This window comes from Telopea speciosissima, chromosome 2, assembly GCF_018873765.1.
Source record: "Telopea speciosissima isolate NSW1024214 ecotype Mountain lineage chromosome 2, Tspe_v1, whole genome shotgun sequence".
NCBI lineage: Eukaryota > Viridiplantae > Streptophyta > Magnoliopsida > Proteales > Proteaceae > Telopea > Telopea speciosissima.
The window spans coordinates 81157298-81213191 of NC_057917.1; the positions used below are offsets into that span (position 1 = coordinate 81157298).

The 55894-nt window shown below is 39.9% G+C and overlaps 2 protein-coding genes across 3 annotated transcripts; one reads left to right on the top strand and one right to left on the bottom strand.

Annotated features, from left to right (window-relative positions):
• Positions 1-2133: 2133 nt before the first annotated feature.
• LOC122651217 (chaperone protein DnaJ-like) lies at positions 2134-8707 on the top strand (the record flags this gene model as incomplete). The annotated part of the gene is made up of 3 exons (XM_043844523.1): positions 2134-2251; positions 8325-8398; positions 8490-8707. Coding segments are annotated over 3 exons (264 nt in total), but the record flags the coding sequence as incomplete, so codon positions are not given.
• A 2134-nt stretch (positions 8708-10841) lies between these two features.
• Positions 10842-51429, bottom strand: LOC122649771 (protein CURVATURE THYLAKOID 1D, chloroplastic-like). 2 transcript variants are annotated; one of them, XM_043843011.1, is made up of 5 exons: positions 51254-51429; positions 48946-49151; positions 35040-35144; positions 34868-34939; positions 10842-10981 (listed from the first exon to the last, which is right to left on the bottom strand). In XM_043843011.1, exons 1-5 carry the CDS (start codon positions 51381-51383, stop codon positions 10910-10912), a joined length of 585 nt encoding a protein of 194 aa, XP_043698946.1. In that variant the 5' UTR covers positions 51384-51429; the 3' UTR covers positions 10842-10909. The 2 variants fall into 2 exon arrangements, with proteins under 2 accessions (XP_043698946.1, XP_043698945.1); XM_043843010.1 differs by having other exon boundaries at positions 48940-49151; positions 51254-51427.
• Between the last annotated feature and the right edge of the window lie 4465 nt (positions 51430-55894).

Below are 55894 nucleotides of genomic sequence, written 5' to 3' on the forward strand. Positions count from 1 at the left end.
ATACCTATTTTGACATTTGTTCATTTTCGGTTTAAACCAGACCGGCTGGGTGGTTTGGGGTCATGTGGGGGCATTTCAGTAGTTTTTTGGGCTTGGGAGTTTCTAAAAAGTGTCCTTATCTTTTATTAGAAGTGTGGATGAGATGTTGAGCGTCGTTACCTTCGAATCGATACCTATTTCCACAAGTGTTTATTTTCGGTTTAAACCAGACCGTGTCGGTCATTTGGGGTTATTTGGGGGCATTTCTGTACTTTTTTCGGTTTTGTATTTTGTGAAAAGTGTCCTTATCTCTTATTAGACATGTGGATGCGATGTTCAGGGTCTTGACCTTAAAATCGATAACTATTTTTACATATGTTCATTTTCGGTTTAAACTAGATCGGGTGGATTGTTTGGGATTATTTGGGGACATTTCTATACTCTTTTGGTCATGGGATTTTCTAAAAATTGTCCTTATCTCTTGTTAGACGTGTGGATGCGATGTTGAGGGTCATGACCATCGAATCAATACCTATTTCGACATATGTTCATTTTTGGTACAAACCAAACCGGGTGGGTCGTTTGGTGTTATTTGGGGGTATTTCTGTACCTTTTGGGGTTTGGTATTTTCTAAAAAGTGTCATTATCTCTTATTAGACGTATTGATGTGATGTTGAGGGTCGTGACCTTCGAATCGATATCTATTTTGGTAGTTGTTCATTTTCGGTATAAACGAGACCAGGTGGGTCGTTTAGGGTTATTTGGGGGCATTTCTATACTTTTTTGGGTTTGGGATTCTCTAAAAAGTGTCCTTATCTCTTATTAGACGTGTTGATGTAATATTCAGGGTCGTGACCTTCAAATCAATACCTATTTCGACATATGTTCATTTTCGGTTTAAACTAGAGCAGGTGGATCGTTTGGGATTATTTACGGACGTTTCTGTACTCTTTTGGGCTTGGGATTTTCTAAAAGTTGTCCTTATCTCTGATTGGACGTGTGGATGCGATGTTGAATGTCATGACCTTCGAATCGATACCTATTTCGACATATGCTCATTTTCGGTATAAACCAGATTGGGTGGGTCGCTTGGGGTTATTTGGGGACATTTCTGTACTTTTTGGGGTTTGGAATTTTCCAAAAGGTGTCATCATCTCTTATTAGACGTGTAGACGCGATGTTGAGGGTCGTGACCTTCGAATCGATATCTATTTCAACACATGTTCATTTTAGGTATAATAAACCAGACTAGGTGGGTCTTTTGGGGTTACTTGGGGGCATTTTTGTATTTTTTTGGGTTTGGGATTCTCTAAACAGTGTCCTTATCTCTTATTAGACGTGTTGATGCGATGTTCAGGGTCGTGACCTTCGAATCGATACCTATTTTGACATATGGTCATTTTCGGTTTAAACTAGATCGGGTGGGTCGTTTGGGGTTATTTGGGGACATTTATGTACTTTTTAGGGTTTGGTATTTTCTAAAAAGTTCCTTATCTCTTATTAGATGTGTGGATGCGATGTTGAGGGTCGTGAGCTTCGGATCGATACCTATTTCGGCATATGTTCATTTTCGGTTTAAACCAGATCGGTTGGGTCATTTGTGGTTATTTGGGGGCATTTTTGTACTTTTTTGGTTTTATATTTTCTAAAAAGTGTCCTTATCTCTTATTAGACGTGGGGATGTGATGTTGAGGGTCGTGACCTTCGAATAGATACCTATTTTGACATTTGTTCATTTTTAGTTTAAACCAGACCGGGTGGGTCGTTTGGGGTCATGTGGGGGCATTTCAATACTTTTATTGGCTTGGGAGTTTCTAAAAAGTGTCCTTGTCTTTTATTACACGTGTGGATGCGATGTTGAGCGTCATTACCTTTTTATCGATACCTATTTCCACAAATGTTTATTTTTTGTTCAAACTTGACCGGGTGGATCATTTTGGGTTATTTGGGGGTGTTTCTGTATTTTTTTGGGTTTGTATTTTGTAAAGTATTGGGTGCGTACATTATTTTCGACATTAGGTAGCTTCCATAAAAACAGGGTTAATCCCTACCATATTATTGTGTGCTTTCTATCTATAAGTATGTATATGAACTTATCCTTATGATGAAGCTTATGGCTTTTCAGTGTTTTTTACATGGTTTTCTTTTAGGTGAACTGCATATTCACCTTCTGACAGTTTGGTTTTCTTTGTTAAGCAATGGCATCCAGATAAGCGGAAAGATGAGAACGGTGCAACATCAAGATTTCAAGAGATAAATGAAGCTTACAAGGGTAAGTAAGTGCTTCTCTCCCTCCTCCCCCCCCCCCCCCTCTTCTAAATTTTAATTTCGTATTTCATAGTTCTTTTTTATGCCCCGGAACTCGAAGACATTGGCAGCTCTCTGTTACACTAAACATGATTGACACAAGACATTTCAATTTGAACAAGATTTTTGCCTTTTTTTTTTAATTAGGATGTTAGAGGTTATTGAAATATGTTGTCTTTGCATAAATTTTTGAAATACATATCTGTTATATATCATAAGTTATTCATAATTGACGTTCATTAAAAAATGATGCAAATTATTGAAAATAAACCAACCTATTGTTTCTGATTATCAGGGTCAGATACCAAAATTAGCTGCTATTCAAGGTCATTCTAAAGATTATTAAAATTATGGTTTGATATGGTCTAGTTGCTTATCAGCTCCACCTATTGTTTGTGTACTCTTATTTCTTATCACCATGCTTCTGCCTAAGCATGAGGAAACAATCTGTTTCCTATTCCTCACCAGCCAAAGTTGATGCAGATTAGAAGCACAATAGGAGAACGAGCCACAAACCAGCAGACCAACTGATCAGCAGGCCTTAGGCTATTGGCTGGTTAACTGGCCCAAGATTGGACCAGAACTGGACCAAGAAACTGGTCTAATCGATGGGACCACTTCAATGTCCATATCTGGTGAAGCATTCCAGTTTCCTTCCAGATTCTGTTTCTTATCTCAGATTCCAGATCACAGATGAAATCTTATCAAACGTTCCAGTTTCCTTATAGATTCTGTTTCTGATCTCAGGTTTGAGGTCACAGCTGGATTGTTATCTTATCAGTAGTCTAGTCAGCAGTCCAAATCATGGAATCTTCTAGCAGCATATTTTTATTTGATTTTTATTGTAATTGTAATCTTTAACTAAGCTTGGTTAGTTAATTTCAGTCCTGATTTGATTTGTATTTCTTTATTATTCAAATTTTGCAAGTCAGTTTAGACCTGTTCCCTAGCTGGTCGATTGGAAGAGGATTGAGTCAGATTTTTTATTTTATTTTCTTTGTCTGATCAGATTTGATTTTTACATTATTTTAATCAGTTATTGTTGGATGAAAAGACTAGGACCTAGGCTATAAGTACATTTAAGGCCTTCAGGCCATCCTATCGATTTGAAGACAAAAGTTTCAGTTTTCCTGAATTTGCTATGGATATAGTGGATTCCGACTTCCGAGCCTGAGGTTTAGGTGGATTCCTCTGTGTGTGTTGTGTGCTTAGATCTACTCATTTTCATAGCCTACGGCTACTCTCTTTTCCATTATTACTCTGACATGTTTACTGGTTGCAATCCCCGTGATATACTGTTCAGTTTACTCTCTAATACGCATATAGCTTCTGTTGATTGGTTCTTTGAGACTCTAATTTCGTTTCCTGTTTTCTCTGATCAATTAGCTTAGTTCCTGCAGCTATCACAAATCCTAGTGATAGCAGGATTCTTCAGAAATTAGCTATTTTGATTTCAGATTCAAACCAGATTTTACGGACTTGTTCTACCTGCAGACCAGATCCGTCGATTACAGTTTCTGACCTATTTGATCTGAATTTCTTAAGTTATTAACTTTTCTTTGATTTTGGTTCTTATTCTTACAACCTGTTTTCCTGTTCAAGCTAATTTTTTGCTGGATTTTCCTGATACGAAATTAGTTTTCATTAGATGTACTCTTCCATGACCCAATATGCAACTCTGAAATTTTGTATTGATAAATCATTGGTAGTGATGGACTTCTTCAAAATCCTTCTTGTTCTTATATTCCATTTTAATTGATTTACTTTTCTGAATCTTTATGAGTTATATTTTGTTTTCACCCTAGACCACAGGATAAGGTGATTGGGAACTGGGGCTTTGGTTCAATGTTTAGCTGTTGGTTTGCAAGGGTGGGATTTGAGTCCCATAGTAATTCGATAATTGGATTTTAATCAAAAAGTGAGTTATTAGTAGCACCGAGGTAGAGGGAGGAAAAGAGGGGGGGGGGGGAGATTAGGAATTGGAGATGATGATTCTATATTAATATGAGTATATTCCAATGCAACTTATTGATATATAAGTATATGCAAGAGTCGCCTTTGAAGGCGGAACTTATCTTGAAATTTTTTCAGTTAAGTCCCCAGGTGTTTAAGCAGAAATGTCCTATGCCTATTTATTGGTGTCCTCCTTTTAATATGGTTAAATTAAATATGGATGGGGCCAGTAGAGGAAACCCTGGTGTTAGTGGCGGTGGAGGTATCATTCGTGATAGCAAGGGGAACTTGATTGCAGCGTTCTCTAATTTTTATGGTGTTTGCACCAACTCGGTGGTGGAAATGAGAGCCCTTCGGAACGGCTTACGTATATGTGCTAGTTTGGGATTGTATGGTTGCTTTATCAATTCGTACTCCTCTTCTATTGTTCGTTTTGTTACACAAAAAACGTGTAATCTTTGGAGCTGCTGGTTCTTGTTTCATGAAGTGCTTTCCCTGGTTGATTTTCTAGGTGCCTACATTCATTTCTCTTACAGGGAAAGCAACCGTGCGGCGGATTTTCTAGCGAACTGAGCTTTTGATGCCTTAGTTAACACTTCCTTCCACGATGTTCAGTCCCATCCGCAAGGTTTATGCAGGATTCTTAGGGAGGACAAATCTGGCTTACCGGTTTTCAGAATGTAATTTTTTGTTCCTTCTTTTTTTTTGGGGGGGGGGGGGAGTGTTTCTGTGTTGGTGTGTGAGAGTGTGCTGCTCTTTGGGTTGGGGTAAGGCGGGTTATGTCCCCCTCTTGTACTTTCTTCCACATATTTTTATTTAAATAAAATCATAGGGACCAGCCCGGGTCCCAGAGAATATTCGGGTTATATATATATATATATATATATATATATATATATATATATATATATATGAGTATATGCCAATGCAACTTATTGATATGCTACTTAAATATCTAATGATAATATTATTATTAAACTAATTATAATAATATTAACCTGATGCAGGCATGGGCTATCAATCTGATCGATTGGGATTAATCAAGTCTAAATTTGAAGTCCCAATGGGCTAATCATTCTTGGGTTTTCTGTTGTAATGGGCCAGTTCTATAAGCCCACATGATGGGGTAGTCAGATTTTTTAGTTGCGGTTTTTATTCTTTCGGTTTCTTAAACTCCTAGGTTAGTTTCGATTTTCAGTCCGTGTAGTTTCTAGGGGTTTCTATTTCTGGTATAAGGTTCTAGAAGTTTGGTTGCAGGGATTTTAGACTAGTTTCTAGTTATTTCTAGGCTAGTTTCTTATTCTGATCCATGAGTATTTTAAGGAAGTTTGTACTTATAGAGTCACAGTAACAAGGCTGAACCCTTCACTATAAATAGGGAGCGGCCCCTTCATTGTAAAAGCTTAGTTTTTTATCAATGAAAGATTTTTGCTGTTAGCTATTCAGTGTGGATTCACTGCGGTGTGAGAACTGAAGTTATCCTGTGGGTTTTGGGTTGATTCCTTATCCACGCAGGGGAGGATTCCATCTCCTTGTTTGCTGCTGGTATTCCTAATCTCTCTGCAACTCTTCTTCTAAGGTTTTTTCCTTGTCTATTGATTCTTGGATTCCTAATTCTGCAGTTCAATTACAGGCCCATTCCAACCCCTGTGGATACCGATAACCTGTTTTAAAACTGCATTTCCAGCAACTAGCAATCCTTCATCTCTCAATTCTGCCCTGTTTACCCTCAAATTTGAACCCTAATTTTTCAAAACCATTCCCTGCCAGACACTACCTGCAAACCCCAACTTCTGAGCCCTAAACATACCCAGCTTACCCCTATTCTCTGTTCTGGCTGCAATCCATTCTATACCCCATCACTCTGATGTGGAGTTTTCCCCAGCTTTTGTCTACAGTTATGCCCTTCCAAGACCACCACTCAACTGGAGTTTCAGCCGTTTGATCTCTGGATGATTAGATATCAGAAATGTGCTAGCTCTTATTATATTTCCCTAATTTTTTCCCTTGGTCTTTCATTGAGGGTTACGGTTTTGGGCTGCCACCATGACCTTTTGTAGTATGTTAAATGTTTCCTATACAGGCTCTATAAAAAGTTCATCTAAACAGCCCTAAATATCTGCACCCTAAACATCTGCCACCTTGCCAATTAGTTGGATTCCAAACTTTTCTGACACATTATCCATGTCACCCTTGACTTGTGCTAAGTTTCAGCCTAGAGCTTTACATCATGCGGAAAAATCAACAGGCTAAGATTTGGATGGCCAGCAGGGTTTAAAAGAACGAAATCGGGATCCGGATCGGTTCTGGTTCTATACAGCAACAACAACTCAGCCATATCCCAACTAAATGGAGTAGGCTATATGGATCCTTGCCCTCCAATTAGCTCTATTCGAGGTCATTCTTGATACAAGGCCTAAGCTACACATGTTTTTCCTCACCACTTCTCCTAAGGTCATTTTTGGTCTGCCCCTGGCTCTTTTAGTTCCTTCAGTTTGAATCAAATCACTCCTCCAGCTTATCATGTATCGGAACTACTCCCAAATCAGCTCTAGTATGATCATTCCTTACTTTATCCCTCCTAGTTTTGCCACCCATCCGTCTCAACATCCTTATCTCCGCTACACTGAGTTTATCTATATGATGCTTCTTAATTCCCCAACATTCCGCACCATACATCAAAGCCGGTCGTATGACTGTCCTATAATATTTTCCATCAAGTTTTAAAGGAATATGTCGTTCACACAACACTCCGGACACACCTTTCCACTTCATCCATCCTATTTTAATTCTCTGTGAAACACCATCCTCTATATCACCTTCTTTATTTATGATTGAGCCCGCATACCTAAAATAATCACTTTGCGTCATCTTCTTCTCATCAATTTTTACCACCTCATTGTCCGTCCTAGTGTAACAAAAGTTACACACCATATACTCTATCTTTGTTCTACTTATCTTAAATCCTTTTGATTCCAAGGTTGATTTCCATAACACCAACTTGGGGTTAATCCTTGCTTTTGTCTCATCCACCAAACGATATCATCGGCAAAAAGCATATACAAGGAATCCTCATCTTGAATGTTTCTTGTTAAATCGTCCATGATAAGTGCAAACAAATAAGGGTTTAAAGTTGATCCTTGATGTAACCCAATTGTAATTGAGAAATCACTACCTTGACTCCCCCTCCACAGTTCTTACACTTGTCATTGTTCCATCATACATATCTCTAATTATATCCACATTTATTTGAAACACTTCTCTTCTCTAATGCTTGCTAGATTAACTCTCTAGGGACTCTGTCATAAGCTTTTTCTAGATCAATAAAGACCATTTGGAGATCCTTCTAGCAATCTCTAAATCTTTACATGAGCCTCCTTAGTAAGTAAATGGCTTATGGCGTGGATCTTCCTGGCATAAAACCATTGGTTCTTCATAATAGTAGTTTCTTGTTTCAAGTGGGTTTCAATAACAAAACCACAGATTCTTAAGCTCTTCCACACTTCTATTGGGATATCATTTGGGTCTTGTGCCTTGCCTACTTTCATCCTCCTTAAAACTTCTTTTACTTCAGACATCCTAAGTTTTTGGAACACTATTACTCGAAGTATCTTAGTAGGCTGCAGAAATAACCTTCCCATCTCTTCTTAATGTTCTTCTTATTAGTACATTAAACAGAGTCGAGATCTCTACTCTTCCTTTCCCTCACTATGACTATCTTAGATAATTTTTCCCCTTCCTTTGTGCTCAGATTGTTATAAAGATCATCATATTTCTTCACCCTTGATTTTCCCATGGTTAATTGGGGAGGCTCCCAAAAAATTGCTCTATGTTTTGAATCGGTCATTGCTTGTTTCTAAGCACTGTCGAATCGGTCATTGCCTGTTTAAAAGCAGATTTATATTTTTTTCTTGGTTGTTTGTCTCTATGGTTTCATCCACCCCTTCCTCTCTCCCAACCAACCAACCCCCCACCCCAAAAAAAAAAATCTATTTTAGATGAATATATATCAGGTCATAGTGGATAGATTGATTGCAGCAAACATATCTGAACCTGACATGGTTGTCTCCTTCCTTTTTAAACAGTTTTAAGTGATCCCATCAGAAGGAGAGAATATGACAGGAAAGGAATGCCAATTGCCGATGATTACGATATCATTGTAAGAAAAATTACCAATCTCTTCACTGGGCCTTTAAATGCTTGTTCTTCATTTCGTCTTCCTCTACATTAAGCTGTTCTTTGATGTGCAGGAGTACCTTAACCGATACAAGGGCCTAATCTTAACATGCAATGGCCTTGGGATCCGGCATTCAATATGGTGAAGTAAGATGGCATGTATGGAGATCCATTGTGTTGAATCTTTGACTGCTGTGTGACAAGGTAGATATATTTTGATAGGCTGAAACAGGTTATAGGGTAACTGTAGGGACTAAGATGTATGGACTATTAAACTGACTTTTCTGATGTATATAGAGGCCAAAGACTAATCTGTACCTTCGGTCATGTAATTACTTGAGTTGGCCCCGGGCCGGTCACACCCCCACCCCAACATCCTTTTTGGGAACTTCTGTATCTTTAAAATCCTTCTTACGTTCTTGATCTGTTTAGCTACAATGGATTTTTCATGTTTGACCATATTGAAGAAACAAACGTGAGCTTCATCAAGGTATCAGCTTAGTTGGATTGAGATCTGAGGGTCTATACATTGAAGGACAGGTAATATGGTTTCGAGGTGATGTAACAGTTCAACTTGAGAGCTTCATCAACTCTTCCAGCCCTACAAAAGCAGTTAATTACAGTAATATAATCAACAGCATCAGCTTCCAAACCGGAGCTTCTCAAGATCTCATCTCATTGAAAATCTGTGACCTGTTGTACTCTCCCGTCCATACAGAACCCATTCATCAGAGCTGAGTAATTGAAGAGATTTGATTGACATCCATTCTTCCTCATATAATCTATTATGTTTCTAGCACGATTGACTTATTTTTTTGGCAGAAACCATTAATTAGTGATATGTGAAGGGATGTGCAATTTCATTTTTTGGTTGACATTGTGCATAACTATTTTTCCATTACGGATTAGAGAGTTGGGTACGATCTCATCTTTTTACCATCTCAAACAATTTGATTGCTTCTCTGAGTCTCCCACCGTCAGAGAGATCACTCATCAGAGTAGAATATGTGATCAAATTACGGTGGGATATCTTAGACTTCCTCATCGTCTTCGAAATCAAAATCCAGTATACCCCTCTTGCAGTGATTATTAACCAAGATATTGAAAATGCATATGTTGGGCTTCACTTAACCAACGGGGAGACATTAGTCCTTTATTGTTATTTGCAAGCCAAACTGTTCAATAAAATGGGTTACCAAAATCTTTGAAGCAGCTATTGATTGACCTGAAAGAATGGTCCATGAAAGAATTATGAAGATTAGAATGGAGGGAAACTCGACCAGGTAACATTATATTTACAGATGCAGAAACAGCCATATCTATCTTCTCACCTTTAGACAAACCAAAGCAGTTACGATGGGTTCACCGTGGTAGCATATGTCCATCTCCATGCTGTTTGTATCTCTAATTCTACTGTGCTTGCGCACTGACGGGTTACCAAGTCAACTCCTCCCAAGGGGGGCTCCAAACACATGGTCCTCCCGTGGTCAAATTTACTACGAAGTTCTCGGCTACAAAGTGAATCTTAACAACGGAAGAAGCTATAGATCTAGGAAAAAAGAGATGCTGCAGATAGTGGATACCATTCTCGTTGACGAAGGATAATGGAAAATCTTTTGAAGTTGAGAAGGAAGTTAATGAGCAGAGTATCAATTACAGGGCAGAGAGTTCCATCAGTTTTTTTTGGGTAGAAAGTTCCATCAGTTGGATGCAACAGATTATGACTCGTCAACTAATTGTTAATTGTAATCCTCATTTGTATATTACCCAGAATCAACCATAACTTGCAACAAAATTATGACCTAACACTAAATCCATCTAGTGAGGGACCATAGGCCCGAGAGAACTGAAATTATTTAAGGACCAGAAAACCAGTGGCACCAAAAATTTCTTCATTAACCTCCTATCTTCATTTGAACACCCATGCAGTTACCCTATTGTTATACTCTTGGCGTCTGAGCCTTATCCGTAAATGCATTCACTGCCTACAAAAAAGAATATTCTGAGAAATGCAACATCGGTGTTTCTGACTGCATCAAAGGTAACAACACCAGGCCTTCGTACTCTTACAAGTGTCTCCTGCAATTCTACCCCAGCACTGCATCTGTATCTGGTTCAAAGGGTAACCCTTCTTTTGCACTCATACTACATTTCAAATCCGGGTGACAACTTAGTTCTGCTACATACTACAGAGGCAAACATGAAACTGCATTTAAAATAAATCAAACAAAGAATAAACTTTCTTTTCATGTTACTTTATCCTCTCTTTTTTTTTGTTGGGGAGAGGGGAAGGGGGGGGGGGTGGCGAGGGGGGCTGGGGATTAGTTAGGCCAACTCATACAGTCAAGAATTTTAGAAGGATGCATCAACAAATAGAAAATCAGAAATTTGCAAGTTGCCAATGTGTCAACTATGTATAATTCTTCTATATAATTCCCTTCCACATCACAAATAGAACCTTATGAACAGGTGACCAACACGAATTCCACATGGATCAATCATCGGTTGACCCAAGAACCTCTTCCTTAAGCTCTTCAATTTTAGCAAACATCTCCTCCCTATTTTTCTGCAGAAAAGAAAAACAAATAAAAACTATTTAGTATGGCTTTTTATAACTTCCAACAAAATCAATTGTGAAACAATATCAAATACAGGAAACCAGTGTTAGCAATACAAGAGAGAGAGAGAGAGATGCAAGCCTTGGGGAGATAACAGGTTCACAATTTTGTCAAACTACCAAACTGTGACCACTATAATGTATTATAAAATGTATTAACTTCAGAAAATTACAAGTATACTCCAGACTACTACATATAACATAAAAGACTCTGGAGTAGCAACAGAATGATCTCTGAGGTCCCTCTCCCTGGACATTATAAAGCCAAATAAGAAGTAATAACTTGAGGGGACTGCTGGATGGCCTTCCCCTCCCGCAACCCTGTTCATTCTCCTGGCCCCTCCTCCCCTGCCTCCCATCCCCCCTCCACTGCCCCTTGGTCTTCCCTCTTTAATCCTGTCTCTGCTTCATGCCCTGATGGCCTTCCCCTACACTTTGTTTCCCCTGCCTTGGATGGTTCGACCAAGGTGGCCGTTTGCCCTGCTGCTGTTCTGGATTTTGAAGTTAAACTCTGGGAGAATAGCCTGGTGGGAAATTTCCTTGGCTCTCGTCCACCTATCCATATTGTCAAGGCATCCCTCTCCAAGCAGTGGAGACCCCAAGGATCCCTGGATGTTTCTATGCTTGACAATGGCTTCTTCCTCTTTAAGTTCTCCTCTGACACAGGCAAGCTTCGAGCCTTAGAAGGTGGCCCCTGGCTGATAGGTAAGAAGCCAATTTTTCTCCGGCAATGGCATCCTCACCTCCAGCTCCGGCATCTGGACCTTTCTACGATTCCACTTTGGATCTCTTTGCCTGGACTGCCGCTTCATTACTGGTGCACTGATGGACTCAGTTCCCTGGGCTCTGTCTTGGGCAAACCTTTATTTTTCGATGTGAGGACAAGGCGCAAGGACCGGCTGGCTTATGCCAGACTCTGTGTGGAAGTGTCTGCGCATGATGATCTTCCCTCTTTATCACGGTCAAAGAAGGAGAAGGCTACTCCTTTGAGCAAGAAATTCACTACGACTGGAAACCACCCCATTGTTCGGTCTGCAAAATCTTCGGCCACGACTCCAAGTTTTGCTCCCCTCCTCCGGTCGAGCCCTCTGCTGCTTCGAATGCTACCGTTGCTTTGCCTGGGGCTGTCGAAGGTCCTTTGCCGGAGGGTGTCTCTCATCCGGCTGCTGTCGAGTTGATCCCTCTGCACCAAAGCTCTCTCCGTCATCGTCGCAGGTCCAGGGGTAGAAGAAGGCACAGATCTGGTCACCGGAACCCTCTTCAGAGCTCTCACCAAACTCCGGCGATGCAGAAGGAAGGTACCGTTGACCAGGTTGCTCTGACTCAGAACAGATTCAGCCTTTTGGCTGATGGCGACGACACAAATGCTCTTGATTGCCCCGAAAAGCTCCACTTTGATGTCTTGCCTCGCAGCAGGTCCAGGATGTCGGAAGCCCTTGACTCTGTAATGCCCATTTCCAGCTCTCCCACAGACCTGCCATCGCTGCCAACCCTGGAAAGCCTTCCTTTGCTGTCTTCTGCTACCTCGTCTTTATCTCGAGCCTCGTCCCCCCTTGGGCTTTTAGAGACAAACGCCTCGTCAGGCTTCCTTCCTGCGTCATCCTTGGGGCCCACTCCAGTTGATGTCACTGCTTTGGGCCAGTTGTGCGATATCCTTGTTGGCTTGGCCCATTCAAACTTAAACCCTTCGGTTCTTGGTCCAGCCACTGCTTCAACCCATCACTTATCCCCCCCTGCCCTCGGGTCGGGTTTGCCCTTCTACCCATCCCTGGCCCAAAACCCAGTTTCTTCATCCCCTTCACCTGGCACACCAGCTGTTTTACCCCATTACACCTCATGCAATTCCTCTCGCCTCTGCTCCTACAAACGGAGGCATCGAAGTGCTACCAGATCTCGATCGGTTATGGCTAGACTCCTGGAGTCCCCCCTGCCCCTTCTCCCCTTTCCTCAATGATCCAAGGCCTGATTTGGAATTCTCGAGGCCTCGAAACAAGCCACTGTTCGCTCCAAAATTCGCTCCTCTCACTTTGTCTTCTACTGTCTCCTTGAAACTCATATCAAGGAGCAAAATTCTGCAAATATCCTCTTGTCCATCGCCCCTGTTTGGTCCCTCCTTTCTAACTATTCCTCCCATCCGAATGGCCGTATCTGAGTCATTTGGGATCCTAGAAAAATTTCCATCTCCCTTCTTTCCTCTTCCTCCCAATTTCTCCACCTTAAATTCTCTGATCCTTCAGGCCTTGACTCCTTTCTCTTCACTGCCATTTATGCTCTCAATCGCCCCATCCAAAGATCTCTTCTCTGGGATGACTGCGTGCACTGCCAGCAGTATTGGTGTCCTTCCTTGGGGCCGGGGGTGACTTCAATGTCATCCGCTTCAGTCATGAAAAACAAGGTGGCAATCATCTCGACTTGGAGGCTATGAACAGTTTCAACTCTTGTATTGATGACATTGGGGTCAATGATCTTCGGTGGACAGGCTTTCCCCTAACTTGGAGCAACAAAAGATCTGGTTGCCACCGTATCAGTTGCAAGCTAGACCGAGTCTTAGTCAACGAAGCCTGGCTCACCTCCTTCCCTTCCTCTCAGGCTTCTTTTGATAGTCCAGGCATTTCTGACCATTCCCCTATATCCCTTCCCATCCAGCCTTACATCTCCTTTGGCCCCAAACCCTTCAAGTATTTTGACATGTGGTCTTCTCACTCAACCTTCCTTCCCACGGTTCTGAATGCTTGGTCTAAACCTGTGCTGGCTTTCTCCTCGCCCCTTATAGCCTTCTCCAGAAAACTCCGTAATGTCAAGGAAGCTCTCAAGCTTTGGAATAGAAGCACCTTTGGGGATATCTCTCTCCAAGTTCGAGTGCAAAGAGAGATTAGCCATTGTTCGATTCAGCTGCAGGGATTTGCACAATGTTCATTTGGCTGAAGCCGAGAAGACTATTTCGTTGAGCTTACTTCTTTCTCTCACAGGAAGAGAGCTTCCTCAAGCAAAAGTCCAGGATCAAATGGCTTGATTTGGGGGATTCAAATACTGCTTTCTTCCATCGTTCTTTCAAGGCCAATGTCAATGCAAGCTCCATCACTCAACTCACTTCCAATGATGGTTCTCTTGCTACAACTGTCAAGGATATAAAGGACCTGGCTGTTCAGCACTTCAAGGGCATCTTCAATGCCCCCTCGATGGGAGATACTCCTCTACCCAGCCATTTACTCAACAAGTTCCTTCCTCCTAGTCACATAGATATCCTTAGCTCCATCCCCAAAGAAGATGAGATCTTGGCAGCTATTCATTCCCTTAAAGTGTCTGGTGCTCCTGGGCCAGATGGCTTTAGCATGGGGTCCTTCCTCTCGACCTGGGACATCATCAAATTGGATCTCATTGCAGCCATTGAAAGCTTCTTCTACAATCCCAGCCAGATCAATGGGGTCAACCATACTTTCCTGTGCCTCATCCCCAAGAAGGATGGTGCTTCGGCTATGAATGACTTCAGGCCTATAGCCTTATGCAATATCCTCTACAAATTTATTGCTAAGATCCTAGCCCGAAGACTCAAGACGGTTGTGGATCTGTTGGTCAGTGACAACCAATCTGCTTTCATCCCAGGAAGAAGCATCTCTGACAACATTTTGCTCTGTAATGACATAGTTAGAGGATTTGACAGGAAAAACCATGGGCCAGCTATCCTTCTCAAGATCGACATTCACAAGGCCTTTGATTCCTTAAAGTGGGATTATATCTCTCAAGTCATGCTCAAGATGGGGTTCCCTATCCCCTTTGTTCACTGGATCAGTTGTTGCATCTCCTCCCCAAAGTTCTCGGTCCTTATCAACGGCAGTCCTGCGGGCTATTTTGGAGCTTCTGTAGGGATTCGGCAAGGGTGTCCCCTTTCTCCTTACTTGTTCACTTTGGCCTTGGAAGTTCTCTCTAGGCAAATTCAGACATGTACTGATTAGCAGCTTATCCCCCCTATTCCGAAGTGCAAAGCTCTAAAGCTCACCCATCTTGCTTTTGCTGATGACTTGATGATTTTCTCAAAGGCTTCCATTGCTTCTCTCGAGTGTATTATGCTTTGCCTGCATCAATTCCATGACCTTTCAGGTCTGCGCATCAACCCCTCCAAGTCCCTTATCTTCTTTGCGGGTCTTCCAGAGCTTCACAAAGGGGACTTCCTTGTCAATTCAGGCTTCCAAGAGGGGCACTTTCCTATCAAGTACCTGGGCCTTCCTTTGATTCCGGCTAGATTGACTGCTCACCATTGCACCCCCATGCTAGACCTCATGAGAAAAAGACTGCAGTTGTGGAAAGACAAGCTCCTATCTTATGCGGGTAGGCTGGTCCTTATCAAATCTGTCTTGGAAGCCTCCTATATCTATTGGTCTGGAATCTTTGGTCTCCCGTAAGCTACCATCAAGTCCATAGAATCTTTGCTTGCTTCTTTTCTTTGGAAGGGAGCTGAGACATCCAGGTTTCTCCACCCCACCTCTTGGGCTTCTGTGTGTCTCTCAAAAATGGAGGGAGGGCTGGGCATAAGAAGAATTAAAGAAGTCAACGAGGCTGGTATTATCAAGCTGATCGGAGGATTGCTTCTAAACGAGAAGAGCATTTGGGTTGATTGGATTTATTCGAGGATTCTTGCAAGACTCCATCCGGACTGCTTCGTCTCTCTGCGATGCTTCTTGGGTTTGGCGCAAGATCTTGGAGTCCCGCCACCTTGCTCTCCCCTATATCCACTCCCGCATTGGAGATGGCCTCTCTACCTCCCTTTGGCTAGATCACTGGCACCCTAAAGGGATCCTTTTGCACCTTGTCACACCAAGGACGATCTATGCTTCAGGCCTTCACAGAATGGCTCTTGTTGCGGACATCCTTCATCTCAATGAGTGGGCTCCTCCCCTTCCTCCTCCCAGTCTCTCTCTCCTCTTTGGAATGACCTTTCACAATCCAAAGAAGATCGCTTTCTAGAGGCGATCGTGTCTCTGGACAAGTGATGGTTCGCTAAATTTCTCCTCCAAGGCAGCTTGGAATCTTATCCGATCCAAAGGCCCTTTGGTTGGTTGGAGGAAGCTCCTCTGGTTCAAGCATCATATTCCGCGCCATTCCTTCACTGCTTGGAGAGTCTTCAACAACTGTCTTCCTATCCTTGCTTTCCTCCGCAGACGTCACATACAAGTTCTCAATGCTTGCTGCCTTTGTTGGAACAACTTGGAAGACTCGGATCATCTTTTCTTTGAATGCCCGACCTCCAAAGCCATTTGGAAAGGTATTCTAGCTAAGTGCTGGCCCACCCGAGAGAAGAATTCTCCTTTCTCTAGAGAATGGATTTGGATAGATATGACTTTCGGAGGGGCTTCTATTTGTGACCTGTGGGAAGATGGCTTATGTCTGCGCTAAATCACATTTGGATGGAGCAAAATATTAGGAAATGGACCTCCATTCTCGTTCTTATCAACAGATTTGGGACTCCATTTCCTTTGAAATCTCCTCCAAACTATTGTCAGCTCCTCCCTCCTTTTGTTCTGACACCCCAAGGAACAGGCTAATTGTTGTCTCCTGGGTGGTCCCAAATGTTTCTTTCTCTTCTTCAGCTGGCCCTAGCTGATTTTCTTTAGCCGTTGGCTGTTGTTTTCCCCCTAAGGGGGCCCTTGTTTCTCTTTTCCTTGGTAATTTATTCTTTTATTCACCCAAAAAAAAAAAAAAACATAAAAGACTCTTAAACCCCGAATTATATGCCCAAAATCCCCCCTGTGGTAGAACTAACACAATAGCAACACTCTTGAACTCCCCTCAAGTTGGAAGCATAAACATCACCCATGCTCAGCTTCGAACGGCCTTTCCGGAAAGTGAGACAGAGGCATGGTAAACATATCACCCAACTAATCTGCAAAAGAAACGGACGGAGTATCAAGCAACTTCCTCATTACAGTACCTCACAAAGTGACAATCAACTTCAATGTGTATGGTCCTTTTATGAAACACCAGGTTGTTGGAAATATATATAGCAGCTTGATTATCGCAGAACATCTTCATACATTTAACCACATTAACTCGGCTGTTGTATGAGCCATAACTCTATACAGCTATACTCAGCCTCAGCACTAGACCCGGCCATAGTCATTAATTCTTGCTCCTCCATGTGACAAGATTGCCACCAATGAACGTACAACAACATATAGTAGACCTATTACCATCAACACCAACCCAATCTGCATTAGAGTATCCAACCACATCAATGATCAATATGCTGATTAGGTTGGTAAATGAGTCCCTTTCCTGGAGCACCCTTTAGATACTTTAATATTCGACATGTTGTCTCTCAATGACCCTTCTCAAGTGACTCCATAAACTGACTAATAACCCCCACAACAAATGATATGTCTGGTCTAGTAACAGTAAGATATATGAATTTACCTACTAATCTCCTGTACCAGAGCTTGTCATCAAACTCCTTGCCATCATTTGTCCCAAACTTTTGGTATAGAAGTATAAAACCATAGGTGTATCCACTAGTTTGGAAGCAAGCATACCAGTCTCAGACAAAAGATCTAAAACACATTTTTGCCGTGAGAGACTAATCCTTTTTTTTACTCTGAAGCACTTGGCACTTAAGTCTTTCATCTGAAAACGCTATTGTAGATAAGATTTCACCTCTGTAATCCCAGATGCATCATCCCCAAATATGATAATATCATAGAAATTTTCACAAACCTCCCCTAAGGTATCCCACAATTACAAAAACACCCCTCAGTTTTGGAAAATTCTGCTTACCCCCCTGAGGTTCTTAAAAATTGACGCATGCCCCCATTCCGTTAATGTATGACTAACAACATTAAAAACAAGGGGTGAACTGACAAACTACCTTTACAAGAAAAAAAAACCTGCAACTCATCTTCCCCAATCGATCCTTGTAGGGAACACCATGGAAGCCGAGATCTCTGAGAGGCTGGTCTAACTCAAGCCTTTAAAGAAGACACGATCGGTGAGGATGGACGCCATAAGATGCCCTAGAGGTACCACTGCTATCTATGCATATATGGAGGTGGTCGCCCATTCCGACTGTTTAAAACCCATTTCCTAAGTCCAAAGATTCCCACCATGATTCCCACTACTTTTACCGTCCTTCGTCGTCTTCTTCCCTCTTTCAAATCCATCCTTATTTCCAATTCACAAACTTCTGTAACCTACACCAAGAAATCGTGTATTGTCCTCTGCAACTTGTCCTCTCACAGCATGCGAACTTACCTTCCATTCTTGAGCAATCTTTATGGCTAGAAAGGCAAGGCTCACCATGAGCAACAATGCCAGGTAGAATTATTCTTTTTTTATTCTCTCGTCTTCTTTTACAAATTTTTGACAGTTCCAACAACCGGTGTCGAGAATGTTAGGTTCGACTTCTCTTCTTTCGGTATTCGGAATCTCACTCTCCTCGGTGACTCTTTGCTCAGAGACCGTGTTGTGGGCCTTACCCGAGAGCTTAGTGTCCCTTCTTCCAGCTCCGAAAGCGTAATCTGCAATTTACTGATTTCCTTCTTTGATCCTGAGACCAACATCTCAGCTTCTTTTTCCACCTGATTCTCTTTCGCGATTACCAACGTCAATCCAAGCTCATATGGTGATGGGTTGGCATTCTTCCTATCCCCTGATAATTAGATTCTCGGAAGCCTAGGTGGGTTTCTAGGTCTTGTTAATTTCTTCCAAACTGATCAAGAATAGCTTCCATGGTGTTCCCTACAAAGATACCTGCAACTCATCTTCCCCAATCGATTTGGGGAAGATGAGTTGCAGGTGTTTTTTCTTCTCTTGCAAGGGCATTTTTGTTACTTGTTAGTTCACCCCTTGTTTTTAAGGTTGTTAGTCCTACACTAACGGAATGGGGGCATATATTAACTTTTAAGAACCTCAAGGGGACACGTAGAATTTTCCAAAATTGAGGGGTATTTTTGTAATTATATGATACCTCAAGGGAAGTACGTGAAAATTTCCCTAATATCATTGACATACAATTAGGGGTGTCAATAATGCCCGGCTGGCCCGAACCCGCCCTGAGCCCGGCCTGGACCCGACCCTGATCTGTCGACCCAAAGGGCGGGTTAGGGTTGAATTTTAGTCTGACCCTGGCAGGGTCGGGTCGGGTTCGGGATAAGACCTCGGGCTTAGCACGGCCCGGCTCTGTATTAGTTATAGGTATATAATACTATATATTAATGTATATAGTATAAAGAAAAAGACAAAAAGCCCATAAGAGATGGCTAAACAGTAAATCCTAAAATCTAAATCCCTTTTCATTTTTTCACTTATCCAGATCCGAAAAGCCGCCGCTTGATGCTCGTGCCTTCATCTTCCTCCTTCCCTACTTTGTCTTCCTCCTTCCCTGCTTCGATTCTCTTGACCACAATCAAGCTTCAATGAAGATCAAGGAAACTGCTTCACTTCCTTGTAGCTGCTTACCTGCGTCGAGTTCTTACGTTCGTCTTCTCTGCAGATCAAAGCAATCGAGTCTCTTGGATTCTTCTCAATGGAAACACAGGTATCTCTTTATGTTCGTCTTGGCTTGCTTCCAACAATGTTTGTTCATGGATTTCGGCAGAGAGAGAGAGAGAGAGAGAGAGGAGAGTCGCGAGTACTCTGGTAGAATACTAGGGTGTACAACATGAAGGTACAATGATGCAGATAGGCGTTGGATAAGAAGCAGAGTTTGAGTCGAAGTTTGTTTAGTTGTGTCCATAATAGAGTCTAATTCTATTTATGTTTTAATTAGGATTTCTTGTTTCAGTTTTAGAGTAGGAGTACTCAATTATTTTCTTTAAATACCATTGTAATCCAATGATACTCAGATTTGAGAGTTTTGGAATGAAATTTTTTTTGGGTTAGCCGATGGTTGCCATGAGCCTTGCGTGCACTCCTCCCTCCACTGATTTCCTTCTTCTTTCTTCTTTTACCCAGCTGCTGTTTGCGTTTAATCCTATTGGTTGCTTATGCTATTGAGTATTGAGAGGCCTTGGGGTGTGGTTGCTACTCTCAAAATTTCAGAACAAAAGACCTCCAGATGAGAGAGTGATGTAGCCTAGGTGAAATAAATCTCACTTAGGACCAGGTTCTGTTTTAGGGTTGGCCGACTGGGCAGTTTAGGGTAACTAGGGCAAAATTAGGGTTAGGAATGGGAGATTGAGTTAGGGTTTTATTGGGTAATGGTCTACAGATTTTTAGGAGTCTATTAGAATAGGTTTTAATGAGGTTTGACTAAGAAATAGAAATTCAGAAATATTAGGGTTAGGGTTTTGGGTTTTCAGATTTAGGATCTAAGCTGAAACTAGGGTTTAGGAGCAGATTTAGGGGCTGGGCTTTAGGTCGAGTTTTCCTAGCAGGGAGGGGGTGGTTCGGCTGGACTTTCGTGGGGTTTTGATGGCTGGTTAGGTCTAGGCAGATTTTAGGGTTTCTGGGTTTTTATGTTGAGGGAGGGATTTAGGGTTTGTAGTGGATAGGTGAGGCTAGGGTTTGGGGAAGTCGATTAGGTTAGATGGAAGTAAGAAGAAGAGATGATAAAGTTGCAGGAAATTGTAACTCTTACTGGAATTGCAGAATTTCAGCAGCAGCAACCTTGAAGAACTTGAAGGAAGAAGAAGATGAACCTCCCGATCTGCAAGATGCAAGGAGCCGCCGGATTACTCCAGCCCTAGCCCTTGATATTACTCACAAGGGGTCTTGATATGACACACAAGACAGAGAAGCAGCAGCAGTCATGGCGGCAGCAACAAGAAGAAACAAAATTTCAAAACATAATAGCCGGGGTGGAGCCTCTCCCACGATTCTATTAAATAAAGAGGCCAAAGGCCTAATTCCTACGCCTATTACAATTTGAATTCTCCCACTTAAATCGTGGAGAGAGGACCAATTTAAAAACAACTTAAAGTCTTAAAAGAAAAGACTCTCCTACCCCTAATGACTTAAACACAACTTAAACTACTCAAAATAAAGAAGATTCCCTAGTAGCCAATAGGATATACGAACCCCTTAGCCAATAGGATCACTTCACTTAAAATAAAGGAAGATTCCCTAGTAGCCAATAGGATATAAGGACCTCTTAGCCAATAGGATTACTTCACTTAAATTAGACCAATTGAACCAATTGGATGCAACCAATTTAACCCAATTCAATTAAAACACAAAATAAAAACTAAGTATGGAAATAAACTACTAAACTAAGGCTCCCACTAAAACCCCAGGTTTAGGGTGGCTTCCTTAATTCGTGGAGGCTAGGATCTGCATCAGAGAGATCTATCTCTCAAGAAGATTAAAGCCCTGTTTCGCCTGGTTCTGTTAGCCGAAGGTTGAAGAAGACTTCAATCGTGAGTCTAATTCAAACCCCTATTTGTTTTATTTCCCTTAATACCTCTACCCTTTATTCCTTATTCTCTTCTTAGTCTATTATTTGCTTTGTTCCAAGTGTGACCCTTCACATTAGTTACAATCCCTTCTTTATCCTTTCACTCTTGCCTACCCAAATACACTATTAGTTTCTGTTCATTTACAATCTTGCTACTGTTCTTATAAATCTTCAAACTACTTACTATTTTGCCTCTAGTGATTGTGATTTGGGTTATCTAACATTAGGGGGGCCCATAGCGAACCCAATATAGACTTCCAAACATGGATTATTTATATGGATGTATTCTCAATCCTATTAATCAGGGTCAGGGTCAAGACAGGGTCAATCAGGGCCAACCCGACCCAGCTCGACCATATCAGGGTCGGGTCGGGTTAGGGAAACCCTGGCAGGGTCGGACTGGGTTCATGGTTTCTTAGGCCCTGCCAGGGTTGGGTTGGGTTAGGGTTTAAGTTAAGCCCCCTAGGGTTGGGTTAGGGTTTAGGGCAGGCCCGGCCCAACCCGAACCATTGACAGCCCTACATACAATCAATACAATCACCCTAGAATCCCAGTGACAAACAAACACAATATGATCTGAATAACACTGTAAGAACCCCCACCAACCAAGCTCTAGGTGATTGTTTAGGCTATAAACCTTGTGTAACTTACAAACTCTTTGAGCCTTCTCCCCCTTAGTAACATACCTAAAGGATGCCAAAATACACTTCATGTAAATCTCCATATAAGAAAGCATCTTTTATATCCAATTGATATAATGGTCAATCATAATTCACAGCTAAAGAAATGAAAACACAAACAAAATTGAGCCAAGCAACAAGAGAGGTATCAAGGTAATCCACACCATAAGTTTAGGTATAACCCTTCGCAACCAAACGTGCTTTTAGCCGTTCAACAGAGTCACATGGATTGTACTTAATAGTGTACACCCAGCAACACAGTACAAGATCCTTGGAGGTAAATCCACCGAAGTTCATATTTGTTGAGAAATCAAGACATCCATTTTTGTATCTATAGCCACTTTCCACTAAGGATGAGACAATGTCTCACGATGAGTTTAAGGAATAGAGTGAGTAGATAAGGACAAGACAAAGCTATGTAAGGGAGATGGAAGATGATAGAGAAAAAAAATTAATAGGATAAGCAGACATGGATTTTTGAGTGTAGGAGCGGGTACCTTTGCAAAGAGCAACTGGTAACTCGTCAGAACACAAGGAAGCAGAAACTTCAGCTGCAGGATCAGATTATCATCAAACTAAGGTCGAAAGTCATAGTTGTCAAGGTGGTGGAGGGGTGCCTAAGCGCTTAGGCGACCAAAGCACCCAAGTGTTATTTTTTATTTCCTCTCTTTTCTAACATTTTATAGTATGTTACAAGATATACCTTATATCATTAAAAAAAAATCAACACTAAGCCACATCAAGTCATAAAAAATCAAAATTAAGCCACATCAAGTCATCAAAAATCAACATAAAACCATAGTTCAAAATCTCGCGAAATCTCGATCGAGATTTCGAGAATTTCGAGAATTTCGACCCCCTCGAAACGAAATGACCCCTCGAATCAAAAAAATACTAAATTTCGATCGAAATTCTCGAGATTTCGAGATATTTCGAGACATTTTCAAAATCTCGCGAGATTTCGAAAATCTCGAGAAAATGCTTTATATAAAATACCATGTTTCGATAGTCTCGGTCGAAATTTCGACCGAGACTGAGAAACAGAGCATTTTTTCTCTTTTGCTTGGTTTTTGAAGGTTTTTGCTTATTTCTTCTTCAATCTTCCACTTCCCACTTGAATCCTTGCCACATCTACGCCGGAATCACTTGGAGAACAAACTTCTTAGCACATCTGTGAAGCCTTTCCACTATTTCAGGTAAAACCATATTCTCAAAATTGATTTTTTTTTAGGGAAATGCTTGATCAACATGTTTGTTTGTGATGAAATAAATATATGTTAGACACCGGAAGCCGATCTACGACTTCACGGTGTCGAAATTTTTTTTTGGTATATATATTATTTATTTATTTTTCTACTTCAAAAATTGGATTTATTTACAACAAAAATAAAAAAATAATAGCGGTTATGTATATTGTATGGTGATGAATTAAATATATGTTAGACACCATTGGCCGATCTATGGCCTCATGGTGTCAAAAATATTTTTCTGCCAATAATTAATTATTTTAATTTTTTTGAACATTTAAATGTGTTTATATAGCCTAAAATAGGGTTTCCATGAAGTTTCAGGCCTTAACTTGGCCTAAAACCCACCGAAATGACCTATCGAAACATACCAGAAAAAATACAATATTTCGACCGAAATATCCGAAATTTCGAATATTTCGGATATTTCGGTCAGCTCGAAATACCGAAACGAAACGAGTTCTCGAACTATGCATAAAACTAGAAGACAACAGAACTGAAGAAGCAAGCTATTGGAAGTTTGAAACAATCAAAACATACAGTTGGTTTATACTGTTCTTGGAATTGGTTATTGTCATGGTATACCCATAATTGTCACGGCGTCACGGCGATCCAAGTCGGTGGAGGGGTGTCACATCGATATATCGACATGTCGCCCGCCATGGCGAGCATGTCGACTATGTTTTATTTTTTATTTTCTCTATTTTTAATGTCATTTAATATGCTATAATATATGTCCTATAACATCAAAAATCAACATGAAAGTGTACTACTAATATACTATGGTTTAATTCATGAAAGTGTAATATCCAAGATCGCAAGCTCGCAAGTGCAATGCAAGGCAACAAGAAGAAAAATGAAAAAAAAACAAATGAGAGGTCCGCAATCGTAAGCAAGCTCAGAATCGCAAGGCAAGAAGAAGAAGAAGAAGAAGAAGAAAAAAAAAAACCGAGAGTACTATGGTCTATGGTCATGAATCGAATAAATCCCTCCCCTCTGTCTCTCGACTATCTCCCTGTGATGTAGTCACGACAAGCGATTGCGAAAGAAGAAAAAAAAAAAAGGAAAAAAAACCGAGAGGCCCCCTCTCTGCTCGTCGACTATCTCCTGTCTCTGTGATCGTACGAGAGATAAGAGAAGAAAAAAAAAAAAAACCGAGAGGACTACTAAGTACTAATCGAAATAAATCCCCCTTTCTGTCTCTCGACTCTCTCCCTGTCTCTATGTGTAACTGCATATGCGTGGTTGTGCAAGGCAAGAAGAAAAAATAAAAACAAAACGATACTAATAGTGCTGGCTATAATCACTAATCATTACCGGAGGCTGGGAGGAGATTAGGAGAAGAATCAAGAAGAAGAAGAGAACTCGCTGGGAGGAGAAGAATCAAGAACTGAATCGAAAGATCGAGTTGCGGGAGGACTGGGAGGAGGAAGAAGAACTACAATTAAAAAAATAATAATAAAAAATTACTTACCTGGAGTCCTGGAGGTTGCCGGAGGTGTTTGCAACTTCGATCTTCAAAGGAGTGAAGACCTATCTCGCCGAGAGTTGCAAGAAGCCTTGCCGAAATCTCGACCTCTTCTCACGAACTGTTCCTCTGTCTCTCGTCTCAACTCTCTCCTCTCTCCTCTCGTCTCGAACTATTTTGGCTTTGCGATTTCTATGTCCCCCCCCCCAATTAGGGTAATTAGGGTAATATGTTTGATGTTTTTAATTTTTTTATGTTAATGTGTATTGTAGGTGTATATTTTCAAGTTACACCTCCAATAGACATTAATGAAAAAGCATCTAAGCTATTAAATGGTTTTCAAAAAAAAAAAAAAATTTAAGTCTAACTTTTATACATTCAAATGTACAAATATTGACCAACATGCCCATATATCGTGGTATGGCGTCCATGGCGACGCCATGGACGTCATATTGGGCGATATTTTTACATTCACCATAGCGTACCTCGATATGTGCCTTTCCCCAGCGCCAGGACGCCATGGCGACGCCATGACAACTATGGGTATACCTAGTCTCACATTTGGTTTATACTGTTCTTAGAAAATATGGTCTTATCTATAAGTAATTAAATTGCTCTCAATTTAGAGAAATGTTCTTGTTCTCTAAAAAGTTTGAGTGATCAATTGGTTTTATTTTTACATGAGACTTTTTGTGTTAGCTAGAGCACAAAACCAGCTTTCCAACAAATCCAAGATAGCTTAAATCTGATTTATATTGAAGGAGTTATTTTCCGGTCAAACCTTATTCGGTGTGTGCGAATGTTGTCAAAATTGCGGGTCAAAATTGCTCTGAACGGAAATATTTTTTAGATAAAACAAATAAATATTTTACCCTTTTTTTGTTTTTAGTAATGTTTTACCATATTAAGATTTATGGAATTATTCGATTTGAGAAAAACCTCAACATTAAAAAATTGAAAATTTCACCTACATCGAAAATCCAGTTTTTGTTTTTGCACTAGGGGGGTTGACTTTTTATCCTTTTGGAATTTTATTTTTTAACCATTTTTATTGGATTCAAATAAGGGGGTATTTGCTTATTTATGAATAATATCTTAAGTAAATGAAATAAATAAATGATATTTGGTATAAATAAGGGCCAACGCGTTCAATACCACTAAGGTGATAACCGCTTAGACCCCTCAAAATCCACCTGGACGCCTTGACAACTATACTCGAAAGACCTTCCACGGAGGGCCAACAATGACCTTAGAAAACCAATTGAATCTGATGGCCAGATTCAGAATAGGGGCAGAAATTGATTCTGCCAAAAGCATCCCAAAAACAAGGTATCACCAAGGACTGTTCCTGCAAAAAACTTCAGTAGAAAAGGGACTCACATCAGCCTCGAGATGGGATCAATAAGCCTTACCAATAGGGCCAATAATGCCCTAAAAACTTCAGATAAAATAAATGGCCTGATAGATCTTGAATCTGTCAGAAAGACCCATAAAACAGGGTACCACCAGTAGATTTAAAATAAAAAACAGTTAATGTTATGTATCAACAACATAGCCTTATCCCAACTCAATGGGGTCAGCCACAATGGATCCTTTCTCTCTAATCAGCTCTATTCGAAGTCATACAGGATACTAGGTTTAAGTTAAGCATGTCTTTTCCTCACCACTTCTCCTATGGTTATTTTAGACCTGCTCTTGGCTCTTTTGGTTCCCTCAATCTGAATCATGTCACTCCTCCGTACTGGGCATCTGAAGGCCTTGAACATGTCCATGCCACCTCAAACGACTCTTTCTAAGCTTATCATGGATTGTTGCTACTCCCAACCCAGCTCTAATATCATTCCTTACTTTATCCTTCCTAGTTTTCCCACATATCCATCTCAACATTCTCATCACCGCTACACAGTTTATTTATATGACACTTCTTAACAGCCCAGCGTTCTATTAGTTTATTTATATGACACTTCTTAACAGCCTAGCATTCTGCACCATATATCATGGCTGGTTGAATGATAATCCTATAAAATTTCCCTTTAAGCTTTAAAGGAATAAGCCGATCACACAATACTCCGGACGCACCTCCCCACTTCATACACCTTATTTTAGTCCTCTAGGCAACGTCATCTTCTATGTTATCCTCCTTATTTACGATTGATCCTAGATAGTTAAAATAATCACTTTATGGGATCTCCCTCTCACCAACATTCACTACCTCATTATCCGTCTCAAAGTTGCTTACACACCATATATTCCGTCTTAGTTCTACATAGCTTCAAACCTTCTGATTCCAAGGTTGATCTCTATAGTTCCACCTTGGTGTTAATCTTTGCTTTTGTCTCATCCACCAAAACAATATCATCCGAAAAACATCATACACCAAGGAACCTCATCTTGTATGCCTCTGTTTAAGTCATCCATGATAAGTGCAAACAATTAGGGCTTAAGGTTGATCCTTGATGTAAACCAATTGCATTTGGGAATTTACTGTCTTGGCCCCCTGCAGTTCTAACGCTAGTCATCGCACCATCGTACATATCTTTAATTATGTCCACATATTTACATGACACCCTTTTTTTTCCAAAATATTCCAGATTAACTCTCCAGGGAGATTGTCGTAGGCTTTTTCTAGGTCTATAAAAACCATACGGATATCCTTCTTGCCCTCTCAATATCTTTCCACGAGTCTCCTGAGTAAGAAAATAGACTCCATCGTTGAACTTCCTGGCATAAAACCAAATTGGATTCCCAAACTAGTAGTTTCCATTCTCAAGTAGGTTTCAATAACTCTCACTCATAACTTCATCGTATGACTCATTAATTTTATGCCTCTATAGTTATTGTAGCACTGAATATCACCTTTGTTTTTGTAGGAACCACAATGCTTCTCCTCCATTCATCTGGCATTTTCTTTGTGATCATAATCTTGTTAAACAAGTCAGCCAAGATAAACCACAAATTCCCACATTCTTCCACACCTTAATAAGGACCTCATCTGGGCCTGGTGCCTTGCCTACGCTCATCTTTCTTATAGCTTTTTTTACTTTAGACATACTAATTTTGCATATATATATCTACGCCAAGTGGTGTCCAGATTAGTAATGTCGCCTTCTGCGGCTCTATTACTAGAAAAGTCTCCATTAAGAAGGTCGTAGAAGTGCCCTTTCCACCTCTCCTCAATGTCCTCATCCTTATTAGTACTCAACCATCCTCACTTTTAACACATTTAACATGGTCAAAATCTCTGGTTTTCCTTTCTCTCATTTTAGCAATCTTATAGATAGCCCTTTCCGCCTCCTTTGTGTTCAGGCTATTATAAAGATCTTCATATTTCTTCGCCCTTGCTTTCCCCACAATTTTCTTAGCTTCATTTCTGGAACAGTTATATCTTTTTAGATCCTCCACCTCTTTAGTCCTTTGCCATGTCTTAAAACTAGTTTTCTTAATCTTAATGGTTGCTTGGACCTCATCATCCCACCACCAAGTCTCCCTAGGGTCTTGCCGAATACCTTTCGATCCCTTAGAACCTCTTTAGCAACCTTCTTAATATAGGCCGTCATCTCGTCCCACATTGTAGTAGTGTCTCCCTCAAAGTCCCACTTGCCTTGTTTGACCACTTTATCAGTAAATGAAATCAAGGACTCTCCTTTTAATCTCCACCACCTCATCTTGGGGCAAGTAGACTCTCCTATCTTACACTCCTGCATAATGAGGCACATGTCCAAGACCAACATTCGATGTTGAGTGGTTAGGCTCTCCCTAGGAATAACCTTACAATCCTTACAAACAATCTGCCAAACCTTCTTGTTAGGAAGCAATCTATTTGGCTGATATGATGCCCACTTTTGTAGGTAACTAAATGCTTCTCTCTTTTTAAAAAAGGTGTTCATAATAGATAAATCATAAGCTACTGCAAAGTCTAAAACTGATACTCCCTCCTCATTCCTTTCTCCAAATCCATAGCCTCCATGTACACCTCATAGCCTCTACGATCTCTCCCAACATGACCATTCGAATCACCCCCTATAATAATCTTTTCTCCCTGACTAAATCCTTACACCAATCCATCCATGTGTTCCCAAAATTGTAACATACTACTTTCATCTAGTCCTACTTGGAGTGTGTAGGCGCTAATTATATTTGACAACCTCATTCTCTAACACAATCTTGATGGATATCACCCTGTCTCCAACTCTTTTAGCATCCACATAATTCTTTAGATCTTTGTCCACTACTATACCCACTCCACCTCTATTACTTTGGTCACTCATATACCAAAGTTTAAAGTCATCCAATACCTTAGCTTTTTTACCCTTCCATCTTGTGTCGTGAATACAAGCAATATTAATCTTTCTTCTCTTCATAACATCCATCAACTCTAGACTCTTGCTTGTTAAGAATCCAATGTTCCAAGATGCAAATCTATCCTACGCTTTTGGACTAGATTCTTAAGCTGCACTTGTCCACTGTGCGAGAGAACTTGCCTACTTGTCAACGTATTCGAGCGATGACATGGCGCATCGCTTACAGGAGACGGCCTAGAAAAAGGATGATAGGACATGATACTATAATAGTAAAGTCCATGAGATCTTTGTAGCAGGAATTCTCCTTTATGTACATTGCTTATACAAAAGAAACCCTAGTTTTCCACAAGGTTCTAAGACTCGGGTCTCAGTGGCATCTCGGCCAAGCCAGAAACCGAGTCGAGCCAAGATCTCGGCGAGATCTTGGCGAGTTGGTGCAATTTTATTTTTTTTGTACTCGGACCCCGAACTTGGTGGGTTTTACACATTTTTTGGGTCTGAAACTTGGTATCCAGCCTATTTCAGACCATTTAAACACAATGGCATGCCCAGATTTGCCAAAAAATAAGTCCAAATATGAGTTTTACTTTGGACCATAGGTTGGCAGGCGACGAGTCGTACTAAAAGTCTAAAACAACCTACTCTACATATAATTTAGTAAAACTTAGCAAATTTAGCAATCAAAACATTCTAATTAGTACATATCAAATTATCAATCAAAACATTCAAATAAAAAGTACATTACATCAATGTTCACTGAATTTGTTACATAAAATATGATTGAGTAATAAATTCATCCCCATATTGATCCACAAAGAATTCCCATGTCATGGAATTGCTGCAGTGTTGCACATAGTGTGACACGGCTGCCATATAAGTCTTCTGATCAACATATACCAGTCTCCCTATCTTAGGGTACATGGGAGGCTGTTAGTATGAGGTGTAAGATGAACTGCTACTGTCATATTGAATTTGAGGCATGTATGGCTAGTTTGGGACTGGGAATATGTACCCAAAACCTGACCCAGAGCTTTGATTGTCATATTTAGCTGTTGACTGCCCATACTGTCCATAGGCACTATAATCAGAACCGGTGCTCTCCTGGCCATAGTCATAGCCATGATGATGCTGAGATGATTGCCATGACTGATGCTCACTAGTAGTATCTATATTCATGCTTCTGAAACTTGCAAGCATGGTGTTCATACTGCTGTCATCATCTTGAGCATCTGACTGATGTGAGTGTTGGCGACCCTTCTTTCTTTTATATGTTTTAGGGTAGCCACCATGGTCTTGATCTTGAGTGGCATGCGTAAAATAAGACTCTCCGGTGAAACGCACAGGGTCCCCCTGCGTTCCCACCTCATACTGATACTACATGCGCATCCCCTCATGATGATCATCATAATAACCGCCACTCGGCATGCCACGACCACCACCACCACCATCACCATCACCATCACCATCATCACCATCACCACTGTCATCACCACTACCATCATCATCATCAGCAGGACTTCCTATAGCAGGCTCAAAAGGTTTCGGTGACTCTACATGTACATGTCCCTCTTGCGAAGACATATAATCCTCAACATCAGTGCCGGTTACAGACGCAATGGTGGGGTCGGGCCTACCCCCAGATTGATCCATATCAGGTATATCACGATCCCTCACCCACTGGAATAGGGGATCCTCATCGTCATTAGAGTCCTCTTGGAAAATGTTGGACAGTTCAATGAGTTCTTTATCATTGGCCTCAATTCCTTCGCGTATGTGCCTCATCCTTAATCTCATATTGTAGTTCACATACACAAGCTGCTCCAATCGTTCGCTACCCAACCTGTTCCGCCTCTTTGAATGTATCAATGAGAATGTACTCCAGTTGCGCTCACATCCGCAGGATGAACAAGTTTGTGAGAGCACTCTACGCTCGCTACCTTCCTCAGGTTGGGTGAACTTGTACATAAAGCACCCACCATTGCATTACATATATAGAATAGTAAGAATATGTACATTCTAAAGAGATAAAATTATAATTCATAAATGTAAATATGTAATATCATGCCACCTACCAGGGTCTGACTTTTGTCTACCCTCCACTGCAGCTTGTCGACCGAAACTTGCTGAGACCTCTCTAAAGTATTTGATCTATTTTCAATTTAAGGAATTAGTATTTCCTATTTAGTAATTACATTCATAAATTAACTACCAAAGTACCAAAGTCCCATACTCTCACCTCATCATTGCAAGCAGATTGTGTCTTTGGATTGAGCTCTAACTTCGCAATAACAGTTTGAACTGCCTCTAACAATTCTATGTCTAGCCCAAGATCATGGGAGTAGTGATACTTTGGATTCAAATAGTATACTGGTAAAGTAGACACCACAAATATGATTTGTTAGTAACTTTACTGACTTAATGCCTTTGGGTTTTGATTATGTAAATGTAAAAAAGTTACAACATTTAAAGTGTAAAGTATGTTGAACTCACCAGCTTTATGCAATGGATGACTCAAGTGCTTCTCCCACCGCTCATCAATGATGTTAGTGTAGGACTTTGTACTTCGAGGTATAGCAGCTCTGACAATTTCCTTCATTTTTTAGATGACAGCATAAATGTGGGCCAAGGTAGGCTTCTTCTCTGTATCAACCATCCTCAGTACTGCCACCACTGGCTCTAATATGTCAACCACTTTCCCAAAGTCCTTCCAAAATCCATCACTTGCAATGGTCTATTGTGCTGCCTTTGCATCTTCTGACTTAGAACCTTGCCAACCAAACCATTTATCACTTGCAAACATAGACCTCAGACCTATCGCCTTAGTCTGAAAGCTCTTCAATGCAATGTAATTGGTGGCAAATCGAGTGACACCAGGCCTCACTATCTCCATTGCATTTTTCCCTCAACAAGGCTAAAGCATAAGAATGGTTGTACACAAAAGTTGTCACTTGTCGTGCCCTATTTACCACACCCGCCACCAAAGTCTTTTTCCCCATGTCCTTCAGCATTAAATCAATAGAATGGGCTGCACATGGGGTCTAAAAGAGTCGGATCCTCTTACTCTTCTTATTCATCAACTTCTCTCTAGCCTTTTTAAAGTTGGAACCGTTATCCGTCACAATTTGGATAACGTACCTTGGTCCTACCTCCTCCACCACTTGCTTCAACTCCTTATACAAGTATGATGCATCCTTTACATTATTTGATGCATCGATGGACTTCAAGAATACAGTCTTTCCATTGCAACTCACCATGAAATTTATGATGGATAGTCTAATAGGTCCAGTCCATCCATCAGCCATAAGAGAAACCCCATATGTCTCCCACATTGGCTTCAAACTATCAATGTAATCTTTCAGCTCCTGTACCTCCTGAGGCAAATATACATTGTATAATTCATGTGGTGAAGGTCCCTTCCATCTGCACTGACCCTCCTGCAGATGTCGAGGAATGCATTATAGTATGTTCCTTGTGCTACATTGGCTGGAATGCCATGGTAAAGCATAAACTTGTTGAAGGTTTTTCGTGCTTCCTCTTGTTTACCACCAAATATTTGCGGGATGGTTGGCTGGTAGGCATCTTGTTGCCTAAAAGTTGTGGGATCCTGCTCAAAAATGGGCTCTGGAGCTTGTACTCGTGGTCGGGTTTGGGGTCGTGGTATATTTCTTGTCCCAGTGCTTTTCCTCCTCTCATCTTCTTGCACTAGTGCAGCTGAGCCAGATCCACCAGCTCCTCTTGCTTGTTCATATGTTCTTATATTCTCAAAATGAAAACTTTGTCTACTCTCAGCCAAAGTCTGCTGGTAAATTCTCCATTCAGCCTCTGATTGAAACTCACCAGGTGGAAGCCTAATGTCAGTATCATCTCCGCCACAAACCTCTACACCAATCCTCTCTAGTACTGCCTCATCAAACTTTTGTTGCATTCTTTCCCTCTCAGCTTTCTTTAATCTTCTTCCTTTCAAGTGTTGTGCCATTGCCACTTTCACTTGGACAGGAACATTTGGGCATGAGACAACATCCTTGCCTGTACCAGACAAGTGTTGCTTTAACCTAGTGGTTCCTCCAAATAGCAACTTCCCACAATAATTGCATTTGGACTTCTTTTTGTCTGCGGACATGGGGACTCCATGTTGCCATGCTATATCAGACATTGTGTACAAAATGTCTTATATGTTACACTGTTACATAAAAAAGCATATATTAATAACCATGGATCACTTAAAGTAAGGTATTCAAGACTTAAAGTATGCTATTCATAACTCTTAAACGTAATGTCAAGCAACTAGAACTATGAAATAACTCTCTCTTATTTATCCCCTAACCCTAGTATTTATTTCTTAATTAAAAATAATATTTTGAATTTTTTTAAAAAATATTTATACCTTAAAGTATAAGAAAAATATAATGTAATGATGTATTTGACACCATTTCAAGTTGAATATTATGTACATATGCTGTACATAATTTTCCATAAGCAACAAGTATTTTTCCTTAATATTATATATTTTTTTTAAATTTTTATAATATATTTATTAAATCTGAAAAATAAAATAATTTTTTTAATGGGTGAAAATAAAAAATTAATCCATGGGGCTGTAGAGCATCCCAAGTTGTTTAACATATATCAAATTCATTTTCAAACAATCACTATTCATCCTATTTTTTTCATTTTCTTTTTTCAAATAAATCATTTATTTTTCCAGAAATTATAATAAAAAATTTAATAACTGAAAAATTAATCCGACTCCATCAAGTGATAGATCAGGCAAAGATGTTTAACATACATCAAAACCACATGAATCTAACAAATATTACACAAATTTTTTTGAAAAAAATAGATTTGGGGAAAATTAGAAAATACCTTTGAATCCTACAAATAGGTGATGATTTGGAGTTGAATCTTCACTTTACCACTTGAATCTCACTTCAAACATCATAATCCACCAAAGATTTGAGAGAAATAAGAAGAAATTTGAGAGAGAGAGCTCTTGGAGTGTTTTTCTCTAAACTTTAGAGAGCTTTGGACAGAACTCGAGATTTCCAAGTTCTGTCCATTGCTCTCTTTTAAAAAAATGGGCATATGGGTCATGAAAACTGGGTAAAAAACCATATAACCCGATACCGAGATCTCGGATCGTCGGCGAGATACTGAAATTTTACAACTAAAAAAAACAGAGAAATGTGTATCGAGACTTGGTTGAGATCTCGCCGAGAAATTGCAGTTTTAGAAACCGTAGGCCATCCTGACTCGCTATCTCACGAAACCGAGAAACTCGGCGATCGCGAGTTCTCGAACCATGGTTTTCCATTGATATTATTTAGGTCTTGATAATAGAAATTTGCAGCAATAGGTGGCTGCACACCACAGGAGAAAACCCTAAATAGAGTCTCTCAGAGCAAAGAAAGAGAGGATGGCAAACACTGATTAAACCTGCTCTGATGCCATAAAACTATATCGAATACAGGAAATCATTGTTAGCAATATAAGAGAGGGAAGACGAATAAGAGAAGAGGGGGAGAGAGAGAGATGCAAGCCTTCTGGAGAAAACAGGCTCACGGATTGGTCAGACTACCAAACCATGGCCACTATAATGTATTATATAATGTAGAGACTACAGCAAATTACAAGTATACCCCAGAATACTAGACATTACATAAAAGACTCTTAAAACACAAAATTATATACCCAAAATACCCCCTGCAGTAGCACTAAGACAAGAACAACACTCTTAACAAAAAGTTCACGACAACATTACCTTAAAGATCAGATAGCGGGAAATGAACCAGATTGTGTAGCCAAGACCCACAATTTCCAACAGCTTTGGAAACTGTAACACAGGAAGACAAAATTTCTCAGTACAGTGGTAAAAAAAAAATCCTACAATCAAACAGAATTCGCTCCACCAACATGAAGCCATAGAAACTCACCACAGGAATGGAATCAATGGCACCAACCAAGGCTGATGTTAACCACAGCACAACCAAAGCACCACATCCATATAGGAGAAGTGAATATGTATCTTCTGAGTCCAACTGCAATAGTTAAAAAGTAGATGTCAATGAGAATGAGATTGCCTTACAACTGAACAGCATAGCTGTAAATTTCTACAGCCTCACTTTGGTCAAAAAAGTTTGCTTCCTTAATCAGAAAAGAAATATACCACCAACGAGACTAAAATTTATTCGTAAATCATAAATATCAAAAAAATAAATAAATAAATAGTGCTTATTGTAGCAGGGTAATAAAGTTGTATTGGTATAATAAGAACATCAGTTAGAAAACTTTTTTTTGATAAATCACCTGCTATTTGATTTCAAGTTACAACTTAAAAAAACAACAGTAAATAAGTTCAGTTATCTAAAGTTACCATGCACTAAAGTTAAAACTAGAAATGATCAAGTAAAAAATACACCAGGGAAAAGTCTTAATAAATAAGCAGACCTTATCTTCACTCTAGTGTACTGCACCCAGAATCAACTATGCCATTCAACCAAATTATGACCAGTCAAGAAGTCCATCAAATGAGGGTCTATAGGCCCAAGAGAACTCCTGAAATAATTGAAGGACTACAAAGCCACTGGCTTGCTTTTACCTCCCGCAGAGCAATGTCAAACTTCTGCCAGTGAAGGGAAAACAGTGATTTGAAGACCAGACCTTGAAGCAGAGTTCACCATCAAAATCCATTAAACCTCCCTTATAGATATATTTCTAGAATCACCATTGATCGATGCTAGCTTAGGTTCCCCATAGAGATAGCATCCCCGTTAAAGCTTTAATTTGCTCCATTGGCGACCAAGTGGCCATGGATTCGAGTCGGGAAACAGCCTCTCCGTGAAGTGGGGGTTAAGGCTGCGTACATTATGACCCTGCCCAGACCCGCAGTGGCAGGAGCCTCGTGCACTGGGTATGCCCTTTTTTTTTTACCATTTTTTTAATAGCTCCTAAAAGCAATACTCTTGAAAAGCCAGAGATCCTTTAAGGTGCATACTCTCATTTTTATTCCACCAATCTCTTGATGACCCTCAACCTAGATCCCAGTGATGCAGATCAGAGGTACTCAAGTATCAACGCAGGAACAAAACCAGGCCACAAACCTGGACTGCGGTGCATAATTGAACCAGTTCTGGTTCAGACCAAACCATACGGTTTGGGAGTTAGCTGGTTCTCTCAAAACTAGGTCGTAGGGTCCGTCTAGGACCATTGTTCTGTTTATTTTATTTCCTTGTAAAGGCTGGAATGTCCCTTATAAATTTCAGTCCTGTTGGTAATCTAATTCCTTCAGTTTTCTAGAGTCCTAGTCTGTTTAGGAATATCCTTTACAGATCATGTATGGGAGAACTCCTGGTTGTATTGATTTTCCTTTTCATGCTTTGTTCAGGATAGAATCTTATATGGTGATAGATTTTCCTTAGACCAATATGACTCAACCAAACTATAGTCTATATAAAGAATAACTAGTTCTCAAGGCGTCGCCTATGCATCCAGGCGCCTTCGTTGCCTTGCGTCCAGGCCCCCTCCCACCACTTTGGGTCACCTAGACGTCGTGACAACAATGGATGTAAGCTGTAATTTTCCCCCACAATTTTACAGTTGAATGAAAGCTGGCTTTTGCCTCAAGTTTTGTGAGATTCTGAGTCCTAAGGTAGGCTGAGGGGATTCCAGTCTGGGGACCAGGTGGGAAGCTTGGTTCATATCTTCTAATATTCATATTCTTCTTCTTCCATTGATCATAACATATCAGATCTTATCTCTCCTATCCTGTGTATGCCTTCCTTTCAATAGTTCTGTTTCTTGATTAGTTAATATTCTGCTACCTATTCTTCTGTTCTTTACTTTCAGTTTTAATTCTGCTCATTAGTTCTGAAGTCCAATTTCAGAAACTGTTTAAAAATCCTATCTTTCCCATCAAATTCTAGTTACATACTTCAACCTGGATTTCTCAAAAATCTTTTGATTCAAAATTGACCTCTGAATTCTGATTCAGTTTTTCAGTCTGCTACTAATTCTGAATCTTGTGGCAGTTTCAAAAATCTGAACTTTCCAATTAATACTAGAAAATCTACTGCAATTAGGATTTGTTAAATCCTTAGATTTCTGAGTCTGTTTTGGTTGTTCTGTTCCTACTTTCTATTACAGATTATCCAACTGTTAGAGCCTTAACTGATTACTGGTTTGAACCCCCATTCTGTCCATCGGTTCTGCAGCTGTTGAGCTGTCCTACCCCAAGTAGGATTACCCCATAACTGAGATCTTACCTTTAGATTCCAGTGATATTTTATAGGACTGTTCCTTAGTCCATAATAGACCTTCAACAAGCATATTGGCCAAATCAGACGCTTCAGTCTTCTGATATTTGAATTCTCTTACACTTGGTTTATCCCTTTGTCCTGTGATTCTGGTTTCTTCTTGGATTTCTGAAACCTATTGACCTAGGTGACTAGAAACCCATCACCCGGGGGGAAATAATTTCACCCCAAATGCTCCACTTTCATCAAAACATATCTTGAACAAACCATGGTTCGAGGTTTCATGAAATTTCAGCATAACAAATTTTGCTAAATTATTGTGATTTCTATTTTCAAAATATTTTTAGATTTTCTGAAAAAAAATGATTTTCTTGCAACAAAATTGTGAAAAAAAAAAGGTTTTATTTTTAATTAATTTAAAAATTACCAAAAAATATCAGAAAAATAAGGCAAAATTTTATGTTTTGATTTGAAAATTATTTAAAATTTATGAAAGAATTGTTGCTGCATTTACAACTGAAAATTATAATTCATGTCTCATTCCATTAGTATTTGAAAAATTATGGTATTATTTTTTTGGGTGAATAAAAAATTCATTACCAAAGAGAGAGAAATACAGCAGCCCTCAAATTAGGAGGGACGGGAGAAGAAAAAGAGGAAAATACAAAATAGGCAAAGTCTCGGAGAGAGGAGTCAGAAGCCCAAAGAGAGACAGAGTTTTAAACCCCCAGGAAACAACAATGAGCCTGTTCCTTGGGGTATCAATACAAGTGGAGGGGGGAGACAAACTAAGTTTTGCTTTAATCTCAAAGAAAATGGAATCCCAAATCTGCTGAAGAGAGCGGGATTTGGTCGTCTATTTCCTGAGGTTGCATTATGATTGATGACAACACAAAAAGCCAGCTTTCCGACCTTGTCACAAAGGGAGTGGACACCAAAAGTCATATCAACCCAAATCCATTCTCTGTCAAAAGGAAGAATCCTACGGTTTCTTGGCCAGCATTTAGCGAGGATGCCTTTCCATATAGAGGATGAGAAAGGACAAGCAAAGAAAAGATGGTTTGAGTCCTCATCCGCGTTCCAACAAAGATCACAGCTTGGGGAGACCGCAATATGCCGGTACCGAAGGAAGGACTGCATTGGAAGACAATCTGAAAAAACTCTCCATGTCATAAAGCAATGGTGGGGGATGTGGTGCTTGAACCAAACCAGATTCCTCCAAGGGGCCAGAGGGTTGCGAGAGCGGATATGATCCCAAGCGGCTTTGGAGCTGAAGGAGCCCGAAGAATTCGGCAGCCAAGTAACACAATTACTTCTATTATGGGGTCTCCTAGAGATAGAAGGCAAGATATTCCAAATGTTATTGAGCGCAGGGCTGGAGGAGGACAGGACAGACCAGCCACTCAGATCAAGAATATCAGCTACTAAAGATGTACGAGAGAGACTAGAGCCATAGATAGTTCTAGAGCTGACTTGATGAAGAAGAATTCCCAAAGGGTGCCAGTGATCTAGAGCCAAAGCAAGGTGGATGCTCCATCGCCAATGCAAGATTGGATAGCTCCTTGAACAGAAGAGCGATTAGATAGGATCTTGCGCCAAACCCAAGACGCATCTAAAGAGGCTGAGACTGTCCAAATTGAATCAGATCGGAGGAGGCCCGAGTAAATCCAATCCATCCAAATGCTCCTTTGTCTAGAAGCAATCTTCCATATCAGCTTGATTATGCCAACAGAGTTCACCTCCTTTATCCTTCTTATGCCCAAACCTCCTTCTTTCAGAGGAAGACAAACTGAGGCCCAACCGCCCAACTAATGGGCAGGAGAAATCTTGTAGAATCAGAACCTTTACAAGGAAGGAGGACATAAGGGAAAAAATATAATAGTTAGGGAAAAAATACAAACTATCGATATGATTGTATTATAAGTTTGAAATGATGTAGAATAGCTATGTCACAATGTAAAAAGTAAGAATATTGTAGCAAAATAGCTAAGGGTGGAGGTGGAGATACAAGAAGGCACAGAGTGCTTATTGGAAATTACAAGAAGTCTCCACGATTATTGTCACAAGATACTAAATTCAGGAGGGGCCACTAAACTAAAGTAGTATCTGGCTGGTGGCTACAAGGATGTGGCAAAATGTACCTAGGTCCCTTATGAGGTACAAAAGGCCATGGCTAAGTTGTTGAAGGGTGGAAGACAAAAGATGGTCGAAATGTAAAAGACAAGAGATTAGTTTGGTGAGGCAATGTTAGAGAGACACCCACGGGCTGCCTCTGATGACTTTGACAGTGATTATAGGCCCAAGGATTTCGAGCCATAGGCAGAGTGGAAACAGTTCCAGCAAGCTAGGGCAAAGAGCTGACTCTCACATCAAATGGACATGATTAGGGCTACAGGGATGGGGAAAGAGTTGGGTACCTCTGGCTCTAGAGCAACTGACTCAGAGGCAGGGCCCACAGGGGAGAGGAGGAAGAAGCAGAGGTAGGGAGATTTGCCTTTCAAGAGATCACAGAGAACTGTAACGCAAGTCTGGGGTGGTTGGAAAGGGAAACTTGGCAATGTCATTTCAAAGTTGTTCCATCAAAACATCCCAGCTAATGTTGATCAGGGAACATACTATTAGGTCATGCTTGACACTGCAAGGAAGGCCGGACCAAGAGTAAAAGACCCACTCCATGGGAATTGATGAATGTCTATTTGCCCCCAGCAATAGGAGTTGGACGAGTACATTGACACATTAAAGGGGACATGGAAGACTTATAGAGTGACTGTGATGTGTGATGGTTGGATTGGTCGTATTAGATAGTCTATCATCAACTTCATGGTCTATTGTGATGGTAAGATTGTCTTTTTAAAGTCTGTGGATGCCTACAATTAGAAAAAGATTGCAAAGTATATCTACAAGTTGCTGAAGGATATTGTGGATGACGTAGTGCCACCAAACATTGTACAAGTGGTGACGAACAATGGGAGCAACTTTAAGAAGGCAGGTGAGAAATTGATGAACAGGCACAGCAACAGAATCTACCTCTTTTGGACACCATGTGCAACCCATTGCATTGACCTCATGCTTAAGGATATAGCGAAGAGATCCTTGGTAGAAGGTGTGGTCAAGCAAGCAAGAGAAGTGGCCACATTTATCTACAACCATGGCCGCTTTATAGATGCTGAGGGAAAAGTGCGAAGGAGATTTGATGAGGCTCGGCATGACTCGATTTGCCACCAACTGTATTGCATTGAAGATTTTTTAAGCGAAGATAGATGCTCTGAAGTCCATGTTCGCTATAGTAGTAATGGTTTGGTTGAAGGGAGTCAGGTTCGCCACATGGTAAGGCAACACAGGCTACCAGCTCTAGTGACCAGTTCGGGGGGGTCCTAAAGAAGGTCCTTATATTGAAGCCAGTGGTAAGAGTATTGAGAATGGTAGACTCTAAGAAGAAGCCTACCTTGCCACATCTATATGCTACCATGGAGATGAAGGATCACATGAGAGCAGCGTTACCTCGAGGTGGGAAGGTGTACTTGAAAATTGTTGAGGACTGAGGAGAGAAGCACTTGATGCATCCACTGCATAGAGTTGGTGAGTTTTATATGTTTAGTTCAAAACACTGAAGTTAATTTACATTCCCTTTACATATTCATAAACTGACAAGTTATTATGTAATTATCAGCATACTATCTCAATCCCAAGTATCACTACAAGCATCGACTTGGGATGGATGAATCGCTACTAGAAGCAGTGGAAAATATGGTGGCCAAGTGGGGCCTAATGCAAGTATACAGGCGAAATGCAATAATGAGGTGAGAGTGTGAGACTAGGTAGTCACCAGTCTGTCCAGTATTTAAAAGGAATGTAATTACTCGCTTTTGTACTAATATGAGGCATGTTTGAAATGAGTAAAGATAAAGACCTCCAGGGATTCTCTTAGGAGTTTCGGCCATGCAGACCCTAATGTAAGACTAGCTTAGGGTTAACCTAGCCCCAAATAAACCCATAATAACTCACAGCAGTCAATCAAAATAACCCCAACAACAGGGTACAAGCAAGGGCCGAAACTCAGATGTAAGGCCTAGGTTGTTATCCAAAAAACCAGCCACTCAATAAGGGCTGATAGCAAGGTGGAGTGCAGGTCCCTAGGGTATTCAGCAAACCCTCTAAACTGGGACAGAATAGGATGACCACATCACAAGTTATCAACAGGCCACAAATTAGAAAGTAGAAATCAGTGGATAAAAACCAAACCAGCCAATGAAAGGGACCAAACTCAGGTCGAGTGGTGCTTGTATAGGGGAGAAGCACTGCCGAAAGCCTGAAAGTTCCAATCAATTCTGATGGAGAGGTTGAGAGATATAGAAGTTGCACCAAAATAGAAGGTTAAGGCCTACAGGCCAAACCAGCCAGCAGAATGGGCTGGAATTAGGATCGAATAGAGGTCCAGGGCCAGTGAGAAACTCCTCCAAATCTTGGCTTATTCTGACGAGTAGATGTAAGATATTGAACCCAGAAGTTGCAGCAATCAAGTTGAATCGCAGGGAGAAGCAGCACCAGTCTTCAATCGATGGCAGCAGCAGCAACAACAACAGCAACAGCCAAGAACTTAATTGGAGAACAGCTTCCAGACTTCAGTAGTGATCAGTTGCAGTAGTTGCAGTCACAAACACAGCAAGGGATATAAGGCAGGGCAGGGAGAGAAGATAGGATAAGAGTAGAAGGAAGATAGTGGGATTCGCCTCTCACAGACAGGCCCCTAACAGCCCTTCATGTCACACTCATGGACAAGAGAATCTTTCTTTACTTCAAAGCAATATTCATTCAACTACTAAAATCGTGGGGGGAAGTGATGTAGGACAAAACATGAAGAAAAAGAGGCCAAAATACTGTTCACATGAACAGTGTTGCAGCCCTTTGATTTGGCTTGGTGAAAATATTCCTAGAAGAATTGTGGGGCAGATTAGTCTTTCAAGTATTAGTGATTCAAGTCCTCAAGTGAAGGGAAATTTTGTCATTCTTCTAAAGCTAATAAGTTGAACTGATGAGGACCACAGGCTGGAGATTTCGGCTGCAACAATTACGTCATCCAAATGGGTCCCACAAGGAGATTTGAAGACTTAAGAAGATTTAGAAGATTTTATTATATTTCTATTTGTAAGACTGCTATTCCTCTCCCCACAATTTACATATATTGAATGAAATTTTGCTTGCTGCAAAGTATGATTGTTTCTCAAGTATGTGTGACTTGAAGGGCTGAAGGAGCCTGGCTGGGAGAGCCAAATCCATCTATCCCCCCAACCTTCTATTTTCAATCTTCTCCATTTTCTCCGTCTCTCCATCAATCTCTGAGTGCTGCTGTGATATTGTGACTGCTCCATCCATTGAGAAGATCAAACGAGTGTGACTGCTGCTGCTGCTGCTGCTGTTCTTCAGTAAATAGGATCGAATCACTTTGCTGCTGCGCCTGCAATTCCAGATTTGGTGCTGTGACTTGTGGAGACCATATCTCAACAAGTAACCATCAATTTTGGTTGATTTGAGCACGCAACCTTCCCACCACCTTTTCCACTCGACCCCAGTTTGAGAGGGTTCTGCCAGTTGGTTAGGCTTGTAGGCCATAACCTTCAAATTTGGGAAATCTCTCATATCTCACAAATCAACCAGTACAATTGGCTGAGACTTTCAGCAGAGGGTTATCTCCACTCCTCCTCCACTTAATCTGCACAGGAACTCAAGTCCAGCACTATTTGGAAGTTTTCCATAACCTTCTATTTTGGTGTTTCACTGATATCTCCACATCAGGCCATCAGAACTGAACCAAAGTTGGAGTCAAGCATCCTCTTAATATTCTCTACATTCGATCCAAGTTTGATCACTATCACATGGCTGGTTTGGATGGGAACCCTAAGTTACTAATTCTGATTTTGTTTCTAATTTGATGTGCTGCTGCAACCTATCATCGATCCTACTGTAGAGTGGTTCTTAGCTGAACCCCTTCTACATTAGGAGGCTCCTAAAAGCCTATACAATATATAGAGGGCCATACTTGCTCCTCAAGTTACAAGGAAATAGAAACTTGACATGAAAATAGAAACTAATATTTAGAAATTAAATATTACATAAGAATAGAAACCAAATATGCTGCAGCTGGCTTCTTCTTCATGTGGACCCCACTTGATATTCTTCTAGTCATTGGCTAAGTCATGTGGTCCCCACCAAGGATTCAGCCAAAATTTGTCAATAAAAATTGACATTAGTACCCCTACGATCTGGGTTTGGGAGACCCAGAAACTCCCAGCCCTATTGGGCTAGCCCAACACAAGGTTTGTTGGCTCTATGGCCCATTGGGTTGGTTCACCAATTGATTAAGTGAACCAGCCCTTTTCTTGTGTGTGTCTTTTATGTATTTCTTGCCAAACAGCTTGGCTTTTGCATCAGCAACAAAGTCTGCTAGAGATGGCACAGAACCTGGTAGGTCCACTGCATTATTTGTCACCTTGTCTCCATTGAATTTATGTACCTATGTACCAAGTACAATTAGAATCACTTAACATGAAGAATCTGAATATTATAATGCAAGAGAATGGTGGGTGTTCTATGGTAGAGATGCACCTAACTTGAGAAAGATAGCAATCATGGTGCTCTCCCAAACTTTTTCTACCTCCAGATGCAAGCGCAACTGGAGTACATTCTCACTCATCCACTCCAAGAGGTGTAACCAATTGGGTCACAAACGATTGGAGCAGTTGGTATATGTGCATTATAACATGAGATTGAGGATGCAACACACACGCAAAGGCATGGATGGTGGTAATCAAAATCTGGTCGAGCTTGCCATCATTTTCCGGGTTGACTCATATGATGAAGAGGATCCCCTATACCAGTGGGTCAAGAATCGAGTAGACCCTGTTATGGTTCAGGCTGGGGATAGGCCCGACCCCGACATAGCTAGTCAGATGGGTGCTAATGTGGACGAGTATATGGCGTCTTGAGAGGGCCGTCTTCATTCACAGACACCACGACCTTTCAAGACTCAGCCTGGCTTGGCAGTGAAGATGATAAGGCCCTGATTGGTCGTATTCGAGTAGCCACATTCACACATCGTCCCCATTTGATGGTGCCTTGTAGTGATGGTGATGGTGATGGTGATGGTGATGGTGATGAGGGTGATGGGGGAATGCGCGAGAGCATAGTTGTCTAGGCGTCCAGGCAGAATTTAGGGGCCCTAGGCAACTGCCGTCTTAGTGGTATTGAACGCCTTAGTGTTATCAACCCTTATTTATGCCAAATATCATTTAAAAACATTTACTTAAGATATTATTCATAAATAAGCAAATACCCCCTATTTGAACCCAATAAAAATAGTTAAAAAATAAAATTCCAAAAGGATAAAAAGTCAACCCCCCAGTTCAAGAACAAAAACTGGATTTTTGGCGGTGGGTGAAATTTTCAACTTTCTAATGCTGGAGTTTTTCTCAAATCTAAAAATTCTATAAATGTTAATATGGTAAAACATTACTAAAAACCAAAAGTGCAGTAAAATATTCATTTGTTTTGATATATAAAAAAAAATATTTTCATTCAGAGAGATTTTGACAGCATTTGCACACATCAAATAAGGTTTGACCAGAACATAACTCCTTCAATATAAATCAGATTTAAGCAATCTTGGAATTTTTAGAAAGTTGGTTTTGTGTTCTACCTAATACAAAAAGTCTCATGTAAAAATAAAATCATATGACCAGTCAAACTTCTTAGAGAACAAAAACATTTCTCTAAGGCTATCTTTGGTATAGTTTTTATTTTTTGTTTTTACCTATTTAACAAAAATCATTAATGAAAACCATTTTTTGTCAAAACATAAAAATCGTTTGGTAACCACTACACAGAATAGATTGTAGACAAAGAAATATGTTTGGCATACTTATGTGCATAATAATTTTTTGAAGTGGGTGGGTGGAGAGATGCCACCTTTACCCATCTTCCTTCCCATAGCATAAACTTAGAACCGAGTTGTAGCAGTCCACGCACACCTATGCCTGTGCCACCATACTCCGAACCTGTTAATGGATCACTCTCTCCTCTTTCCTCATCCATAACAGGCCTCCAATTTGATGGAACAGAACCTGGATCCGTTATAACGACAGAAAAGTAGCTCCATAGAAGCATTGCCAACTGCAGAGCCACAAGAACTCCTTAAAACCCTTATGTAGGTCATTAAAGACAAAATGATCAGCTACCAATCTTTCATTGCTCTGAGCTAAAAGTTTTAATTTTATACAATTTCAAGTTTTTATGTACTTGGAACAAAAAAACCCTTCAAAATCAATCAATCAACAAGCACGATTCAACAACGAATAATTGATTGAACAAAACCACGTTACGAAACAAGCCTTTCTTTTGTTTTTGTATCCTTCATTTGACTTCTAAAAATCATAAAGAAATGGGAAATAAGGAGCTTATCAGACCATGAATTGAACACATTCCAAGCCATTACAGCTCCGGATCTGTGCATACTGAACACGAACCCAACTAGTTCTTCTTTCTTTTAATTTATAAGATGAAGATAAAGAATTTCAAAAAAAGGAGAAGAGGGCTTTATCTCCCTTTTGCTTTCCCTTTCCCGGTATCTTTCCTATCTATCTACACATTCCCATCAAACCCTCGACGGGCTTTGATAAAGATTGGATCATCTGCTCTTAATTTCCGTGATTATGTCTGGAATCGAGAAAGAAACGGAAATTGTGAAGAAGATGCAAAGAAAATAAACGGCAGCTGAAGGGGAAAAATATAATTTTGATGAAGTGACGGATGGGATCGCAGGAAGAAGAAGAAGGGTCGATATTTCTAATTAAACATGAAAATGACGCTTTTACCCTTAGATTTTGAGACCTATGAGCATGTGCCCATTAAAGTCCCGCATAAATGGTCAAAAGTGATTTTTGGCCAAAAACCATAAACAGCTTTTGATCTATTTTTGGTTTTTGGTTTTTTTCAATCTTTTTTAAATAGAAACAGGCTCCATAAACGATACCAAACGCAACCAAAAACGTTTTTTAAGGCAAAAATAAAAAATAAAAACTATACCAAAGATGGCCTTAATCGAGAGCAACTTAATTATTTATAGATAAGATCATATTTTCTAAGAACAATATAAACCAAATGTGAGACTAGGGTCACTAGGCACACCAGGACAATGACCAATTCCAATAACAGTATGAACCAAATGTATGTTTTGATTGTTTTAAAATTCCAATAGCTTGCTTCTTCAGTTCTGCTGTCTTCTAGTTCTGTTGATTTTTTATGACTTGATGTTGCTTAATATTGACTTTTGATGACTTGATGTTGCTTAATATTGACTTTTGATGACTTGATGTGACTTACTGTTGATTTTTTATGACTTGATGTGGCTTAATGTTGCTTTTTGATGATGTAAGGTATATATTGTAGCATTATAAATAACGTTAGAAAAGAGGGGAAATAATAACACTCGGGTGCCTTGGTCTCTTAAGCAATGCCTAGGCTGGCGCCTTGTCGCCTAAGCGCTTAGTCATCCCTCCACACCATCTTGAGTCGCCTTGCCGCCTTGACAACTATGCGCAAGAGGTACCACTACAAGAAGCCGGAGCCGGTGCGCTTCACAAGCAAGACTCGGTTTACTCATGCCACAAGATGAGGACCATGGTGCATGTGCAGGCTACTCAAAAGGCTTGTGTTGCCAATTCAGACCACCACCTAAGGAGGAGCATGATAACATGGAGTCCATGGAAGTCGATGTCACGAGCTTGACTGAAACTCTCGGAGGCCTGAGTATGGAAGAGAGTGGTATGCATGGGGCAAGTGGCGTGCACCATCATATGGATATGGCACGGGGAGCACAGGTTCCAACTATACTGTGTATGGTCGGTTTGGGCAATTTAGCTCTTCTTCATCATTACTTTGCCTCCTGAGTATGAGGGTCAATCACACACTGAGTCAGATTTTGTGGACAGCATCTTCACGTTCCCAGTCCCCCAACCAGATCGGTGCTAGTTCCAATTCCACAAGCACCATCCAATAGCAGTGGCCCTCGATCGAGATCCTTATGGTTTTGAGATATATACCCTAGGTTATGGTACCTCCAGTAATTTGACGATTCCATTTATAGGGCTGTTGTGAACGACTTAAAGTATTTCTTTCGCCATTCTATGACATGGCCAGCTTTTGTGATTCAGCCAGATGAAAACTTGATTCAGCGTCAACAACATTCTAGTGGTTTTGATCCAGCCCAGCACTAATTTCAATACTAGGGGTCTAGGATGAGCATAGGGGTGACTCATTGCTTTTATTGTACTATTGTTGAATCGTATATTTGATTGTGAGAAATTGTATGATCTATGATTTTACGAAATGGTTTGTAATTTGATATTGAACCATTTCTAATACATATTTAAATTGTTTTACTTGAATTATATGTGTTCTAGTACTAAACAATGTGTGGAATAGCTAAAACTAGAGAATGCATACAGCGTACACTACCAACCAAGGTCTGAAGTCAAACTACCATTTTAGGTAAGATTTTTTAATATCTAAGAGTTCCACTATGTTTAGAGAGCCTAAAATAGGGTATCCTACAAGTTTTAGGAAACCTAATTTGGCCATTTGGCCCCTAAAACCATTCATTGAAACTTGGGGGAAAAAAAGTACAAGTTCCAACTGAAATTTCGGTTTCGAGCCTGGTCAAAACCAAGCACGAAACCAAAACCTCGTACTATGGAACGAACTTGAATAGTGCTGACAAGCATTAAGTTGGATGGAACATCACGATGGACACTCTTTAAGTTTAGTTCATCATAAAGGTGGATTTAAACCCACCAACGCCAGTATGCTGAGGGGCTTTCTCAGCCTACAATGGAGCTAGTCAATGACCTGTATGAGCTGGGTTAATTTCTTTTCAATTGTACAGCTTATATGGTAACCCAGCAGAAAAAAGCCTGGAACTTGGAAGGCACATGCACTTTTCAGGTGTCCTACTTCAGGTTCCCTTCTTTAAGAAGAGGTTTAGTATTTTATTATATGTATGACAAACATTTTCCTTACCAATTGATGTTGATTTCATATTACAAACTAGAGGACTTCATTCACAACTTTAGTGTAAAGGGCTCCAGAAAACACCATGGATGTACAAAACACAAAATAGATGTTTCTCCCAGAGAACCTCCCAACCCCACTGCCCCAAAAATAAAATAGAGTGGCAACAAGAAGCTCAGAGATGTGGCCTTGTATACCAACATGCTAAAATTAGCACTAGAAATATATAAGTCAACGACACAGAACCAAAGAACAATACAACAGTATAAAATGTAGATGACCATATTTGAAGTTCATAAAAATGTAAACACATTTGTAGATCCACATCCTTACACAAAGAAATCATTCATAAGAAACAAATCATGCATTAATATATAATTATGTACATAAGCGAATTTGATGCCCATGAGAATGTAATGCATAAGCAGGTCTACAAGCTTTTGCAAAGAAGACATGAATAAAGAAAGAATCATGTGTTACTATATAATGTAAAATGAAATATTATAAATTTGAATGAAACCTTTATATTAAGCTTGTCCAAAACCTCGAAGATCTGCATCTGTTCCTCAGTAGGCAATTCTTTGGATGCTTCTGAAGACGTTGCTTCATTTGCTGGAGTTTCCTCCATTGTTATTACTCCATCAGGCACTTCTCCTGACTTCTCATCTAAACTAGTTGAAGTTTCTTCAGAGATCATTGCTCTCAGCAAAGGGGTAGAGAAATGCAAAAATCCTGGTGGGAACAAAAACAGGCTCACATGTAAGAATAAGTATCTTTGATTGATAAATTATATTGTCCACAAAGTATGCTGTGGATGTTTAATCCAGGAAAGACATTTGTTGATGTACTTTAAAAATGTCTCTTGTCAGAGAAAATGTTCACAAGATAACTGTACCAAGAAGAAATGTCTGAGCATAATATATGTTAAGAAAAAGACTGTAAACTACAGAATATTTGAAGATGAAACATTTGTAAGTTTCACCAAAACAGTCATCTCCCCAAAAAAAAATCAAAACTAACAGCATGCAAGTGTCATCTCCAGTCTCCACACATGTAGGTCACTACCATTCAATGGATGGCTCCATTCATTTAAGTTATCAGCTGCAAATTGTAATCATATAAAATCAGTTTTTCTTTTCCCTAGTCATATCGCTCAGTCTCTTTAGTAAAGTATCAAATAATGAGGTATTTACCAAACAAAGCTTTTTCTTATAATATTAATTCTCAATTAACAAAAGGGCGGGCCTCAGTGCAACGGGAAGGTTGCTCCATCGTGACTTAGTGGTCGTGGGTTCGAGCCAGGAAACAATCTCTCTGCATAGCAGGGGTAAAGCTGTGTATATTATGACCCTCCCCAGACCCTGGTACACCCTTATTAATTCTCAACCAACACTTCCTTCCCCCGCCCCCCAATCAAGGTTCTAAATCTCGGTTTCGAGGCCGGTTTTGGTCAGGCCCGAAACCAAGACGTGCCGGATTTCATTTCGAGGTTTCAACCAGGGGTTTCGTTTCGGCTAGGCCCGAAACCAAGACAACTCGGAGATTTCGGTTAGTTTTGACTGAGATTTAGTTCCATGCCCCCAATTTCCATTAACTAAGTCACAGAAGCGGCTAAAAAAACATCATCGCTAAAGCTTCATCATGTAAGTAGTCAAAGACTACAAGGGAAAATGCTACACTTAAAAGATCCAATCAACCAGAAATAGATTATGTTATCATATAAAGCTATAACTGTAGCATAATCAATAACCAGCAGAGCATCTATAAGTGTCATGAAATTGCAAGATAAAACCAAGGCAAAACCTTGAATGTGAAAGGAAATGTAGCAACTAGAAACTAGTAGTATGCTGATTTTGGCTCCATTGGACACTAACAATTGTGTCAAAATGTGTCTAGTCACTCACTATTCACTAATCATTTACTTCAACTATTCCACAATTTATTTAAGAATTACGAACCATTGTTCTTCTTCTTTACCAAAGATGTTGGTAATAAAATGAGAAACTAAATAAATCATCACTATGATCCTATCCAAAACTCATTAAGTTATGCGATGTTATTGTCTTATAAATTATTAGTACATGCTTGCCTCGCCATTTCAGAAGCATAGATAGACCTCACAAGAATGTCTATCTATGAACTATGATGGTTGCAATCAAATTGACACCAGCAAATGAATCAAATCTAATAATAGCTAAGGTCACTAACAACATATAGACACCTGACATCAATTGCTGATGGTAGCTCTACTTATCAAAGCATAAAAAAAGAAGGGGGGATGAGGGAGATATGACTGGAAAGCATAATCCATCTGTACAATTTCTTCAAGGATTTGTTTCAGGTAAAATGCCAAGGGGGAAATAACCTTGACTGGTTACCAAGAAAGTAGGCTTCAAGGAAACCCTAGCTATTCCACGAAAAGGGATCCCATTCTGTAGACCATCGCATTGAAGGTTAGCTCGAGACACAAAACTGAGTCACTTTATAAGATTGCATTAACATTGATTTTATCACCTTCAACCATAACAACTAAACCCAACATCCCCTAATCTTCTCCCTAATCCTTTGTTAACCCAAAACAGTAAGATGCTCTATTCTACTCAGTTCCACATTCATAAAAACGTAATTGAAGCGTCCAAGGCCAGAGCAAGCGCAGCATGCAGCACATAACAAGAAAGAATGCAATAAGGTTATAACGGGGAAAAGATAAAGAGAAAGAGTTGGAATTAGAGAGAAATAAGAAACCAAATTATTCCCATTCTGAAACAGAAATCTAGGGTTCTAATATAGCAGAATGTGGAGTGAGAAAGAGAAGACGAAAATGAGAAGCAAACCTGATTTTCTCAGAGATATTGTGGTTTTCTTGGGAGACAGACTAGCTGTAGATAGGAGAGGCGAGTGACTCTGAGCGAAAAGTCTATGTTGGAGAAGGTTGGAGATGGCGCTGGACGTACAGATGTCCATTTCGAACCGATGGCAATTGCAGCTAATTGCCGGTGCAAAAGTTCTCTTCTGACGACGAGGTTGAAGGTTTCAAGCTGTTTATTCTCCTCTAGTCTCTACTTTCTCTAGACTCTCTAGTGCTACACCACGACTCGACGGAGTACTCTGCTGCCATTACTCCCTATAAATCTGCCGTTTGATGGTTTCAGTATCGATTATTCTGTGAATCCACGAAAATCTGACGGTTCATACCTCCAGATAAATGCACGCCGCAAAGATCCGGACTCATATACATAGCTTGCATTTAATGATGTTTCTCGTTTTGTTTAGTCAAGAAATTGATAAATACGAAAAGAAAAAAAAAGTTATGGGAAGTAATTTTCTGTCTAGGAGTGTGACTCCCATGTGCCTACCTCTTTGTTTTTTCAAAATAATGGGAAAGAGGTGTCTTTTCAAATGGGGATGAGAGAGAAAGACTCATGGGAGTGCTGACATAGGCCATATTCCCGGATAGAAAACTTTCTCCCAAAAATTATATAGGTTTGTTTAAGACCAGATTTAGTATGGTTTCTATTTCATTCAAATTATAGTCAAGAAATTTTAGGATTGTTTTTATTTTATTATTATATTAAATAAATATTATGTGATATTTTTTCTAACTTTTTTTGGTCCATTCACAGATTATGAGTTATGACACTCCAATATTGATGTACAATGATTTAGGGTATATGGCGATGATTTATTTCTTGTCTGTAAGGTTCATTGTGGGTGTTAATTGTATGGGAGAGAAAACGTAATGAAAATTTTCTATCATTGAGGGTTTTTCAAGTTACGCCTGTGTAAGATTGTCTGTTAGCACAATTAAGGATAATTAAAGGCTACCATTTAGGATCACATCACTTGGGATGATGAGTATTGTTAGATAGTAATCTCCTAACTTTGCCTTTATATTAAAAACTAATGTTTAAACCCTAATTGCATAGTGTTGATAAAAATATAACACTTGAATAGAAGAAAAAGCCTCATCCATTTTCAAGCTTGGTTTACAACCATTGGAAAAGGTGCAATCGTTGTGGATCATCACCAAGTATTGCATTTATTTGGAGAAACTAGTCATCAATGAGTTCTAGATACTCCCAATCATTAGATTACATTGATTGTGTTTGTCAAGATCTGTTTGTTGCGGGTGTGTTTGTGTAAATCAAATCCAATTAAATTATTTAATGGCAATAAATTTGAGTTTATGTATTATAACAATGGTTTGTACAGGTTGAACCTTAAATTGTTTACAACTAGGGATGGAATTGTGCATTTTGTTCATAGATCGAGTTTTCATGTTGTATAACTTTCTAAATGTGATTCCAAAATATTAATATGAATATTCATATTGTATATGTATCGTACTAGGTCATCTGTGAATATGGTATGGACTACCATTGGTTGTGTTTATGTGACAAGATTCTTTGTTATAGTTGTTAGTCACTAGACTTGAGAGGTCCTTGTTGTAGTGGGGCATTGCATGTTTTGGTGTACCAAAGGTTGATGACTACACTCACTATATATCAGTGCACTAGATATGCAATGTTCATCTATGAGTGTAAGAGATGTTCGACATGGAATTCACTCCCGCCTAGGGTAAATATTTTGAGAGGGTTATCCGAATGTGATTGGATGAAATTCTAAGCTCAGTGCAATTTTGTAAAGAATTTACAAATGTATTTGAATTATTAGTATTTACTTAACAATTTTTTTTTGGTAAATATTTACTTAACGATTTAATTTTATGTTCAATCATTCGAGATTTTTTGACAAAGTCATTTTGACGGACTAGGGTTTTGATAGTTTTTATGTACCGTACTTGCAAGCCCATTATGTGATAATATTAAATGTAGGACATTTTCTATCACTTTTAAGGGGTTTTAGTTATTTTTATTTAGGGGTATACTTATTGATAATTAATATTTTAACTGCTTGAAAGTGCGACTTTTAAGGATGCAACTTGTCGTGATCCAAAGCGGTGAACTAAGAAGCTATAACCTTCTTTTGATTGTTCTTTATCTTATTTACAAAAGTATTTAAAGCAAGGATAAAAAAGGGTTTTAAACAAGTTGAAAGTAACTCCATTGTTATGAGTCATCGTTGTCTTATGTGAAATAATAGGATTTACCCTCATTAAAAAAACAAAGACGCGTTATCATAAAAGGGAAAAAAGTAAAATTACAAAATTTTCACCAACTTTGATTATAGCAAGATTTTTCCTTTAAGTAATTACTTATTATTTACATAAGCTCAAAAAAAGGAACCTCTTGATTGAATCATCCATTAGAAAACTACCAGTTGGCATATGTTCCCTTTAGCAAATTAGGGTTCTTACCTATATATTCACAACTATGAGTACGGGTAGGGCTATCAAGCTAGTGGTGGCCTCTCTCTCCTTCCCCACACTTTGTCTTCTTCTTCTTCAAAGCTATCATGTTGGTGGTAGCAGTACTTTGAATCCTACTGTGTAGAGATTGTTTCCGTTGTTTTAGGTCTCGCTCAATCATTGATTAAGGGAACTTGTTGATTTGCAAAAGTACTAGTGTTCAAATATCATATTTTTTTGTAGGTTAAGAGGTAACCTTAAATCCTTTAACGTTGTCTACAAAAAATAAAAAAAATTCCTTCAGCATTCTTGTTGCCTTTATCCTAATGTGAGTGAGGAATGAGAAATGATTTGTAATTAGACATTTGATTCAATAACATTCCTACCAATCACATGTCCATCATATATGAAAATTTTTTCTTTATTTGTTCTACGGTTATGTAGTGGTGGCTTCTCTCTCCTTCTTTACACTTTGTCTTCTTCCTCTTCAAAGCTATCATGTTGGTGGTAATAGTATTTTGAATCCTACTGTGTAGGGATTATTTCCGTTGTTTTAGGTCTCCCTCAATCATTGATCAAGAGAACTTATTGATTTGCAAAAGTACTTGTGTTCAAATGTCATATTTTTTTTAGGTTAAGAGCTAACCATAAATCCTTTAGCGTTGTCTACAAAAAAAAAAAAAAATCCTTTAGCATTCTTGTTGCCTTTACCCTAATGTGAGTGAGGAATGAAAAATGATTTGTAGTTAGAAATTTGATTCAATAACATTCCTACCAATCACATGTCCATCATATATGAAACTTGTTCCTTTGTTTGTTCTATAGTTATGTTCAAATAGAAATAATGATAAAGTCTATTTTTTGGGGTGCTATTCCAATGCTATTTTCAAAGATTTTCTAGAGTAACTAACATATAATTAGGTGATGACTTCGACAACATATTCACAAAGTTTAAGTGTGAACAAACTGACAAGTGACAAATTGTTGTATACTTGTAGTTGTATTAAATGCTTTTGGCTTTATTGGTATGAAAGTTCATTTTCCCTCTTTTGTTGTTTTATCCTTTCTAATTTTTCTTTGGGTTGTTATCGTAAGGTATATATAATATGTGAGATTGACTATATGAGGACAAGCTACTCACTTAAGCACCCCATTCTCCCATTCCCCTTTGTATAATGATGACAAGTTGAGCTTGTGTAATGCTTGATATATGATCCTTTTGGTAGATAATTAATAGGATCGAATTTCCCTCACCCAAGAGGGAATCTCTTAATCCATTTCATTTGACTTTTGGATTGGAATGAGAAAATGTACTAAGGACCACATATAATAAGGTAGGGGAGTTTATCGACGAAACTCATTGTCCAAGAGCGCAATCATTAGGTTAAATCACCTTGGATGGGTGGCAAAAAAAGGAAAAATTGTTTTCAACAATAGCAAGGTATAATGGAATCTCACATGCTAGCATTTTGTTAACCGCCGGATGTGACAAAAGCCATCTTAGGGGTTTGTTTATGCTATCGTTGCATTACTTGCCCACCACTATTGTTGTAATACTCTCCTCTTCCCTCTCTCCTTCCTCTTTATCTTTAGCTCCCCTTCTCCCTCCCCTTCCCCTCCCCTTTAATAATCCCTCTCCCTCTCCCCTCCCTACCCTTGCCCCTTCCCACCCCTCCCTACCATCTCAGCCCCACTCCTACTACCTCTGACTCTCCGCCCTCATTTCCCACCCTGCCCCCATCCCTGCACACTGCCCTTTACCCCTTTAAACCCTCATCCACCTCCCCCCTCACCCCTTCCCTAACCCACCACACCCCTACAACATAACTCTACCTCCCCCTCCTTGACCTACCACTCCTTTGCAACTCCCTCTTCTCAACGCTTGCTCTCTACCCCTTCGTCTCCCTCCCCCACCCCTCCCTACCATCCCCAGAAGTTTCTTGTCATTATTCAACAGCCTAACAGGATCCGATCTCTACTTGAATAAACAATTTCATCTCATAAGTCATAACTAATTACCCTTGTGGCGGTGAGATTGTTCTTGCAATTGGGTTTCTCCTCAAAAGTTTACATGATAAACTCTGTAGTAAAGGGAAGCACGCGGACTAAGCATCGTTCATGGGAGTTGTGGATCATTCTAGAAAGGAATGTTATTTGAGAGATGCAT

Excerpts from the sequence above, each read along its gene's own strand:
- LOC122649771 (XM_043843010.1), bottom strand. The coding sequence starts at position 51,383 with ATGGACATCTGTACGTCCAGCGCCATCTCCAACCTTCTCCAACATAGA. Across the intron at positions 49,152-51,253 it reads AATATCTCTGAGAAAATCAG|GATTTTTGCATTTCTCTACC; the intron begins GTTTGCTTCTCA and ends TGTTCCCACCAG. Across the intron at positions 34,940-35,039 it reads CCATTGATTCCATTCCTGTG|TTTCCAAAGCTGTTGGAAAT; the intron begins GTGAGTTTCTAT and ends CCTGTGTTACAG.